The sequence below is a fragment of the Lutra lutra genome, chromosome 5 (assembly GCF_902655055.1).
Source record: "Lutra lutra chromosome 5, mLutLut1.2, whole genome shotgun sequence".
NCBI classification, from domain to species: domain Eukaryota; kingdom Metazoa; phylum Chordata; class Mammalia; order Carnivora; family Mustelidae; genus Lutra; species Lutra lutra.
The window spans coordinates 75,077,898-75,139,367 of record NC_062282.1 but is presented as its reverse complement, the minus strand read 5'-3'; the positions used below and the strand labels follow the sequence as shown (position 1 = coordinate 75,139,367).

General features: G+C 44.0%; 1 long non-coding RNA gene across 1 annotated transcript; it reads right to left on the bottom strand.

The window, feature by feature from the left end:
- Positions 1-13,500: 13,500 nt before the first annotated feature.
- Positions 13,501-49,326, bottom strand: LOC125100669 (uncharacterized). The gene is made up of 3 exons (XR_007127623.1): positions 49,268-49,326; positions 48,871-49,007; positions 13,501-13,586 (listed from the first exon to the last, which is right to left on the bottom strand). It is a non-coding gene; the product is annotated as an uncharacterized LOC125100669 (long non-coding RNA).
- Positions 49,327-61,470: the final 12,144 nt, after the last annotated feature.

Here is a 61,470-nt window from a genome sequence, read left to right as displayed (position 1 = left end):
AGTGCCATTTAGGGAATTCGGATTTGGGTTGTCAAGGGTTTTCCACGACCTTGCCACTGAAAATGTGTGCATCTTGTTGGCGCACGAGGATCTTAGACGCCCTCTCCCACTCCCACCCTCCTGCCCCCATCAGACTCTGCCTTTTAACAAGATCCCCTGGTCATTTGTGTGCACAGCCAAGTCCGAAAAGCACAGGTCCACAGGGTTTTGGGTGAAACAGGTAAAGCTCAGATAAGTTTCAACTACAGTTCAACTTCTGGAAAGCTTTTCAAGAAATACAGACACTGACCAAAAGAAAGAAACCTGAAAACGTTTACCAGTGACACATGCCCATTGAAAATGTGGCCAGGTGCTGCACCGAGGCCCAGGTGACTTTGTGAACAAAAGTCAAGGTGCTTTGGTGACTGGCAGGGGTACCCCCCTCCCCCCACCTCCAGCATCGTCCAGCCATTGGATAGTCAATGTCTTCCACCACTGAACAGGAGAAAACAATCGTGTTCTGTTGGGGTCACTTTCAATTCTTCTTGCCTTTCAGAGCCTGCAGAGTGGACCCAGGTGGTCCACGGGTTTGCCACAGCCGGCGCTGAAAACAAACCTGCAGCTTCAGGCTCTACATTTGATGGGGGCAGAAGAACGGTCGCAGCCCTCAAATGGCACGAGGCCCCCAGTGTTTACTTGCCTAAATGACTTGCTGTTTTCACAACTCCTCCAAACACTGGCTTTCTTAATCAGGGCTTGCCAAATGCTACTTGTTGGTTAGAACCCAACTTCATTTTCCAGGGAAATGGATTTTTCACAAGAGAGTTGTTCTGATTTGGCTCAGATAAAAATGTCCTGGAAAAATAATCCACAGGCACTTTTGAGGTTGCTTCAATCACCTGACCTCAAATACTTTCGAGGATTGTTGCCCACAGTAGGGAACTTGAGACAAAGCAGACCCATGCCTTTCCTCAGTGTCCCTCAAGTTTTCCTGCTTGGAGGGCAAAGGCCTCATGGAACAGACACCACCCAGTGGGGATGCATTCCAAACTCCAGCGAGCTTCATTACTGTACTCTTGCCAAGGGCACTGCCTGGGGCTGGAAGCCCAGCAGCCACTTTTGCCTCTCTCCCTATCCTGCCCCTCCACGTGCAAATGGTCCCCAAGATCCTCCAAGCCTTTCTTCCACACCTCTCCCAGATGTCTCTGTTCCCCGCATCTAGCACTCCAATACCCCACTGCCTCGCCTTCCACCAGCAGCAGCCCCTAGCCAGCACCCCAGCCATCTGTCTTTCCCAACACTGCCTGTCTTATCTTCCCCAAACATCCCTTCTCCCAAAACATTGCTCTCCTAGGACACTCCCAATGGTTTCTAATGTTTATGAGAGAAAATCCAGACTTCTCTGCCTGTTTTCTTTCATTTTAATGGGCATTTTTTTCCTTTCATTTTAATGGACCCTTTTTTTTTTCTGGTTAAAAAAAGAATGCACACTAATGATACAAAGTTTGGAAAATACCGAAAAGGCTAGATCATAGAATAAAACGGATCCATCCACAATCTCTACACCAAAAGGTACTTTTGATGCATTGCCCTTCTTCTACTATGCCTGGCCTCTACAGGTCTCTGTGGAATTCCTCCTTCTGATGGACTTTGCCTGCTTTCCCATGGTCCTGGCATGAGCCCTGGCTCCTGTGGGACATGCAGCCCACACAGCCCCACTTCTGCTTTCCCTAGGCAGAGCACTGGGCTCCTCTTGTCCCCCACTTTCCTGTACCTGTATACTCCTCTGCCTTTAAGAACAGCATTGCTACTGAGAAGCTGTGTGCCCCCAGCAGTTCCTTAACCTTTCTGAGCTGTTGTGTAATCATCTGGTCTTCCTTCCTTGGCCTTCCCACTTGAGGGAGGCTCTCCCTTCCCATGTCGACTGGCCGTTAGCCCTTGGGTCTGCTGTGACAGTTGTTAGCCCAAGTGTTTACACATGCGTTTCTTTTAGAACTTCAGAATAACTCAGCACAGTCAACATTTACAGATTCATTAACTGACTGCTGTCTGTGTTTTGGAAAGTCCAGCCTGAATCCCTTCTGGTGCAATTCCCACCCATCGCAGTTGACTGGTCTGGGGAAGGCAGGGACTGACACGGCTCCACGTGGCCGCTCCCTCCCACACCTAGGACTTGCCTGCCTTCTGTGGCCCTCTGGGTCAGGCAGAGACCCAAGGGGCTTAAAGAACCCAGGTCCTGGCTCCCCTCCCCATCTTCCCCAGACGGGGTGGGTGTTCAGTCCCCACAGGAAGGACTCAGCTTCTCTGGGGCTGGGTGCTCCCAACCTCACATCCTGATTCTCTGACTGCCCCTGCCCCCCGCCACACCCATGGTAAATGCAGAGAAAGCCTCCACTTCCTCAGCCCCATGCTGTGCAAGCGTCAGAGACAGAAAGGGGAAGAAGTTAGAGCCCCGGAGGGACACGGCTCTACTGCAGCCTTTCTGAGAGCGTGTTAAAAGCACCTAAGAAGGGGCGCCTGGGTGGCTCAGTGGGTTAAAGCCTCTGCCTTTGGCTCAGGTTGTGATCCCAGCGTCCTGGGATGGAGCCCCGCATCGGGCTCTCTGCTTGGTGGGGAGCCTGCTTCCCTCTCTCTCTGCCTGCCTCTGCCTACTTGTGATCTCTCTGTCAAATAAATAAATAAAATCGTTAAAAAAAAAAGTGCCTAAGAAATGCTCTGACCCTGATACCACCCTGCCTCACCAAAAATGACTCTGGACATTGGAATTCATGGTACAGAGGGTGATTCTACAGGCCAGACAACCTGAGCGATAAGAGACACAACATTCTGCCTGCTGGTTTGCACACGTTGGAACATGCCCCTTCTCAAGATCAGCACCTTTACCCTGGTATGAAAGGGCAAAATTTCTCCCCACTCGAGAGCTCCGTGATACACACCCTGACTTCCCTGGACCCTCCACTCCTCTCACGCAGCAGTTGGGCTCAGGGCCCATCCCAGAAGACGCGGCCCAGAGCACACCTGTCAGCCCCAGCCGCCCCTCTCTGCTGCTGGCTTCCCCGTCACCCCCAGCCTCCCCCAGCATCTCCTCCTCAGCCTTCCACCCTGGGGGCCCCTGACCTTTCCCCGGGGTGGGATGGCCTAAACGCTGTAATTAGAGGAGCCCTGGAAAGGGGCTTGGATTGCTGCTTCTGAAGACAGCAAAAGCAGGGAGGAGCCCGGGGTTCCTCCAGACGAGACTGTGTCTGGGAATGACCATGAGCTTCCTGGCAGCAGGGAGGCAGTCTGAGGAGGAAAGTGTGTCCGAGCATGCATGCACACACACGGCACACAAGCCCACGGACACAGCTGACCGAGGGCAGGTACTGCTGTAATTACTTTCCACCCATGAAGTCATTTTGTCCTAAAATAATCCTGTGGGTTGGGTATTTTTCTTGTTTTACCGACGAGGAAGGCAAGGCTGGGAGAGGTGAAGGGACTTGCGGGAGAAGCGATGGAGCTAGTAAGCTTTGAACAGAGGCAGCCCAGTTCTTGGCACCGGCCCTGCCTACACCGCCGTGTGCTGCCCCTTGGCCGGCAGGGTGGGCTGCACACTTTTTGAGAGCCCTTGAACCTTCTTTTCTCTCCCTTGCACAGACGTTCATTGAGCAAACCCCTGTGGGTCCCCAGCAGACTTTCTGGTGAATGAGGCTGTTTGGGAGAGGAAACTAGTGACCCCCGGCCACTCCCCTCCTGCCCTGGGGACGGAGACACAGGGGCCTGAGCGGCTTGCACTGCTGTTTACTCTCACGGGAACTTCAGCGTTCCTTTGAGTGGATCCACGAGAATTCTTCAGCCGTCCTCCACAAGCTTACCGTTAGACCCCTCCCCGCCTGCAAAAAGGACTATCTGTATTTACTGCTGGGTGAATCTAAGTGAGCCAGTGCTTCCGAGATACAGGCAGGGGGATTCTCAGCCGGCTTCTGCAGTGGCGACTTTCGGCTCCTCCAAATCACCCAGTGGCATGGTCCTGCTCTGAGGAAGTCTCCAGAAGGGAGGGAGTTAAACCAATAAAAATGCTACTCTGTTGGCATTGGCAGGAGGGGAGCTGCTTTCTTGAATTTGTGTGAAACACATCCCCGTCTTTTCCCCCAGGGTCTAGACCTGTCTGCAGCACTGACTTTGGGCTCCCAATGGCCTGGAGCAACCCAGATGGGACATTCTCCAGCCGCACCCCAATTTACTCTGGGGTATTCTCTAGGTTCCCACTGCTAACTTAGGGTCTCAGCTCATGTGGATTCTTAAACGTACTGCAGCAAGCACTTTACTTATCCAGACCCCTCTTTGCAGCCTTCTGTGCTTCGGCAATGACCTCTGCCTGACTCTTTGGTTGGCAAGACGGATCATTTTCTTTCCTAATATATTTCACACTGGGGATGGACTGTGTATACTGAGCAGTCATTGTTTCTCTTAAAGTATGGTAAAAGTGGGTAAAATAAGAAGTGAGAGGTAATTTTTTGGGTTCTTGGCACAACCCGCCATGTGACAACACTTCATCCAGGCTCACTGAAAAAAAAACAAAACAAAACACCCCAAACTTCCCTTTGATACCTTGTTAAATTAGTGCTCAAACCAACTATCCGTGCCTGAGAATTCTTCAGACGAATGGCACAGTCCCTTGAATTCACATTTAATACAACAAAATCCCAGGACAACAGAAGAATTAAAATGTCGCCAGCATCTGTAGAAAAGATTTGTCTAGATTAATGAGCACATTTCTGAAGTCACAGTCGAGCCACAGTTTGAGTAAGTCCTGTCGTTCTACCTCATTTACCAAAAAACGCTACTGCCGGTGTATGGACAATGGTGTTGCTCCAGAAAATGGTTTGGGACTGATTCTCCACTCACAGAACTCAGGCTACAAGTTCAGCAACAGGCTGCATGTGGCAGTTCCAGAAGTGACTCAGTCATTCTCTGCCCGTGAGGCACTCAGTCTGGTGGGGGAGCTAGGCGCATATACAATGAAATAACAGCTAAATACATGGATCCGTGGACAGGAGTTCCAAAGGAAAGTACCCAACCACACAGGGTGTGAGGGGGGTTGGTGGCTAGTCAATGGTGAGGGAGTATGGAGGGGCGGCGGGGGCGTTGGGATTCTTCCCAGAAGAGGTGATTCATCATTTGGTTGGGAGGGAAGCCAAGTCAGCAAAGGTAGACTGCAACTCATCAAACCAAAAACCAGAGGTAGGATTAGTACCAGCGACATACATATTGCTAGTCTAGGTTTCTGGTTCTCGTCAGAGTTCTACAGTTCCCGGGACAACAGGAGCCTAGAAGAATTGCTTTCTCATGTATCCATTCTTAATGGCCAAGGAAAAGGCCATCTTGATTATTCTATTTAGAAGCCCCCCCCCCCCCCCACTGTATAGAAATCTACTACATATCTTAAGGCTTGATATTTGGTCCTTTTTACAAAAAAACCATCTTCTGTGCGGACACTTTCCATACTTCACAACCGATCAGCACTCTGGAATGGGCCCCTAAGCCTCAGGGAACATTTCGTCTTCAGGGTCCCATCCACCACTAAGGGCACAGTACGCCGGGCCATGCAAAGACAGGTCAGCCGCCTTTGCAGTTTAAAGGAGGCACGTGGGGGAGGCAACAAGCATGAGTGTGAGTGTGTGTGTCTGTGTGATGTGCAAACTGCAGACTCTATCTGTGTGTCCAAATCCTATGCGCACAAATCCTAGTGAACCCTGGAGACAGATGTGGCTGGGTCTGGCCAAGTCAGGGAGAAGCACGAAGCTCGAGGCAGAGCTTAGAAAGGCTTGGCTTGCTGATTAAAGTCCAATACACTCTGCAACTTCAAAACATGTTTATTTAGACGTAAAGTCCTTCCAAGACCCCATAAATAAGATCTTGGCCCGTTTTCAGAGTGTATTGTGACTGTCGTGGCCTCTTTTTAACTTTGGTGCTGTAACTTCTGCTGGGGACCTGAGTGGATCACCCCACACCAGTAAATTAATAAATAAAGCAGCAGAAAGGAAGACGGCAGGGTCACGAAGTCCAGACTTTCATGCCTTTTCTTTCTTCATAACTGTTTCCAGATGTGGGGCTTGGCGCCATGCCAGCTCAGTGACAAGAACGAATGAAAGTCCTTCCTTCCCAGCTAACAGCAGGCGGCTACTGGTCCCGGCAGGATGGCCTGTTTGTGTTTGCGTTTCAGGGGGACTCCCTTGGCTGGAAGCATGGCCCTCGTTGAGTGGGGTTGCCAGAGGCTAAACACAAGCACCTTGGTGCAAGGCATCTCCTTATAAAGGTGGCGGGGAAAACTGCACACTTAGAAGAGCAGTCCTGGACCACGGGGAGAGACAGGGCCTGGATTTCGGGTCCCACATCCCGGCAGTAAAGAAATGGCATACATTCAGTCCATAGCATGGGACCCTGGGTTTACCATTGATGAAATGCTTCCTCCAGAGCCGCTGAGAAGATAGTCAGGAGCTGCTGTGCTCCCAGCTTCAGGGGGCTCACCGGCTGAGATGGGGCACACACCCACCCTTGAAACCTAGGCCAAAAGAGAATTGTCAGGAGAGACATTCTGGAAAACACACACGTTCAGGGTCTCGTAAAGGACAGTCAGGACTACTTTTGGGAGCAAAAAGAAGAGCTCCTAGAAATGGCAGGCTCCAGCATGGTTCAAGTGGCCAGTCTTTGTGTGTGGAGGAACTTCTCCCTCAACCTCAGATCTTGGTCCATGTAGCAGTCAGGCTGCCAGGGGTCCCAGGCCTGGAGGCCAGGCCAGTAGAGCTGAGGGCTCTGGCCTTCTGCTTCAGTCTTCTTCTGACTTTTGGGGAAATCTCCTTCTATTGATTTTTTATTTGCCAGCCAACCTGCTCATCACAATCACAGGGAAAATAAACTGAATTTCTCAAACTGGAAACATATAAATTAGTCGGACATCAACGTGGCCTTCTCTAGCACACAAATAGGGAGTCTGTTTGCCTGTGTAATGGTATCATTGACCACTCCGGAGCCAACCATAAGAATGCACTTCATTCATTCTAGAACACAAGTAGCTCTTTACTTGTGGATTTCCAAGAAAATCTTGCAGCTGGAACGCTCTGAAAAGTCGCAGAAAATCTTGGCTTTCATGCCTCAAAGGACATCTGACCTCAGCTGGTTTGGCCTCGCAGAGAGCAGAGCTTATTTCTTGTTTCGCTTGCAGGAGTTAATTTTGCAGACTGGAACAGAAAGCCCCAGAAAGTGTGAGGGTGAGAGAGTGGCCAGGGTCACTTTAGGGAAGCGACAAAGGAGGCTGAGTCTGTCTGCTGGTGATGGGATCTGACTTTCGGTCATAGAGTGAGAGCGTAAATGGACAATCCTGTTCTCCCGTCCTGGCTGCAGACTCTGTGCCTTTCTCAGGTCTTGGAATGGAAAGGCAGGCTGAGACAAGCCACACATATCCTCCATTCTACAGGCCCAAAACCCCAGCCCCAGGGCTACTGTATGCCACTTGCAGGTGAAATGTTGCTTACATAATCCAGATTCGGGAACAATGCATGAAAAGATATTTTAGAGCACGGATTCCTGGGGACTCATATCTTAGGGGCCAGCAGACAGGGTTCTGTTAGACCCTTTCCTGGCCCGAGCTAGACTGGGATCCATGCAGCACTGCCCAGACCCAGGGATGCATGAGATGAGCTCCAGGAGGCAAGAAATGAGCAATTTTGGGGATAAATACGAAAGATGTAGAGAATTCTTTGTGTTTTCCAGAAGCATACCATGAACTGGGAGGGCCAAAAAAGGCAAGAAATCAAGCTTTGGACTGGGAAATCTTCAGCTCTGTGGTCAAGTTTACTAAGCTTTCCTGTTCTCAAAGCTCAGCACACTCTTGTCTTACCTCCACGATGATGGACACATTGCTCCTGCCATCTGGCTTCTACTTGTCCATTTGATTTTAGTTTGGATGACACCTCCTCCAAGAAACCTTCCCTTCTTTGATAACCCTTCTCTGGGCTTGCATTCACCCTGATTTCTTCTATACTATGGCACTTGTCAGTGTTGCAATTATCTGGTGATACGTAGACTGCAAGTTTGGTGAAGGCAAGGAAGTGCCTGCCTCACTCATGTCCCCATTCCCAGCTTTCAATCACTGATACACAGATCTCTTTGCGGCGACCTGGTATAAACCAGTCAAATGATCAAAGAAAAGAGATGTCATTGTGCGGCTTTATCCCTCAGAACCGGCATGCTGGAGGGGGTGCACTGTGATGTCTTCTTTGAGGAAGCTGGGACAGGGAAGACAAGAGGAGGCATGGAACCTAGTTGCATCAGGCTACCACCCCCACATCAGGGTGTTCTGTTCCATGGGAATACAATCTGGGAATCATTAATAAGGCGGAAGGGCACTTATTTTCAGGGAGCTCCCACCACAGGCCAAGACGGTTTTCCAGATGCCAACCATGTTAATAATATTTGCCATTCATCCAGAACTGGCCTCAGGCCAGGCCACTTCTTGGGCTCTCTCAACAACCCTGCTGAGTAGAGATGGCTGTTCCGTTTTTGCAGATGAGGGACTGAACCTCACAAAGGTGGGATGTGGCCAACGCTGCGTGGCCACTGAGTCAAACGTTAAAGGTGATATTTAAAGATTTTAATTGTACGTTTAAATAACTGCCAAAGATGCCAGAGTATTGTATTTTGAATATGGACATCCCATTATATTTTTGTCAAATTTGGAAATATAGATTTATTTCATGTAATTTATGGAAAATGTCTGCTTTCTATCACTCCACCCCTTACTCATACCCCACGTGACCTTGGGGTAGTTATTTAACCTCATCAAAGTCAGGGCTCTCTATAAATCGGGAATAATAGTGGTACTGAATTATAGGGCTGTTGGGAGAATTATAATAAGCTGACACATATAAGATGTTTAGAATAGGATTGGTCCATACTGCTAAACAAGTGTTTGCTATTATTATTACTATTACTTAAATTTTTTACATGATCTAATTGCAAAGTCATTTCTCATTGTCAATATTAACCAAAGCTGACTAAATTTTGGTCGGAAAAGTATCATTTCCTTTTCTTTAAAGATTTTATCTATTTGAGAGAGAGAGAGAGCATGAGCAGGGAAGAGGGAGCAGAGAGAGAGGGAGAAGCAGACTCCCTACTGAGCAGGGAGCCCAACATGGGGTTCAATCCAGGACCCTGAGACCATGACCTGCCCTAAAGTCTGATGCTTAATGGACTGAACTACTTAGGCTCCCCTGATTTCATTTCTTTAACTTGAATAAACACATTGCTGTGGGCCCTCCTGAGAACCATCTCCCTTACGGGTTCTGACTCTAGCAGAGACAGAGAAGTCTCTATGCCCATGAAGCCAGGTTCAATATCGTCACTACTACTTGCTCTGATCTTGAGAGCCTGCGTTTTCTAGGTCCCCTTCGGTAGGTGTCTTGGGGACCTTTGTATCTGGCCTCAATGCCCCACCCACTGCAAGCCCAATGAGAGGGAAATCTTGCCTTTGCCAAGTGTGAGAGAAGAGACAGGGAGGGAGAGGGAGGAGGGCTAGGCAGGTCAGCATGGAGGAGGTGATCCCAGGCAGATCTGTTGTGGGAGAGCACACTTGTGGAAGCTGAGCAAACGGAATCTGGTACAAGCTGTGCTTGTCCACACAACCCCTGGGAGGTCTTCCTCTAGCCCTGAGGTTCTGTGAGCTTTGTTTTATCTGTTGTTTTATACACACACACACACACACACACACACACACACACACACATTTATTTATTTATTTCATTTATTTATTTTAAGAGAGAGAGAGCGAGCATGAGCAGGGAGGGACAAGGGAGAAGGAGAGAATCCCAAGCAGGCCCCACGCTCAGTGCCAAGCTGGACACTGGGCTTAATATCACCATCCCAAGATCATGATCTGAGCTGAAATCAAGGGTCAGACACCTGACTGAGCCACCCAGGCGTCCCTCTGTGCTTCATTTTAAAGTCCCCACATGTCCCTGAAGGGCTGTGACCACAAGTGAACGAGACTGCCTTCTCTCAGCAAGGGCCAGCATCCCAGAACGTACCAGAGGGAAGAGGTCAAATGTTCTCTGCTTTTCCTCCCCAGGTTAAACAGCAGACTGGTGCTCTGCATGGCTAAGTCCTGTAGACCCTCTTGCTACTCCAAGAGTGGTCTATGGAGCAGAATTACTGGCATCACCTCAAACTTCTAGAACAAGCCCCACTGAATCCGAATCTGCTGCAAATGAGCCGATCTTTACCTTGGCAGGTCTTAGAATGGGGAGAGTTGCACAAAACCTAATGCCGCCCACCACACCTCAGACTAGTTAAGCCAGAACTCTGGCTCTGTGGTCCCAGCCACAGTTTTTTAAGCTCCCAGAGCCATTCCCAAGTGCAGCCACTGCTGAGAGCCACTGTCTCAGTCCTGTCCACATGGCAGGGCCGGGCTGGCCTCCTCTCACCTGGGCCACCATAGCGGGCCCCTGGCTCTTTCCCTCCGGAGGCCAGACCCTTCCCCACCTGACCTGAACAAGTCTTCCCAGCCTTCTCTCTAAACGCTCTTCCTTCCCCAAGCATGCTTCCAAGTTTCCCACGTGCTCCGTTTCTAGCTGTCTTCCACTTATTTCTTGTCCAAATCCTGCCCCTCTTTGGAAGTGCATTGTAACTACGCCTTCTCCACCTGACCCCTCTGCCTGGTGGTGATCTCCCCATCATGGTCTGACTTTCACATGGCCCTCCCTATTTTCTGCTTTGGATTCACACTGGATGTCCTCATTCCCCATTCTTCCTCACCCCCTTAGGCTGGGAGCTGCTGTGAGGGTAAAGTGGGGCCCGCTTACTCTTGTTCATCCTGGCTTGTGGCTCGGCACCCAGGGCTGCTCACACACAGCTGTGCCCTCAGGCAGAGGCAGGCCCAGGAGAACTCCATAGCCTGGAAAATTCAGGCAGGGCCTGAGAGCCCTTCAGTCCTGCAAACTGTCTCCACCCGCCCTGGGGACTCTTGGCGTGGCAATTTGTTTCATTAAATTAAAGCTCTTTAAAATTACTCCTCTAAGGGGAGTGGGCAAAACCCACATTAGGCAACTTGCTTTGGTCTCTGCAACATAAAAGCTGTCTGGAAATCCACAGTTTTCTATCATTTGTAGTAATGTTAATACAGAACTTCAAATGTGGGCCCCCTCCCTTCTAAATAATAGCCTTACTCTTTGGTGGGATAATCGAGGTTCACTACCACAGCCAGCAGAAACCTGACCACCAACTTCAAAGGATGCGTTCTCCAATCTCTCCTTCCAGCTCCCTCTGGCAGCCTGAGCCTGGCCTCAGTTCAAACCCATAATAAATGTTTTTTTAATGCAGAGACTGCATTAGCATTTAGGCTTGGACTCCTCCTCTGTTTTCCCTTCATGCTATGAAAATCATTCAGTGATTTGCTCAGGCAATGAACCAGATATTTAATGTCTAGAAACAGGATGCAGGGAGGAGGGCTCCCCCTATCATCACCGCCTCCATGTGCCTTTAAGTGGGGCTGACCTGTGTCTTCCGCCCCAGGGAACTGGGGCCCCAGCAGCTGCTCCTTTAGTGTTGGGAGGTCTTCATCACTTTCACCTTCTGCCCTTGCCACGCACCCACCCACCTTTTTTTTTTTTTAATGGAGGTATAATTGACACGTAATCTTGCATTAGTTTTATTTGTACAACATAATGATTTGATACATCTCCCAAAATGATTACCTTGGTAAGTCTAGTCAACAGCCATCACCATACATAGTTACACTTATTTTTCTCTTCTGATGGGAACTTTTAAGATCTACTCTCTTAGCAACCTTCCAATTTGCAATCCAGTATTATTAACTATCATCACAACGTTGTATGTCACACTCAGTCCACACACTCAGGACTTTATAATGGGAGATCTGTAACTCTTTACCCCCTTCACCCATTTCGTCCTCTACCCTATATCCTCTACCCCATCCCCAAATCTGGCAACCACCAATCTGTTCTTTGTAGGATTCTACATATAAATGAATCATACAGTATTTGTCTTTCTCTGTCTGACTTACTTCACTTTGCATAATGCCTTCAAGGTCCATCCATGTTCTGGCAAATGACAGGAATTCCTTTTTTTTTTTTTCTGATAACTTCTTCTAATATTCCATTGTGTGTGTGTGTGTGTGTGTGTGTACCTTCCCTTTTCCTTTATCCACTCATCCATCAAAGGCACATCAGGCTGCTTCTATATCTGGGCTATTGTAAATAGTGCTGTAATGAACATGTGGGTGTAGGTGTCTTTTCAAGTTCATGATTTGGTACCTACTTTCTTTTTTTTTTTTTTTAAAGATTTTATTTATTTGCCAGAGAGAGAGGAGAGCGAGCGAGCACAGGCAGACAGAATGGCAGGCAGAGGCAGAGGGAGAAGCAGGCTCCCCGCCAAGCAAGGAGCCCGATGCGGGACTCGATCCCAGGACGCTGGGATCATGACCTGAGCCAAAGGCAGCTGCTTAACCAACTGAGCCACCCAGGCGTCCCGGTACCTACTTTCTCTAGGGCTCTGCAAGCCTGTTTTTTTTTGTTGTTTTTTTTTTTGTTTTTGTTTTGTTTTTTTTTTTAAAACCGGGTTCTGATAAGCATCAGCATGGGTCACATTTGAAGTTCATTTTTCCTCTGAGATCAGTATTTGTACTGACAAGGTTGTAGGCACATGGCAGAATTTACTGAAGAGCCAGAAATGTCTGCCTTCTTATCTTCTTAGCACCAAACCATAGATCTCAAGAGAAATTTGAGGTGTTCCTTCCTTAGTACACACTACTTAAGAGGGAGAATATTTAAGAGAGTTAGAAGTGAGTCCATCTCTCCATGTCTCACCTGGGTACACGACGTGAAGGCAGCACCCCACAGGGCCCCAGATGAGAGCAAGGCAAATTTACCTTACATATGTAAAGGATTTGCTCCAGTGTTAGGCTTGGACCAGGTTGCAGAAGCTGTTGGGAGGTGTCCTGAGATCCTTGGGGACACGCACCCTTGGATCACATCTATCTGAGGAAAAGACTGCGGAGGGGCTAGGGTAGGAGGAAGGGGCCTTTGAGGAGTGCAGCCTACCTCATCCTGAGTCAGGAGAAACTGCTCATCCTTCTCCAACTTTTGCTTAAGTGTCTGTTATCTCCACAGATGTTTTCAGCACACTGTACAACTTCTGCCCCACCGCAAGGCCTCACTCTCACAAAGCCTCACTCTCACACGGGAACTGCAGCTCAGGGTGTGAAACCTTTGAGCCCTCTGAGCCAAACACTGAGAAGCTTTTGTTTGCACCTGCCTGTACCTTCATCTCATCACAGGTAACGGTACAAATGTCAAAATTCTGAACAGCCCCTCGCTTCCAAAAACTCTGAGAAAAATGCCACCTCAAAGTTAACCAGGCCCTCAGAGACTTCTATTTCAACTTCAGAATTTCTGATGAGAACTGCAATTTTGCTACTTACTGGGGAAAGCATGAATTAGACACTTGTAGTAAGAAGAGGAAATGGCTTACCAAATATCAGCGTTAATTCTCCAGATTCTGTTTAATTACGCAACACGCTACTTCCTCTTCCTCAGTGAACATGAACAAGCAATTGTCTGAAATATTAAATAGACAAAACACAGTGAATACTAACTAATAAATCCTAAAATTATATGTGGGTGCTCTTCATGGGCAAAGACAAGCATATGGTAGGATTCCTGCCCGTCCCCCCCTTCCTGAGCCCTCCCAGGTCCTTGGAGACTCCAGGAAACCATCTTCCAAGTTCGTTTCTGAGTTACAAAATCACAAGCTGATAACAATAACTAGCTAGCTTTTAAATCTTTGGCTGCAACCACACAGAGTAAATGATTCCCTTATTCACCTAGGGAGAATAATCATCAAGTAAAAGATCCTCTCTTGTTCTTCAACCATGACTTGTTTCAAGTGCATGTGTTCAACCCACGTTCAATGTACTCACATATGTGAACACTTAGACGTTGGAGACATTTCCCATGAGCTGTCGTTGAGCACTGCTCTTCTATTTAAAAAAAAAAAAAGGATTTAAAAGATTATCAAATAAAAAATATTTCAAAGCTTCGAACAAATCCTCTTATTGTGTTCATAACTACTTTCTATCTCTTATTATAAGGTTCGATCAAGCAATACTTTTGGCTTGATTTTCCCAAACGCTCAGACCTATTTTATGGGAGGCATGAGTCAGGGCGGCATGGCTTTCATGGCTCAGGACAGACTCCTGGAGTGAAGACTGAAATGGCTCTTAATTTATTGGTGATGATGGACTCGGAATGAGACATTCATCCAAGTGAAGAAAAACAAAATAGGAAAGTGTTGCCTGCCAATTTTAAATAAAAAGAGCTAACTGTCTTATACAAGAGCGTCACTAAGAAGTAGGGAATCCTGGCAGGGCTGGAAAGAGCAGACATTAGCAAGGAGTTCGATCATGAATGAAATAATTTAAACTCTAGGGTGAAATGTGGACTTGGATTTCAGGAAAGAAAAAAAAATCATGTCTTTCCTATACTCAATATTGTTTTCTGTGTGGTACATTTTGTGATGGCAATTTCAATAGACAGGGAAGTCAGTGATTTCCTGAAACGTCTATTGTAATGCAAACACGGTTTAACATATGTGGGAGGAGACAGAAATGAATGATGTATTTCTACTAGAGCTTTTGCCCTGCGATACCCCATCTGAGGAGAGCTTTGTTTCTGCCAGACCACTTACTGGAAATTTTGTGTTTTCAAATCAAGATATCAGGAGGAGGAAGAAAGAACCAGGAAGGAATGAGGAAGCAGCAGGAGGAAAAAGAGAAAACTGCGAAGTCTCCGTTGATCTGACTCAGCACGGGGCTCCAGAAATATAACATGAGTTACATACGTCCTTTTAAATTTCGTAGTAGTCATATTAAAAGAGCAAAAAGAAACAAGTAACATTAATAAATTAATTAATAAATTAACAAATAAAAGTGCACATTTTATTTAACCTGATATATTTAAAACATTATCATCTCAACATGTATTGAATATAAAAAATTAGTTGGACATTTTTAATCCCCCTCCTTTTTTTAAGTAGGTTCCATGCCCAGTATGGGGTTTGAACTCACAACCTCGAGATCAAGACCTGAGCTGAGACCAAGAACCAACTGAGCCACCCGGGTGCCCCTAAATTTCCTTTTTAAGTTTTATATCCAGTTTTCGAAATCCCATGTGTATTTTACACCTAGTGCCCATCTCCATTCAGAGCAGCCATACTCTACGTGCATAACAGCCACTCATGGACAGGGCCCACCACACTGGACAGCGGAGATCTAGGTAATGAAAGATGAAGAGGCAGAGTAGAGGTAAAGAAGAAAGTCCATACAGGCTGTGGGGAGGTCAGGCACTCTGGCAAGGGTAAGAATTTTGAATAAATTCATGCTGGAACAGCTGTGAACTGTCAGGTATAAATGAACAAAGTTGCCATGAAGCATGTACTCAGATCTCCTTCAGGATTTTCAGAGTAAAAATGAAAAAACTTGAGCAACTTTGAGATTCATTTGGATAGATAATCTGTTTCTTGAGACTGGACCATTGGTTCTGGCTTTATCAAGGTTTCTTTCTTTCCTTTTTTTTTTCTTTTTCTTTTTAAGATTTTATTTATCTGACAGAGAAAGACATAGCCAGAGAAGGAACACAAGCAAGGAGAGTGGGAAAGGGAGAAGCAGACTCCCCGCCGAGCAAGGAGACTGATGAGGGCCTCTAATCCAGGACTCTGGAATCATGACCTGAGCCAAAGGCAGACGCTTAACGACTGAGCCACCCAGGCGCCCCCTCTCAAGGTTTCATATCTGGTCATAAATGGAAGAGAGCTAAAGGGAAATATAGAAAGATGCAGGTGGTTGAGGGCAGAAGCCAGAGCTGTTTTATTATCTTGATCTGCAAAAAGAAGGACTGTCCCTTGTCTGGCATGGATCACCACCAACGCAGGAGGCCACCAAGTCAGCACGTCAGTCAGTTGTGATAGCATACTGGGGTTGTGGAGCAGTGGTCGCAGAACCCTTTGGGGAGACAGGCATGGCCATGTGGGAGAGCTCCTGACCTGTGGGTGTGGTTTGTGCAGTAGCAAGGGACAGGGACAGGGTAAAGGATGCCTGCTGCCAGCGTGCTGCCCTTGGGCATCGTACACTACAGGTGCATCGCGACCAGGAGGTGAACAGGAGAGACTGCTGCTCAAGCCTTGACATGTGGCTGAAGCCCAAAAGCCAGGGTAGCCCAGGGCTCTGAACATATCCTATGTCACATGGGAGTAAAAGCCATCCCAAATCAGCAGGTCAGTGCCATTCTGGGGCCATCTTGTGAGATCCCATGAGAGAAACACCATGCTGCTCTGGGAGAGTGAGCTCCTAACTCACCAGGCCAGCATCGTGGAACTGGTGCCTGTCCATAGGGCCCCAGGATAACCCCATGGATGTGAGACCTCAAGTTCCTCAGAGCATCTGGTAGAATCCATGTAGGTGGAGGAGGCTCAGAGGCCCTAAAGGGAAGAGAAGAGGATCAGAGCTCATACAGATGGGACTGATCCCTCCAGCTCTGGTAATTTCAAGGAAGTTACTCCAAAGCATAGGCCCCCTGAGGCACAGGGCCCAGGACAGAGACTCCACTTTGGACAAAGAGCATTTGGGAGGAAGCTCTGCTAACTTAAGGGAAAATGAAGTCAATACAAAGAAACAGCAAGGGAAGCCAAGCAACTGACAGTCCTGCTGACACTGAGCCCCTCAGGTGAGTTCAGCCGCTGTCCTTATCAGATTATTCCCTTTCTGACTTCAGCTAGTTTGCGTGGGGTCTCTGTCACTTACAACTGAGAGGCCTGGCCAGTGTGGAGTTGTTCAGTGCCTTCAAGCCTGAAGTTGTGCTTTCCATCCTCATGGGAGCCAGTCCCTTTCCTCTACAGGTCCCGACATGCACCCAGAGGGCCCAAGCGAGCAAGGTTGGAGCAAAAGTGCAGCAAAAGTTATCTCCCTTCCTTAAAAGCAGCACAAGAGCATGAAGGGTCATCCCCACAGAAGGATGAGACCCTGGTTTTATCACGACATCTTCTCAAAATGCTTCCGTGAAGAGATTTGTGCCACACTCCTCCACCCAGTTCAAAGCACCTAGTGGTTTCATGATGCATTTAGACTGATCTGTGCCATCTGGCCCCAGCCCATCCGCTTCTTTAATCCCACCTCACCCACTCCCCACTTCCATGCTGTGCTCTTCAGCCATCTGGACTTCTTTCTGTTACTTTAACATGCCAAGCTGAGTTCTGCCTCAGGGCCTTTGCACTAGCTGTGTCCTCCATCTGGAATGCTCTTTCCTCTCTCTTTGTTTTACCCTCAGATCTCACTTTAAAGGACTCCTAGCACTCTTTGTCATCTTATTTTCTTTCCTTTAACACTGCTGCTATTTCGGGTTTTTTTGTTATTTATTATCTGTCTCCTCATTATAGTTAAACCCCTTGTGGCAGGAATTTTATTTGTCTTGTTCACAGCTATATCCTCGGGATCCACCTGGCACATGGTAGATGCTCAGTAAATATGCATCAGTTACAGAAACTGTAACCCAGGCTGTCTGGGTGGACAGATGCAGATTGTCTTCCGGGGAATGCTGTCCTCTCAGTTCTTTAGCGACGTCTGGAGCTGACTTATTTACTCAGCTTCGCCACTCAGTGCTGAGCACGTGGTTTGCGTGGGTTCTGTCTGAGGTGAGAAGTGGACAGAATTCTCAACCTGCAGGAGCACAGACTGATGGAGAGACAGACCCATGGACAAACACCACACAGTGTGAAAGATGCTGTGGTCTAGCTGGGGAACCAAAGAGAAGGCCACGATCTTTCCATTGGGCCCAAGCCCTTCAGGCAGCAAAGTCAGGGAAAACCACAGAGAAGGAGCTTTTGGGATGTGTTCATTTCCCTCTCTTGCAACACCTTGCAGCTATCAACTGTAAAAACGATTCTCCCCACTCTTGTCTCTCCCTCAGATATGGGTATGAGTGAGAGGCACCAGTGTGAGCTATTAGTCCTCAAAGAAGTATACCAAATCAAAGGAGAGCTTCTGATTATCTATTCTGTTTCTGTGTCAACAGCCAATTAGATTATTTATGCCCTAGAAGTGAATTTCACGTTAACCTGAATATCTGGTTTTGGAGGTGTCTTATAATCTGCTAAATTAGCTAACCGCCCCTCCTATCCTGTCTGGGGCTAGGGAGCCCTCACAGGAGAAAGGGTAGATGGAAGCCAGGTCTCCCGCTCAGGAAGACAACCAGCCAGCAGTGTCCCCATGGGAAGGACAGTCCCTGAGGCCCCAGGTCTTCATCTCACTGCCCCAAGGTGGCGGTAGGGGGAATGTCACCCCTAAGAGCAGCCTCCTCAGATAGCAGTCCCTCCCCACTCCCTGCTCTTTCTCATGGGTGCTGACTCACCTCTGCCTGTCAGACACTAGAATATGGAATTCTGACTACAGGAAGGAAACCTACCTGGAGCAGAGGAGGCTCCAGGACAGGTCCTGAGGTCTTTGCACACCCTGATGTATCAGAGCTTACTCACTCGTGCCTGATATCCCTTGTCTAAACACGGCCTGACAAAAGGCTCATGGCTCATTGTCAGAATGAAGCAACACCCAACTCTTTATGGCTAAATTATGAATCAGTTATGAAAGGGAGAACAGACTCCTCACTTTTCAGAAGTGGCTGACATCCTTTTTCTGCTACACCGAACAGCACATGCACACAGGCAGATGATTCCAAGAGACAAGACCTTTGTAAACTGCGCACTCCTATCATTTACAGGCCATTTTGTGTCTGACGAAGAGACAGGCAAGAGAGACTAGAGCTCAACCCTCCTGGTGGGATGCAGCGCACTCCCAGCATGGAGGCTGGACTCTGGAAGGGGTCTGTCCTTTCTGCTTCTTCGGTCCTTGGAGGTGATCCATCAGCCCAAGGATAGCCCACCCCTCCTCTCTACAGAATTCCCACTGAATCACAGCTCTGAAAAAGACAATGAACATTAAAGGTGGAGGCATATTGGAAATGCTCTAGACCAATCCCCTCATCTGTAAACAAGTCAAGGGAGCTCCAGAAGGGTGCCCTGCCTTGTCTGAAGTCACAGAGCAAACCCATGCTGGAGGCGGGACCTGGAAGCCAGAGTGCCGTGCTGGCCCCCTGTGCTCCCAGTGCACCCGTCAAAACACACCATCTGGGATTGTGGCTTATTTTCCACATGTATCTGTTCTAGCTCCTTAATGAGACTCTAATCTCCATTGGCTGCTTACAGTGCTTTATTCTTTGGGAGCCCGAATAGCCCCTTAATTAGAAGGTTCCTTAGAACTTGAGCTTTTAAATGATGCTTGGTTAACAGCTCCCTTGTGAGCCCTTCCAAACTCATCAAAATACCTAAGATAATACTGGAAACAGTAAAAACATTGTTCTGTGAATTAGGATCAATATTCAACCAAATGCCAGGCAACAAACTGGATTAAAAGAAACAAAAAAACAAAAAAAATGCCACTTCAGGGACACCTGGGTGGCTTGGTCCTTAAGCATCTGCCTTCAGCTCAGGTCATGAGCTCAGAGTTGTGGGATGGAGCCCCACATCCAGCTCCTTGCTCAGCGGTGAGCCTGCTTCTCCCTCTGCCCCTCCCCTAGCTTGTGCTCCCTGTCAAATAAATAAATAAATAAAATCTTCTTTTTTTAAAATGCCATTTCAGGAACCCCCACTCTTGAGCCAGAGAATCAGTCCCTAAAACCAGAACCACAGGGCTGACCTATCCAAAACCCTGGGACACGATCCAGTGTTCTTTGCACCTACAGGCAACCCTTTCCTCATGATCTCGGAAATGTGGATGGAGAGGAATGAGGCTCCACAGTAGTCAGGAGGGGAGTCTTCACAGACATGACATGAGAGTCACAGCCTATGGACGACCCAGCTTGGAGGTAGGTATGCCAGCACACTGTTCTTTCCACGATCCCCATTTCTTCCTGGTGTCAGAGAGCTCTCCAGTGGGGTAGGAGGAGGAGGATTTCAGTTAACGGATGTTCAATCAGTGCAAACCTGCTAGTCTCTAGGAACCACAGTCTATGACTCAACTACTGGATAGGGCTTTTGAGAGATACCCCGTTATCACAGAGGCAAAAATAGGCATAAGCCACCAGACCTTCTCTCAAGGAAATAATGGATCTAGATAGACCTGTCACTGTGGAGGAGGAGCGGAGGGGGAGACACAAGAAGAAGAAAATACATCTGAAAAAAAGCACTCAGGTTTGCAGTTTAAATGTTTCTAATGTAATATCAGAAAAAAATCAATCAATCAGCCCTCATTCAGGGCATAAGAAGCAGGGCTGACACCACACCAAAGGGAGGATAAGCATGAAACTCAGAGAGAAGGCAGAGGAGAAGGGCAAATGGATGGAAACGACAAGGAAGAAGAGGAGAGCTTGTGTCCCCTTCACTATCTTACCAAACCCAAGAATTACAGAGTGACCAATGGGCTGCCTGATGGCTCAGTTGGTTAAGCATCTGACTCCTGATTTTTGGCTCAGGTCATGACCTCAGAGTCATGGGACCGAGCCCCATGTTGGGATCCAAGCTCAGCACAGTGTGCTTGAGACCTCTCCCTCTGCCTCTACCCTGCCTCCAGCTTGCACGCACACTCTCTCCCCCTCTCTAAAATACATAAATAAATCTTTAAAAGAAAGAAAGAATTCTAGAACATCCCAAGGAAGAAACTCACAGAACCCTAACAAAAGCGATAATGAAAGATATAATGAAAGAAAACTTTATTTCGTATGCAACTTGAAGGGGCTCATTGCACTCAAAAGAAAAAATAAGCTTAAAGAGGGCTGTGCAGAACAGAGTTCATAAAGCAGACCTGAAACTGCTACTCTTAGGGAGCGTTGCTGGCTGGCGTCTGGGAACTTGGCTGGTCAGTAGTTCCTGACATTGATAAAAAACTTTGTGTACCTGGTAGGAGTGGCTCACAGTGCCTAAACTGTTTTTCACAAATACTGTGGTTTATGCTGAATGCCTGCTCTCCTTCTGACAGTCTGGAGTTTTGGTCCACACTCAGTGGAGTACCTGTATGATCAGACATAAAAATCTTGAGAATGGAGTCTCCAACAGGCTTCCCTGGGCAGACACCTCACACATATGTTGTTCTGTTTTCCTTGTCAGGGGAAGAGTGAGCTCTGTGTGACCCTTCACAGGAGGGAGAGAGCAAAAAGAAGCCCGCGCCTCTATTCTTCCAGACTTGCTTGTGCTTTTTCCCTTATAAGCTAGTGGCATACTCCCATGACTCTGCTGTAATAAATTGTAATCATGAGGACACTACATGCAGAGTTTTGTGAGTCATTTTGGTGAATGTTCAAACCTAGTGACAGATGGCCTTCGGGACCCCTTAGAGAGGGGCTTCACTTAAAATGCATTCTAGCAAAATATTTGAATTTTAAGAACAATTTACTTTTATGTTATAAACAACAAGGAAGGAAAACACAACTTCTTGTAAAGAATATAAAAATTGGTTGGTTTCAGACTCTCTTCACCCCTCTATGTGGAGCAGTTTTCAGGGGGCTTTGAAAGAGAGTTGGGACCCAGTAATTGTGCAACCTTCAGAGTAAGGCAATAGACAGACATTCTTAGATACATAAGCATGCAAAACAGACTTTCACTAATGACTGAGATTATAAACTCCAAGAATGTGAGGAGAGGGAATTCTGGATATGCACTTCTTCTTTTATGGAGATTCCAACCTGAAAATTAGTTGCGTTGCTCTACTGGAGAATTCTGCAACTTTAGCCTCATGTCTTCTTATTTTCTTCTAGTGTTTTTCTGCCTCTGCAGTTCTGCTGAGACCAAGAAATGAATTTTTTGGTGCCATATCCCACACTTCAAATTTAGGAGGAATCTTCTGCTATGGTTGATGGCCATAGAAACTATCAGGCAGTATACTTCCAGTCTTAATGATTGCTAAACTTAAAGGGTATCAATAGTCCCCAGCTGATGAGACTTACTGTACTAAGGATTGCTGTGCTCGGTACCAATCTGAGCCACATGGGCACTCCATGGGAAAGAAGGAGGGATCAATGAGAGATGTCTGTCTTAGGGAAACAAAATGGAACATGGCGGTGAATGTGTCACTCATTTGTCATCCCTGATCACATACTCACAATACTGTGATTTGAAAATTAATGAACAAAAAAATCTTATCTTTTCTCACAAAAGAATAGTTGTACAGTGTAAGAAAAGAGAGCATTTGCTGTTCAAGAATCCAGAGTAATAGTTTTCTGCATTTGAAAAACTCAGCCTGGGAAAAAAATATTCCCATTTAATGATTTGGGTCATTTTGTATGTGTACATATGTCTGTGCATGTATGTACCAGTAGAGTTTTAAAAAAAAACATTCAAATGCGATGATTATCTGTCATCAAACCCTTCCATAAATAGATTTTTTAAAATTATGTTACGTTAGTCACTATACAGTATCATTAGTTTTTGGTGTACTGTTCCATGATTCATTGTTTGTATATTAACACCCAGTGTTCATCACAACACGTGCCCTCCTTAATACCCATCACTGGGCTGACCCATCCCCCTTCCCTCTGAAACTCTGTTTGTTTCCCAGAGTCCACAGTTTCTCATGGTTCATCTCCCCCTCTGATACCGCCCCCCCCCTTCATTTTTTCCTTCCTTCTCTTAATGTCCTCCATGTTATTCCTTATGTTCCACAGTAAGTGAAACCATATGATAATTGACTTTCTGTGCTGGATTTATTTCACTCAGCATAATCTCCTCCAGTCCCATCCATGTTGATGCAAATAGTGGGTATTCTTCCTTTCTGAGCAATATTCCATTGTATATATGGACGACCTCTTCTTTAACCATTTGTTTAAAGGGCATCTCTCTTCTTTCCATAGTTTGACTATTGTGGACATTGCTGCTGTGAACATTGGGGTGCATGTGCTCCTTTTTTTCACTACATCTATATCTTTGGGATAGTAGTAATTTGCACCAGCAGTGCAATTGCTGGGTCGTAGGGTAGATCTATCCTTAACATATTGAGAAATCTCCATACTGTTTTCCAAAGTGGCTGTACCAGCTTGCATTCCTGACAGTGTAAGAGGGTTCCCCTTTCTCCACATCCTGGCCAACATTTGTTGTTTCCTGTTTTGTTAATTTTTGCCATTCTAACGGTGTAGGGTGGTATCTCATTGTGGTTTTGATTTGCATTTCCCTGATGGCTAGTGATGTTGAGCATTTTTTCATGTATCTGGCAGCCATTTGTATGTCTGTTTTGGAGAAATGTCTGTTCATGTCTTCTGCCCATTTTTTGACTCGATTATTTGGTTTTGGGTGTTGAGTTTGAAGAGTTCTTTATAGATCTTGGATACCAGCCCTTTATCTATAGTGTCATTTGCAAATATCTTCTCCCATTCTGTGGGTTGCCTCTTAGTTTTATTGACTGTTCCTTTGCTGTGCATTAGCTTTGCATCTTGATGAAGTCCCAAAAGTTCATTTTCGTTTTTGTTTCCTTGATTTTGAAGACATGTCTTGAAAGAAGTTGCTGTGGCCGACGTCAAAGAAGTTACTGCCTATGTTATCCCCTAGGATTTTGATGGATTCTTTTCTCATATTGAGGCCTTTCACCCATTTTGAGTTTGATCTTTGTACACGGTATAAGGGAATGGTCCAGTTTCATTCTTCTATATGTAGCTATTCAATTTGCCAAGCACCACTCATTGAAGAGACTCTCTAAATTTGATGTGGACTTCTAATTGTTCCCTAGTTAACAACGCTTTAAAAAGCAACTATATAGTAGATCTCAGCTGTATAAAAATCATGCATATTACAAAGTCATTGCAAACTTACCAAACTGTTAATCGAGATTACCTCTGGATGATAGATTTTTTAAAAAGATTTTATTTATTTATTTGAAAGAAGAGAGAAAGAGAGAGGAATAGAGAGAGAATAAGCAGGGGAAGGACCAGAGGGAGAACCAGCTCCCAACTGAGCAGGGAGCCCAACATGGGGCTCAATCCCAGGACCCCAAGATCAGGACCTGAGCTGAAGGTACAGTTAACTGAAGGAGCTGCCAAGGCACGCCCTCTGGCTGGTGGACTTTTGAAGGATTTTTAATTTTCTTCTCTTATTTATCCTAGCTATTCTCTGCACCGCTGCTTACCGTGGGATCCGTTCTCCACTTTTCTCTACCTTGCACTGGGATACTGGATCTATAACCTCTATAAGCCACACTGCCCAGGCTCTCTTGCCCTCTGGCTTCTGGTTGGGTTTGGTCAATGGGGGTGTCTGGAATAGATCAAAGGAAGGAAACTAAGAGAGTCCAGGAAAATGTAACATTGCACTGGCGTTTGGTCATATTTCTCAACAGTATGGTGGATCACTCATGTGTATATTGTATGGCTTCTTTCTGCCTTTTGGGTACTCTTCCCCATGTATATAAATAAATGAGGTCATCTATAAAAGTTCCACAAATTGAAATCTACCCCAAACTTGTTGACCTACAAGATTTCTATTCCTTTCCACAGGGAAGAAACTGAGGAGCACGGAGGCATCTGGTCCAAGTACTCTAGGCTGGTGTCAGGATGGCACATCCTGCTTCTGAGCTCCGTGGCAGAATAAAGATGACATCTTAACTGAACATGTATACTGGATGCCGTTCTATGCTAAAAAATGTTTAAAGTCATAAAATGTTAGCTTTTAATAATTATGAAGAAAATTAAACAACACTCTCGATATTTAAAGAAACCACCTATGAATTCCATCACTTAGGTAAGAAATGGTAAGATCTTCCTCAGGAGTTTGAAATATCAGACCAAGAAATAAACATACAGACATTTCTTTCTCTCGTATTTGTGTTATAAAATAAAACAATGTAACTGGGTCAGCCTACATGTCAGTTTCAGGATGGATGGGTTACTTAGTTTCATTTTCCTGGGCAATCAGCTGATAGGATTTCCATTCACTTTCTTCCATCACTAAGCCACCCACTCTGACATCTCAGTTCTTTAGTTCATGCTGCAGCAAGTTCAATTTCAAACAGCAGGATCAAATCTATATTCAACATGAATGTTTATGTCATATTGCCGAGGAGACAGATGGAAGTTAAAAAAAAAAAAAAGTAAAGGAAGGAGGTGCAAAGAAAAAGATAGATCAGCTGAATCACATTTTGAAGCAAAAACATCCTAAGATAAATTGAATTGCATTTTATCTTATGATGCAACTGAATAAAACCAAGACAAACTGAGACATGTATTTGCAATCTGGGCAGCAGAGGATTAATATCCTTAATGTAATAAGTTTCTGTAAGTCAATCTGAAAATGAATCACACAGGAGAAAATGAGGCAAAGAGCATAAGCGGTAAACTCACAAAAGAATAAATTAAAATTGACAATAAAAGAGTAAGAAAGTTCACTGCTTGATCACTAAAAAAAGAGTTAAAAGTTTAGAAAGTGAGGTATAAATTTTAAAAAAGCCTTGCCAATTTGATAGATGGAAGATTATAATACCCCGTGTAGCCTGTATAATTTTCTTAACGGCGATTTGCCACACCTTTCAGAACTGTTTCAGGCGCAAATGTCCATGCACACAGAATTCCACTACTACCAAATCATGGGAGATGAGCTTATAGATATGCACATTGAGTGAACATCTCAGGATCATTATGGCAAAATGAGGAACAACCTGCAATCAGAGAAATGGCTACAAAGGTCAAGATAAGCCTATGTGATGGGATGAAGGCAGCTGTAAGAATCATGTGCAGACAACTATTTAACTGAATAGTGACGTGGGGCTCGGTTCACGACACAGGATCATGACCTGGGTTGAAACCAAGAGTTGGAGGCTTAACTGACTGAGCCACCCAGGTGGTCCTCCCACCCCCAACCATATCTGCTGTTTAGTGAAAAATCAGGACACACACTGTCTGCATCGCACACAGGTGTGTGTTGTGGGGTGGTTTTGGGCTGCGGAATCTGGAGGGTCCAGCCTGCTACTGAGTCCTGACCCACTCACCTTCCTGGGGAGTCCTGGGCAGATTCTCTGCCCCTTCTAAATTGCAGAGTCCTCATTTGTAAAAACGGTGGTAATGAAAGAGCTTACCTAACTCTATGCAGCCTGAGATCATCCAGCCAAAGTACTCAGCACGCTGCCTAACTCAGAAGAGTATGTTAGGTCATTGCTGTTTTTAAAAACAAGGCTGAAAAATAATCACGGAAAATAGCCCAGCAGAACACATACTAACCCTCAGTCGTGGGACTGTCACTAGTTTATGCTTTATTTTCCTCTACTGGGTTTTCTGCACCGAATGCAGGCTGTAGTTACAATGTTAAGACACACATAAAATAACCACTTTTGAAGGAGGTTACCAGGAGTCTTAAGGAAACAGCTGAAACCCATCTTTCTAGGAAGACAAGAAAGAAGAAATGGCCAGATGAGGGGGAACCACCCCCACACTCTAGGAAACGAGCTCCAAGCCTCTGAGGCCCCAGGGCGGAGGAGGGCCACTCCCCAGCCTGCCAGGCAGCAGGCCCAGGGTCACCGCTGCGGCTGAGCTGGGTGTAGCCTGCACACTGGCCCATTGTCTCACCACGGCTACACTGCGGTCAATGAGAAGCAGATGGCCCAGCCGCCGTGCGCACGCTGTGCTTTCCCTACGTGCGCACCTCCGATTCAGGGCCTGCTTGGAGCCCCCAGCAAGGCAATCTGCTTTTCATTTTATGGGCAGAGAAAAGCTGTGGAGGAAGGAGGGCGGGAGGCCATAGTTTTCAAAGTGTTGGGGGAGTTGATGTAACAATAATTCAATTCTCTCCTCGTCTGAAAGGCAAGGCTGTCCAACCTTGCTGGGTGCCTCCACGGGCCCAGCTGCAAACTCAAGGCCATCTTGCACTACCTCAGGTGGAAGCGAGCCAACCCCTGAACCTGTGGCCTGGACCCTGAGGCTCCAAGATCTTAGGACCTGCAGGGAAAAGAATCCAAACTAGGGCTTCTTCAGTTTGCATTGCATAGAGGAACCAGGAAGAAAAGCTGAGCAGCTGCGGAGCTGCAAGCCTCACTGCCAGCTGCCGAGGGAATCATTACCAACACTGGCAACAAGGGGGCAGCCATCCTGCGCGTAGGGGTCCTCCTTCCCCTGGCCTTGAGGCACTCTACTTTCCTGGGCAGGGGTCCAGACTCTGGAACCAGCGGTCTTGTCCAGGATATCTATCATCCCAGCTCTCCGATTCCTTGTTGTGTTACCTTAGGCCAGCTGCTTAAACTCTCTGAGCCCGTATTTCCTCACGAGACAGATGGGCATGGGACTTCCATTCTCTCAGAGAAGAGAAGATGACCGCAGGAGATAATACACAGGAGGTGCCCACGGAGCTTGGCACACAATAAGAGCTTGTTACAGTTGGCTACTACCATGGTTATAATGGCCAGATTCTCTCTGTCTTCTTTCCCTCCTCTTTACACTGAGGTGTAATTTACATTCCATCAAGCTTTGGGGGCCTTATTTCTTCTCATAGCAGCAACTGCATTCAGTCTCTAGGGGGTCCCTGCCTCTGTACCCTCCGTGGGTCTCCACCTGCAGTCACCCGTGATCTATGTTGTCTTTGGGATGAGTCCAGATTATCGCATGTGATCCCTGTGTAACGGCTCAACATGGCCCCGGGTTTTCCCCCATCAGGCAGTTGTGTAGCAGGGACAATAGTCTTGAGAGCCAGAAGGTGGCTGATAGGCAGTCCCAGTAGAGCGGTGTCCCCTGAAGCCCTAAAATATGGGGGAGCAGGAGAAGAAAGCCCAGAGCAGCGGGTTTGCTGAGGCAGGTCTAGGAAGAAAAGGGAAAAAGGATCCCAAAGGAAGGGGAGCATACAGGAAGCATTTGAGGAGACAAATGCAATCTGAGAAGATATCAGAGAAGGCAAAGAGTTTCAAAATGTTCGGGAAGGAGAGACGGTTCAGTGGCCTTTTGGAGGAGGTGACAGAAAAGAGAGACTTAAGACAGAGGCATCATCAACATGAAAGTCTGTAAAGAAAAAAAAAGGAATTGTAAAGATGCCAGCATGATGGACAAACAAGTCATAGGTGCAGGAAAGAAAAGAGTGAGGGTCTGTGTAGATTGCATGACAACTGAGACTTTCAGAAAGAGATGACAAGTAAACTGCGTTGAGTGTGTCCGAAGCAGGTGAGGGTGCATCCGGCTGGCAGCTCTCCCTGGATGTGCTACTTACACACATTTGTTCTCAAACAAAAATTGCTTGTTTGTCATGAGGGCTGAGGTCCCAGAGTGTGAGGGATCATCTTCTCTCAGTGAGCAGGTAGTAGTTCTGTGTGAATGTCAGACATAAACCACTTTTCGTGCAGATTTTTGGGTTGGGTCCTACAGCTGTATCTCACAGAAATAAATGGATCAGGGCCTGGCCAAGATGAGACATCCCAGAGAAAGCAACTTAAATGTCCACTGACAGATGAATGAATAAGGAAAATGTTGTATATCCAGATACAATGGACTATTACTCAGCCATAAAAAAAAGAATGGCATCTTGCCATTTGGAACAACATGGATGAACCCTGAGGGCACTTCATGAAATGGAATGAGTCAGAGAAAGACAAATACCATATGATTGCTCTTATATGCGGAATCTTAAGAGAAACAAAACCCAAAACCAAGTTCATAGATACACAGAACAGACCGGAGGTTGCCAGAGGTGGGGTGGGAGGGATTGGAGGGCAAAATGGGTTAAGTCCATCAACAGGGACAAAATCCCAGTTATAAAATAAATAAATGTAATATACAGCATGGCAACTAGAGTTAATAATATCGCACTGCATATTTGAAAGTGGTTAAGAGAACAGATCTTAAAAGTTCTCATCACAAAAAAAAAATTGGTAACCATGTTAAGCAGACTTATAGCAGTCATAATTCTACAATATATGTAAATATTGAATCATTATGTTGTAATGAAGCTAATATTATATGTTAATTACACTTCAATTAAAAAAGGGAGAAGGTGGCAGCAAGTGAAAAGTCAAACTTTCTGTCAGCCAGGGATAGGCTAGATTATGCTGCAGTGACAACCAACTCCAACTCTCAGGGTCTTTTTTTTTTTTTAAGATTATTTATTTATTTATTTATTTCACACACACACACACACACACACACACAGAGTATAAGCAGGAGGAGCAGCAGAGGGAGAGGGAGAAGCAGGCTCCCCACTCAGCAGGGAGCCCCATGTGGGGCTCCATCCCAGGACCCTGAGATCTTGACCTGAGCTGACAGCAGACGCCTAACCAACTGAACCACCCAGGTGCCCCCCAAGGTCTTTGAACAACAAAGGTTTATTTTTCATTTATGCAACAGTCCAGTATGGGTTGGTGGGACTTTGCTCTGCATACTCTTTCTTAGGGACCCAGGCTGATGGGGCAGCCACTATCTCAAATCATGTTCCTGTGGCAGAGGAAAAAAGAGTGAGACAAAACACACACACTGGCTCTTAGAGCTTCTGCTCGGAATGATATAAATCACAGCTGCTCACGTTCCATTGGCCAAAGTAAGTCTCATGGCCGTGGGGACTCACGAAGGGGCTGGGAGGTACAGCCCTTCCATATGCTGCTCAGAAGGAAAGGAAAGGCAGTACGCATGGACAGCCTAACAACTGCACCAACCACCCATTCCATGACATACCCACAGTCAACTAGCTGTCCCTTCCCTCAGCACACACCCTTCTCAATGATTGTTATCCGTTTGTGCCCAGCAGGTCACCACAATCTTTAAGTCACATTTTGGAGGCCGTGCTTGGTAACAGCGCTTCCACCTTGACTCAATTATCAGGAAATGAGGGAAGATACAGAATAGAACCTCTGAGAGGACCTAGAGTAGAACTCCTCTATTTAGAGGTGGGGAAACAGGAAGTCAAAGAGAAACCAAACCATGTGTGATAGGCAGAATCCTAAGATGGCTCCAAGATACGTTCTCCCTGGTATACATAGTTCCCAATCCCCTCCTTCTGAGCAGGAGTGGGACCTACAATGAGTGATGAGATATCACTCCAATGACTGGTACTCTATATGGGAAAAGGGATTCTGCAGATTTAATTGAGGTCCCTGGAGTCAATTGAAAGGGAGGTTATCCTGGGTGCCCCGACTTAATCTACAGTGCCCTTAAAAGAGATGAAGAAAGCAAACAGCCATGCTGTAACAACCTATGGAGGGGGCCCCCGGGGCTAGAACCAGAGTGCAGTCTCTAGGTCAGCAAGGAAATGGGGACCTCAGCCCTACAAGTGCCGGACCTGAATGGTGCCAACACCCTGAAGGAGCCTGGAAGAGGATCCTGAGCTCCAGAGGAGGATGCAGCCTCGGCCAGCCTACCTTGATTTCAGCCTGGTAAGACTGTGAGCTGAGAACCCAACTAACCTACGTCTAAACTCCAGACTCAAAGAATCTATGAGATTAAAAAAAAAAAAATGTGTTGTCTTAGCCACTGTATCTGAAGTCACTGTCATGCGACAACAGAGAACGAGTCCACCACAACCGTGGTACATTCTGTGGCTTCCAGCCCCCATGTGACTTCGCTCCACTCTACCACCGGGCATGCTGCTGTGGCTGAGAAGGCCCCCTTGAAGCTGGCAAGAAGCCAAGCTCAAAGAGACACCTAATGTTTGTTATCTCTTTTTTTGCTTTCTTTGCTCTATTCAAGCCAACTCCCACACCAGTGATGGGGATCTTGCACAACACTGCTTTTGCCCATGCCCTTCCCTGCTCAAACATTCAAATGCAGCAACTCCATTTTGTTTGTTTGGGACATTAATTCTGAGCTTCTAATCCCAGTGTTTAAGGCCTTCCAGCCTTTTCTCACCCTCTCACTGAACACAAGTGCTCTATTTCAGGTCCGATGGTATCTGCAGGGCCATTCCCACCTGCCAGGATCGCTCCGTTCTGTGTTCTGCTCCAGTCTTCTCCTAGGAGCATTTCCCCTGCCCTTTGCCCCCGGGTCCCCGTTCATCAGATGGGGCTTTAACATGCCACCCCCCAAAAAAGAACCCCCTTGCAACTCCCGCCCACTGTACTCTGGCACTCTCTGTTCCATCCCCCCCGTACAACTGTTAAGCATTCCTGCAGTTGATTACAACCAATAATAAACCTCCACGAGTATCACATCGTTTCAACCTCTTCCCCACAGATTCCAGGCTCTCTCAGGGCAATCACCATGGCCACTCTGGAATCAGAAAAGGCATGTGAAGTCATAATACCCTCAAACTGGAAACACAGATGTCTACCATCAGGTGAAGAGAACACACTGTGGCATTTCCATACAGTGGACTACTGCTCAGCTAAAACAAGGAGAAGTTACTATTAACATACCACCACATGGGTGGACCTCAGAGACATTATGCCAAGCCCAAGACAGGAAGGTATACGTACTGTAAGATTTAGGTCTATAAAAATCTGCACAAAGCAAAACCTAATCTATGACAGAAAGTCGGTAAGTAGCTACCTGGGCCTGGGGGCCAGGGGCATCCCTGGCAAGGGGCACAAGGAATGATTTGGGGTGATGGAACTGTTCTGTATCTTGATTGTGCTGCTGGCTACATGGAAGTATACATTTGTCAAAACTCATCAAATTGTATGTTTAAAATGGATGCATTTTATGATATATAAATTATACCACAAGTTTGACTTAAAATGAAAAAAAAAATTGTATATTCTGCAGTCAAATGCTCTACCACTGAGCTATACCCCCGTATATTCTGAATCAACTAAGACTTTGTTGGAAATGTCATAGGCCCTTCCTTTCTGAAAGGGAAATGTGCATAGGATTTGTAAATGGTGAGGCCAGGGACATGCCTGCAGACCCACGTTCGGGCAGCCAGCCCCTAGAATGCTGGGAGAGCCATTTCTCCCCAAGAGATGGACTCCCAGGCCGACACCAAAGATGTGGCTTACAAGGTGACTCAACCAACTTAAAGAGGGACTGCTCAGCAACCGAAGCCCAGAAAAAGGAGCGAGAGGAATGCAAAGAGGGGCCATGTGTTCTGGAAGAGAGGTTCAAAGATGGTCAGGTCACCCACAAGCTCTTTCCGTGCTGTGCGGTGGGGTGGGTCTCCTGCTGAGGCCTCACCATGGCCCAGAGTAAGAGCTTTTGGGTCACAGCCTGTCTCTCTAAATCCACAAGGCCTTCCCACCAATGAAAGGCTTCCTCATCTGGATCAAGCAGGGCCATGGCCCAGGTCATGCTGCCTTGTGCAGCCCGTGGCTAGCTAGCCACTATGCCACTTCCCACTGTCACCCAGGACACAGCCCATGAGAGGAGGCTCAGCAAGGGCAGTGACTGGAAAGCAAGGAGAAAGCAGCAGGCTTCCAGAAGTGGAAAGAGCCAGCTAAGAAGAAAACAGTTCCTGTCTTTGGAAGGAAACGGCTCATACCTGAGCAACCAGCACCCTGACTTAAAGAGGCAGCAGCCAAATCCTGAGGCTGGAAAAGAAAGTATACACATGGGCTAGTGCCTTGTGAGAAGCAGGGATCCTTGGGACCTTGTGAGCACTGGGGCAGGAAGAGGAAGGAGGACGCCAGGTACTCAGCCATGGTTAGGAGGAGCAGCAGAGATTAAAAGGGGAAGAGTGGGTGTTGATGAGGAAAGACAAGTGGAGAGCAGCTCTGTGGTCTGGTGGGGACACAGGGCCTGTTTATACAAATGGCTACCAGACAGCTCCCCCACCTGACCAAACCAGAATGCCCCAGGCTCCTCTTCCCCCCTGAACCTCTGAACACAATCAACAGCACCACCTTGCATCAGGACCCCCAGCCCCACACTCGTCAGCCTGGCCAACCCACCCGCCCCATAACCCAGCAGTCTGGATTCTGCCCACCCCCACCCCCCGACCCAGGAGACTGCTGGAATTAACCTCTGGCCTCCCCACTTGCTGATCTGCACCAAGATGTGCTCAGTCACAGAGAGGGGAACCAACACATAGGAAGTATTTAATATCCTAGATATTTTAATTACAATTCTCATAACAACCCTGTGAGGAAGGCGGCCCTATCTCCACTTCGCTGACAAAGAACCTGGGGCTCAGAAGGCTCAGTTAATTTGCCCAAATCTAAACAGCTGGAAAGGACCCCCTGCCATGATTCAAACCTCTTCCCTCTCTTCTCTCCCACTCTGAGCTAGACATAAATACAAAATTCATTTCCCTGATGGAAGTGCTTTGGCGATTCCCCATTGCCTACTACAGGTTTTCAGTATTTTCTGTGGTTAAAGATTATTTTCTCCAAAAACTGTTTATGCAGAACACTAACCTATCACATGGACAGAAGCAGGTGTGTGTGTGGTAGGGCGGTGAGGCCCAAGCCCAGCCTGCTTCCTAGTGGTCTCTATGTATGAAGCCACAACCTCACATTATTCTATTAAAGATCGGACCCCTGGCCTTTTCCTGAACTTCCCATCTTAATGAATGGTCAGACCATCCACTTGGGAACCTGAACAACACTTTCTCACCACCTTCTTATTCCCTCATCTTCCATATGTAATTGGAAAGTCTCCTTGTTTGGCCTTCCACATCACTCTAGAACTAGCCTTCTGCTCTTTGTTCACAGGGCAAACACCCAAGCACTGAGGCCAAGCCATTATGGTCTCTCACCTGGAATAGTGGTAGACCTCCCCACTTCCCTCCTGGCACCCCCGCAAGCCCAGTCCTCTCCCCACCCAGCAGCCAGAGGAAATCACACAAAATTCCCCACCAAAGAAGGGGGTCACTCTGACACAGGAACTTGATGACATTTGAGGGGTGCTGTCATTCCCCTCCATCAAATGTAGCCATCTGTTGCTTCTTACTTTTATTTAAAATACTTTTACAACCATCAGAAGAGACTATTCGCCAAAAAGTAAGCTAAGAGTCAAAAGAATGGGGTGCTGGTAATTTGATGCGTCGTGTGACCATCGAGTTTCACCAGCCACAGAGCAGAGTTGATAGAATCTGCTCTTTCTGGAAATAACTTACCTAAAAATCTTCAGAATTAATTACAAGGAACATATTCATCTACAGCCTTCTTAGGTTTTCCTGACGTGAAATGATAAATGTGGTTGACAATATGATGTTCTAAGATTTAAAACAAATTTGATGATGTAATGAAGTACCTATCTTTCCATTTTTTACTCATGTTTAGAACAAGATCCCTCTCAGACTCTATATTTATACATGGTGTCGGCCACATGGTCATATAAATCATGTGAAGATGTGGAGCAGATGTTACTGGGTAGCTGGAATTCTGTTAGGACTGCATTTTAATGGAAAAATGACCACAAAGCAGACTTCCTACATGCTTCACAAATAGAGTAATATAGCTACTTGAAAGGAATATTTATATTCTAGATAGGCTGATTTGTAATCAATGAATGTGATTGCTTTTTGTCTGCCTTTGGATGAGTCAGCAGAGTGTGTAGGCATTTCCGGGCAGGAGGGGAGAGGGCCACTGCGGAGAAGGTTTCCAGAATCATCTGGGTTGGTGTGGTCTCGTGCCCTTTCTCCTCTTGCTGGCTGACAGAGTGCTTTCCCAGGGCATGTTCATGGCAGCCCTCCATGAGCTTGTAGCTTGAAAGGGAAGTAGTCAATGTGAGCTAAAACCAAAGCCCTACCAACGACAGAAAATAGTTCTTTGGCTATGTGCATTTCAAAGATTTTTGAAATCATCCATTTTGTTGGTGTTGACTCCTTAGAGCCAGTTTCATCTGAAGTCTTTGTTTGGAATGGTTCTCTAGAAATGATTTTCTAGGGAGGCAGAAGGTCCTTCTGAAGATCCCTGTGCTTCTCAGACAAAGTAGGTGATGTCCTACTTCATGTGGACTCTGGCTTTCTGTGATGTTATTCCTCCCTTTCAAGTTCCCGAGTGGAGTGGAGCATCAGAGAGCCATAATCCAGATTCTTCTTCTTTCTTTTCCTTTCCCCTCCTCCTCTTTCCTTTCACAGTTCCTCCTCCTCCTCCTCCTCCTCCCCTTTCCCTCCCCCCTCCTTCTCCTCCTTGTTCTTCTTTTTTCTCTCTCATAACATGGAAGATGAAGAAGTAAAGCTACAATATTCGACGTGGGAGGTCTGGTGGATAAATGGATTGGACAATGACTTAATCCAAACAATGAGTCAGTTAGATTTTTTGAGACAGAAGAAGGTTGCTTAACTCTGCTGATCTCACCTTAGGTTAGGTGTTCTGAATAACTTTATACACCATCATAAGCTGGGTGGTTATCTGTGACTTCAGGGGAGAGTTCAGGATGGGTGGGCAGAAGCAGCAGGATGATACCAAGGGCACTATACTGAGTGTATGCTGGGCTTGGAGGATGGGGGGATGCAGACATGCTTTCCTCCCTGCACTGAGCCCCTGGGTGCAGAGGCCCCATGGTCCCCATGGTCAGTGTTCTTCCACGGGAAGACTCTGGGGTTGGAAAGGCAGCCCTAGCACCTGGCTTGGGTCATGTCAGAGTAGCCTGGGTTCAGTCTGGCAAAGTGAATGACAGACAAAAAAGAATGACAAGAATGCCATAAACCTGAAAACCACTTTTCTGGCTGGGGTAATCACCAGGGTCACTGAAAACAGAGTAAATGTTATCAACTTGTTTTATAGAGAGACCTGTGCATGCCTGTTAAACTTGGTGCCAAAGCTAGACCACACTGCCCTTGTCATTTTATTGTTTCAAAAATGCACTGAATGCTTACTATGTACTAAGCCCTGTGCAAAGCTCCATGATCATGTGACATCCCAGTGAAACCAATTTCCAGGTTTTCATCGGCATAGGGTATTATTCATAATATATTACTAGTTAAAGAAAAACTAGTTTGAATCACAAAAAGACACACAGGCTGTAAGAACATAAGACAAAATATTAGCTATGGCTCTTACCACTACCTAGGATACATCTAACTCGGGCTACCAGGAAAAAGTCCTCTCAACAGTGACTCATCTACAATTAGCAAGGGCAGCATGTTATTTATTGCTGTAACTACCCAAATGGTTCCTGACTGGGTCACATACTGCATTTGCCAATGGAAGCTGATTGACCTCAATTTCTACTTCTTAAAAAGCCCCAAACTTAAGTCCTCTTAGGTTTTTGCAGACCTTTGCAGGACACAGTTCCTTGGCGGATGAGTTTGATTCAAGTCCCAGAGAACCCCTATGCTGATGTCTAATTTGTTTTGGCGTATTTTATGTGCAAGAAAACAGAATTTATGTCAATTTCAAAGCCAACACAAAAACCAGACCTTCCATTTTCCTCCAGAAAACTGTATCAGGCTACTGCTTTACATCTTTTTTTCTCGGGCCAAGTTTAGATAAGACATAGACTCCAGGCAATTTGGAATGCACTGAGGTAGGCAGAGACACCTGGTGCTGGGAAATGGAGGACTTCAATGAGTAGCCATGGGGGCACACACACTGGTGAGTGATGGCCAAGGACTTAATTCCTTATAAATACTGATTGCACTGAGTAAGCCTTTTGGGACTTCATGTCAATGTTTCTATCTCAACATACTTGCAGAATCTGTAAGGAAACAACAACAAGAAGCATGAAATATCTGGTGAAACAGGGATGATCAAAGGTCACCTTGCTGCAGGGAAAAGGTGTGTAGACTTGTCCTAAAGGAAATCTGATGTGTTGTGAGTCCTGGACACACCCCCAAAGTCACATGACACTTTGATAATTATCCATGGTCAGAGAAAGCCTACCTCGCTATTGCTATAAAGTTCAAGGCACAAACTGTATGAAAATTATTTTTGCTTTGTAGTCAACGAGTGGAAAATGCCAGATTTGAATCTGGACCTGCCAAAACGTACCTCTAAGTTGTGCTTTGATTCTCTCAGCATAAATTCTCTTAATATGTTTGCTAAACAGGGTAACATTGCCATGGATACTTTCCGCTGCCCTACAACTTCCCTTACACACTCTGGCATCTTCCCTCCAAGCTACCACATATGATACCAATTGAACACATTAGCATGTCATTTGTTCTCCCTGTGGATGGGAAATCCAGAGAAAAAGCTGCACAGAAATATGACGAAGAGAGAGGAAACATAAAAATGGGAGAGAACGAGCAGGGCGGAGATGGGCAACTTGACTCAGAACATGTATTGGGCTGACTTAACCCTTTCTGGGCTCAAGCAGCCGCCATGTTTAGGCTGGTTGAAACCCACTCCCATGTGAGGGATGGAACAGATGGAGCCAGCTGACAACAGGGGATGGGGGAAAGGGTGGTGGGGCACATGGACAAGACGGGAGAAAGCTTTCTCTCTCTAGGGGCTGCTGTGGGAGCTAAGAACCAGCAACCCCTAGTTCCCCAGGGTGCCACATGCAGAGGACCTGTGCTCCCACTTTCACCTTCATACACCTGAGCTGTGTCAGATGAGATGGCTTCGCTGCAGTTGCTCTGGAAGGCACGTGTGGGAACTGACCCTTCTGAATGGTGTGTTGGGCTAATCCAGGAGGCTGACGGCACTAAAGATATTCACCTGGTTACTTTCTGCTGGGAGGTGACAGACATCGCCTTGAGCACAGCACCACAAATGAGTCTTTCTATCTCCTGCTTAATGTCTCCAAACTGTCTGCTTCTCTCCACTTCCACTGTAACTAAAGCCCAGCCACTAATACTGCAATGTCCTCCCTAATGCCCTTTCTCCACCCCTCTCTTTCCTTCGATCCATTTCCCTCACTACAGCCAGAGTCTTCTTCCCACACATAAATTTGATCATGGCTTTTGCTCTGCTTAAACACCTTCAGGGGCTTCCCGTTTTATTCTGAGACAGAATCCAAAGTCTCTCATGTGGTCTATAAAGTCTGTGGGGTGGATGCCTGCACTCCTCCCCCACCCCCACCTACGGGCTCCTCTGATACCACATTCTCCTTTCCTCCCCCTTTAGGGAACATAGGTCATCTTCATGCAGGACACTGGCATGAGCTATGACCTGTGCCTGGCTGCCCTCCTCTTCCCTGCCCCTTGGCACTGCCCCAGCCCCCTCTCATCCCCTTTCTTTCAGATCTTGGCTCAGGCCATTACTTCCTCAGAGAAGCCTTCTCCAAGTCTCAGGCTAGGCCAGGCTCCCTTGTTTTAAGAACATGGTTCTCAGTTTAAGAGAACTGAGAACTCAGTTTAAGAGAACCATGTTCTTGTTCTTCATGGTACTTACTAAAGTTTGAAATGAGATGTTAAGCAAGAAGTTGCAAGAGAGGGAAATGCACACATCCCAAAGGCTCCTTCTCTGTGGTTTTCCCTGAGTTCACTGCCTGAAGGGCTTGGGCCCAATGAAAAGATCGTGGCCTTCTCTTTGGTTCCCCAACTGGGAACCAAAGCATCTTTCATACTGTCTCTTATTTGTCCATGGGTCTGTCTGTCTCTATCAGTCTGTGCTCCTGCAGGTTGAGAATTCTGTCCACTTCTCACCTCAGACAGAACCCATGCAGACTGTGTGCTCAGTATTGAGTGGCAAAGCTGAATAAATAAGTCAGCTCCAGACTTCGCTAAAGAATCAAGAGGACAGCATTCCTTGGAAGATAAGCTGTGTCCGTCCACCCAGACAGCCTGAGTGCGTTCAGTTTCTGTAACTGACGCATGTTTACTGAGCATTTACTATGTGCCAGGTAGATCCTGAGGATATAGCTGTGAACAAGACAAATAAGATTCCTGCCCACATTTAACTATAATGAACAGACACATAATAAACAACCAACAAAACAAATCAAATAGCAGCAGTAGTTAAAGGAAAGAAAATAGATGACAAAGAATGCTAGGGGTCCTTTAAAGTGAGATCTGAGGACAAAGAGAAGTAAGGTAGAGGAAAGAGCATTCCAGATGGCGGACACAGCTAGTGCAAAGGCCCTAAGGCAGAACTCAGCTTGGCATGTTAAAGTAACAGGAAGAAGTCCAGATGGCTGAAGAGCACAGCATGGAAGTGGGGAGTGGGTGGGGTGGGATTAAAGAAGCGGATGGGCTGGGCCAGATGGCACAGATCAGTCTAAATGCATTGTGAAACCACTAGGTGCTTTGTGCTGGGTGGAGAAGGGTGGCACAAATCTGTTTGTGGAGGCATTTTGAGAAGACCTCATGATAAAACCTGCATCAAAACCATTCAGAGTTTGTAGGAAACACTCTGACTCAAAAACCTCTGGGGATGGGTCCCAGACATAAGAATGGTCATTTGAGAACCACAGAGCTGGACTTAATTTTCCTCCTTGAAAGGAAATAAAATTTTCCAATTTTATTCTTTGACCTGAATATGTACCTTTTTAGGATAGGGAGAAGGATGGCTATAGAACAAAGCCCATGGTTTTCTTGAATCTCCCATTTGAAGTCACTGGTACTTGGGCTGAGTGAGGGACTTCCACATTATGAAGACTTGGGAGAGAAGAAGTATATTGTTAACATTACAGGAATTATTTTGAATGAGAGAAAGGTATTCCTCTCAATGGCCCCTGGTTGAAGTGATGCAACTTACCGCATAGACATAGAGTCGAAACAAACTTTATGCAGCCTACGGGATCAAGCAATGGAATCCAGAGCCTGTCAACTAGAGAAAGACAGACATTCCGCCACCTCCCACCCCGCCACCTTACCGCTTTGGGCCAAGATGCTCACGAGCTGTGCTCAAGGGAGTAGGAGGAAAAAGAGGAGCTAGGCCTTGGCAGGGACTACACAGTTTATCTCAATCTTGGAGTTCTTTTGAGCTTATCCTGGCTTCTAGGGATGCTTTGGGATCTGGCAAAAGCAAACATAATTCTTCTCTAGAATTATAACATCATCTTAGTCCTCTATTTCTACCAAAAAATTTTGTAAATACAATGTTTCACACAAGATGAAAAATAACCAGAGCCACTCCAAGACATGACAGCATGAGAGAAAAATAAGAAAAACAATAGAGAGAAGAAAACAAACCCACATGGGCTTCAGATGTTAGAGTTACAACACAGAGTTCAAAGCAACTAGGCTCATTATGTTCAAAGAGGTAGGAAATAAGTTTGAGAATTTTTGTCAGAGAACCAAAAGTTATTAAAAGAATCAAAGTTAGTTTTGGAAATTAAAAATACAATAGCTGAAGTATGGGGCACCTTGGTGGCTCAGTCATTAAGCATCTACCTTCGGCTCAGATCCTGATCCCAGGGTCCTGGGATCGAGCCCCACATTGGGCTCCCTGCTCCGTGGAAAGCCTGTTCTCCCTCTCCCACTCCCACTGCTTGTGTTCCCTCTCTTGCTGTCTCTCTCTGTCAAAAAAATAAATAAAATCTTTAAAAAACTCAAAAGATGTGTTTAACAGTAGATTAGATTCAACTGAAGAGAAAATTGGTAAGACAGACTAGAATATTATACTTAATGTATGATTTATAGACCATCATTGACATAATCTGGGAGTGTTTTTTTTAAGTAGTCTTTTAAATTTTAAAACAGATTCAGATTTCAGAAAAGCTGCAAATATAGTACTAGAAGTTCTCATAAAACTCACACCCAATTCCTATAGTCAGTAATACCTTACATCAATACGGTATATTTGTCACAGTTAATGAACCAATACTTGTATGTTATTACTAATGAAACCCCGGACTTTCTTCATACCTCCTGAGTTTTTATTTAATGTTCTCTTTATGTCTGGGAGCATTTTAGAAATGCAGCATCTCAGGCCCCAGTATAGGCCTAGTATGAATCAGAATCTATATGTTAATGAGATCCCTAGGTGATTTTAAAGACACTAAATTTTGAGAAATGTTGGTCAGAAGAAGGAAATTTTTCAGAACAAAGTATGGGGAAAAAAAAAATAATGAGAAACAGAGAAAGGGAGTGTAAGGTGCAGAGTGAAGATAGCGAGACCCCAGTCTTACAGAGTCTAAATGCCATCTCCGAGCAAGATTACAGAGAGGCTGGACCCAAGGCAGTATTTTCAGAGACAGTGGCTGAGCACTTTCCAAAACTGACATAAGATATCAAGCCATAGGGGCGCCTGGGTGGCTCAGTGGGTTAAGCCGCTGCCTGCGGCTCAGGTCATGATCTCAGGGTCCTGGGTTCAAGCCCCACATCGGGCTCTCTGCTCAGCAGGGAGCCTGCTTCCCTCTCGCTCTCTGCCTGCCTCTCTGTCTACTTGTGATCTCTGTCTGTCAAATAAATAAATAAAATCTTTAAAAAAAAAAAAAAGATATCAAGCCATAGATTCTAGACATTCTAGCAACCCCATATATGGGAAATAAAGGAGATCCATACTAGGACCATCACAGCAAATCTGTGGAAAACCACAGACAAAATAAACAAACAAGAACAATTGTAAAGGCAGCCCAAATAAACACACAAAAACAGGTTCCCTGGAAAGGAGAACCTATTGGACATAGGGCAGCTTTCTAAACAGAAATAATGAGAGCCAAGAGGCAGTGGAATACCTCTAGAGTGCCGAAAAAATGTAAAATGTAAACACCGACTAGAATCCTATAGTCACAACAAAAATTCTTCAGAGAGGGTGACATGTGAAAATGCAGACAAATGAACAATGAGAGAATTTTTTCTCCAGCAGGCCTGCAATGAAGTAAATATTAAAAAGCATCTTTTGGGTAGAAGAAAAAATGATCCCAGATGGAAGTTTGGAGATGCAAAGAAAAAACAAAGAACAATGGAAGTGGAAAAAACATCAGTAAATCGAAATGACATTCAACTGTGTAAAAATGATAATTATGTATTATGGGCTTAAAACACACAAAAATTAAAATATAATCAATAGCAAAGAGTTAAAGCATTAAATAAAATTACTGCATTGTCCAGAAAGAAATAGAAACAATTAATATTGGATTCTGATAAGTCATAATGCATGCTATGATCTCTTGAATAAATATTAAAAGAATGTCTAATGATCTACAGATTCAATGTAATCTCTATCAAAATACCAGTAGTATTTTTCACAGAACTAGAACAAATTATCCTAAAATTTGTACCACAAAAGACCCTGGCCTACCAAAGCAATCTTGAAATAGAAGAACAAAATTGGAGGTATGTCAATCCCAGGTCTGAAGATATACCACAAAGCAGCAGTAATCAAAATAGAATGGCACTGGCACAAAAATAGACACAAAGATCAATAGAACAGAATAGAGAACCCAGAAATAAACCCATGATTATATGGTCAACTAATCTTCAACAAAGGAGGTAAGAATATGCAATGGCAAAAAGACAGTCTCTTCAACAAATGGTGTTGTGAAAACTGGCCAGCTACATGCAGAGGAATGAAACTGGACCATTTTCTATAATACACAAAAATAAACTCAAAATGGATTAAAGACCTAAATGCAAGACCTGACACCATAAAACTCCTAAAAGAAAACACAGGGAGTAATTCCTTGAACATTGGCCTTAGCAACATTTTTCTGGATGTGCCTCCTGAGGCAAGGGAAACAGAAGCAAAAATAAACTATTGGGACTTCATCAGAATAAAGAGGTTCTGCACAGCGAAGGAAACCATTGCTAAAATAATAAGGCAACATATTGAATGGGAGAAGATATTTGCAAATGATACATCCAATAAGGAGTTAATATCCAAAATATACAAAGAACTCATACAATTCAACAGCAAGAAACCTCAAATAATTCAATAAAAGTGGGCAGAGGGGACACCTGGGTGGTGCTGTCCGTTAAGCATTCAACTCTTGGTTTTGGCTCAGTTTGTGATCTCAGGGTCATGAGGTTGAGCCCCATGCCCTCTGTGCTTGAGGTTTTCTCTCTCTCACCCTGTGCTCTTCCCCACCTCCCAAGTAAATAAATAAATCTTTAAAAGAATGGGAAGAGGACTGAATAGACATTTCTCCAAAGAAGACATATAGATAATCAACAGACACATGAAAACATGGTCAACACCACTAACCATTAGGGAAATGCAAATCAAAACCACAATGAGATATCACCCCACTCCTGTCAAAATGGCTGGCTGAAATAACAAGTGTTGGCGAGGATGTGGAGAAAAGAGGATGTGCACTGTTGGTGGGCACGCGAACTGGGGCAGCCACTGCGGAAAACAGGAAGGAGGTCCTCAAAAAAATTTCAAAGTAGAAATACTATACAGTCTAGTAATTCCACTACTGGGTATTCACCCAAAGAAAATAAAAACACAACTTAAAAAGATGTAGGCTATAAAAAAATAAAGTAAAATAAAAAAAAAAAAAAAAGAGACCCTTCAGAGCTCCCTAGCTCCCTCCACCATGTATGGACACAGCATAAAGTCAGCAGTCTGCAACCTGGAAGAGGGCCTTCACCAAACCAAATCTGTTGACAGCCTGATCTTGGACTTCCATCCTCCAAAACTGTAAGAAATAAATTTCTATTGCTTATAAGTCAAAAAAAAAAAAAAAAGATGTAGGCACCCATATGTTTATTGTAGATATATCTGCAATAGCTAAGTTATGGAAGCAATCTAAGCGTCCATCACTGGACGAATGAATAAAGAAGAAATGGTGTAATACACATGCAATGGGATACTATTCAGCCATAATAGGACGAAATCTTGCAATTAGTGGCGTGGATGGACCTAGGCGGTGCTATGCTAAGTGAAATAAGTCAGGCAAAGAAAGACAAATACCGTGTGGTTTCACTTAGGTGTGGAGTCTAAAATACAAAATAAAGGAACAAACAGAAGCCGACTCATGAATATAGAGAACCAATTGGGAGTTGCCAGAGGAGTGACAGGTGGAAGGGGGGGGCAATGGACAAAATAGGAAGGGAATTAAGAGGTACAAACTTCCAGTTATAAAACAAATGAGTCATGAAGATGAGAGGTATCACATAGGGAATACAGTCAATAATATCATAATAACGTATGGTGGCAGAGGGTAACTACACTTTCTGTGGTCAGTCCTGCATAATGTTCAGAATTATCAAATCACTGTGTAGTACATCTGAGCCAATATAAAACTGTATGTCACCTATGCTTCAGTAAAGAAGATAAAAAAAGACCGAATTCATATAAAATGCTCGAGTTAACAGAGGGATTAATGTAAACAGAAAAATAGTCAAAAAGGAGGCAAGAGTGGAGAGAAAAGGTGACGGAGAACAGGAAAGAAAAACATAAAGCAACTGAGTGAGATGATGGATCTAAACGAAAGCATCAGGTGTTACATCCACTACGCTGGTCTGGGTAATAAACAGCGTCTGCCTCCATTTTGGGATATTTCACTGCTGACAGTTCTTAAGCCTCATTCTCCTGTCTTCACATCTAGGAAGAGTGAGAAGCTGATGCTCCCTCCTTTGGCACCAGGAAGAGATTCACACCACACAAGCCCCCATCTCAATCCCCTAACTGCTGTCTCCCTTCCTTGCTCTCCCTAAGCCATTTCAGGCTTGCGTGGGGAGCCTGACCTGTCTTCCCCAACAGCTTCAATTACGTAAGTAATAAACCTTTCCCTATCCGCTGGCATGTACGCACGGTGTCATCAGCCTCAACATCCAACTCATTTGGGGTAGGGCCCTATTGTGCTTCTTCCATGTAGCTGAGGCAGTTTAGGTGCTCTAACTCGTTAGACCGCTGATGGAGGTCTAAGTTCACATGTTCCGGGATTATAAGATCCGGTTTAAAAATACAAACCCCAACCGTATACCATTTATAAGAGATACGTCCAAAACACAGGGATCCAGAAGGGCTGAAAGGAAGGACTGAAAGATGATTAACAGGAAGTCACTAAATGCATTTGGTTTTGCTAGATTAATATCCAAAGGCAAAAGGAGATTGAAGGTAAAGTGCATTACCAGAGATAAACACTTTTAAAAATAAATAAATAATTCAATTCAGAGGATGATCAAACTATTCTAGCATTGCATGCATCTAATAAAATAGCATCAAAATGTTAATGCCTGAGTAAAGTGTCAGAAACAATCATGGCAGGAGACTGTTTCATGAGTGTTTGATAACTGAGAGGGCAAACAGCCAGCAGAAACACAGTAAATCTAAACAACATGATTAGCAAACTGCTGCGACAGACACATCATCTTCACACCAAACCACAAGAGATACGTTGTTTCCTTGAGTCTATGTGGAGCATTTACAAAAAGTAACCAAGTGGTAGTTACATGGAGCTTTCTTTTTTGATGAATCATTGCACTGTATATTTTTATTTTATTCACATTACTGTTTTTATACCATTTTTTCCATAGTAATCTGGAAATTCTGTCTAGGATTATTAAGATCCTCCGTTGTGTCAAAGACCGAGAGGCCCTTCCTAATCCGTGCTTTCGCTGCGTACACCTCCCATTTTCAAGGCTACTACCCCCAGCTCAAAATGGCTGCGGAAATTCCAGCTATTGGAATCACATTCCAAACACAGGATGAAGAAAGATAAGGAAAGGGATTTCACGAGCTCATTAAAAAAAAAAAAAGAAAAAAGTAAAAAACACTTTCTAGAATTTGCAAGCACTATTTCTGCTTATATCTCATTGGCCAGAACTTGTTGCTTTCACGGCTAGCTTCACAGAAAGGTGGGAGTAGAGGTTTTATTTTGGTTGGCCATGTGGCCAAAAAAAAAAAAAAAAAGGATTCATTGCTACACAGGGAAAACTAAAATGATATCCAGATACTGAAATGGAGAGAGAGAAACAAAAGATTTCCATTCTGATCTTATCTTATTGAAGGAACATTTTTTCCCATCCTATCACTACCACCCCTACCTCCCAAAAAGGGCAAACTTTGTTCTCTAGGGTCCTCTTTGCCTCTATTCCTTTGGTGTGGTATAAGGTAGGAAGGGATGCACCAGGAAGGAACAAGCAAGCAAACAATTATAAAGTCCAAAGAGCTCTGCATCCGTACCCTAAACACAGTCCGTTTGACCAATAGCTATGGAGGTCCTACTTTTCAACTTAAAATGAGGGAACTGCATGGTAACTGAAGTCATTAATAAATACCGTCTCTATTTTATGTAGGATGTCCAAGGCTTAATCAAATGCAACTGTGGAAAGGCCAGATGTTATTCCCATTGCTTCACTTCAGTGTTTTCCTGGAAGTGATCTCACCCTGATGGCAATCCTGTTGTCCAACTGTGCATACTATTTATATCTAGAACTCCGGCTTTCAGGTTCAGAATGCAATAAACTGAACACAGCTATTGCTTTGAATGCTGAGCCTGTCAAGAGAATTCAGGCAGAATCTTCCGTCTGGGATGCATTAACTCTGATGGCTGTCCAGAAGGCAGGAGCTTATGTAACTTGTAAACACGTGGGGGATACGGGTACGGGGCTCTAACGTATGGTTCAGACTGCACCACATGAACCAGTGCAGGCAATCAAGGTCTCCACGGTCTTCCGCCCTCCCCTTCCGTGAAGAAAAAAGTGAACCACAATTATCTCCTACTGATTAAAAAGTATAAAGTCCTGAAGCCGAAACAGACTTTTGGTCGGAGCCACAAATGGAGTGCTAATCCTTAAAAGAAATCGAGAGACTGTCAGGAAGAAGTGTGAGGATGACTTTGATGCCGAGCGTTCTCTTGTTTTTGTTTTGATCTCTTTAAATGTAGGGGTAAAGAGAGGCATCACGAGGACATAAAGTGGTTTTGAAGACTAGCATAGAGTTTTAAAATCTTTATTTGTTTACTTCTTTGCTTATTTAGACCATGCATGTAGGGGGAGGAAGAGAAGGAGACAGAAAGAGCGAGCGAGCGAGCGCCAGAGCTGAGTGTGGAGCCTGACATGGGGCTTGATCTCACAATCCTGAGATCATGACCCACGCCGAAACCAAGAGTCAGAGTCTTAACTGTTGGGAGCCACATAGGTGCTCCTACCATAGATTTTTTTTTTCTTTTAGGATAATTATACCACTTTGGTTTTATTTATCCAATCATTTCCCAGTAACATTATTTGTAGGATGAAGAAGAAACAATACAGTTATGAACATATTTATAGCTACGTACACTTTGAATACTTCATTTAGATGATAAATGCAACAGAGAATGTAGATAGTTCTTGTGTTGCTTACCAATATGAAGGACACTAATGACTAAGGATGACAGAAATAATAGTTAACATTTCTGGGGTGCTTCCCATGGGCCAGGTCCTGCTAAGTGGCTTATACGCTTTACCTCATTGGATAGAAGGAGGTTCTATTATCATCCCCAGACTCAGCAGAGGAAAATGAGGCTCAGGGAGGGCATACAACTTGCGCCAGCCCACGTGGCTCTTGAGAAGTGAGGTGGAACTTGAGCCCAGGTTGTAGGCTCCAGAGACCACCGTTGTGAGCCCAGATTTCCCGGCCTGGGATTAAATGAGACATAATGTGTTTGAGGGGCTTAGCCTAGCTCTTGGCATATAATGAGTTGCCAAAAAAGGCACCATGAAGGACGTTTATACAAAAATGGACTAATGCAAGCTACAGCTCACACACCATCCGCATCACTGAAGATGTCGGAAAAAGAACCATGTAGCTGAGAATCCCTTTTTGGTTCTACCTCTGCTTCACAGTCATCCCCGGGTCCCAGTCCTGCCTCACTCCCTGAAGGATTGGGTGCCTTTGGACCAATCACTTCTCTCTGGACCTGACTTTCTTCCATAAAACAAGAGGATCTGACGAGAAGAACTCCTAAGCTTTCCCTCTGCTCTGAACCTCTATAAGGTAAGTCACTGCTAAGATTTTGCCTGTGAGATTTAGTCCAGGATCCCAAGGAGGTTGATGCTGCCTTCAATATATAGGAAGAGATTAACTGTCTATTAAGAGAAAGAGTCAGCATTTTCCACAGGGGATGAACAGTTTCGATGGCAACGGGCTGTGGTAGCAAAACTGCAAGCTTCCAGTGTGGGCATGACTCAAAACCAGAGAGCCAGGGAAGACCTTCAGAAGAGCTGATGGAATCGAATTATGCCAACGACTTCCATAATCCTGTGCCATTTCAGAGCCAAATGCATCAGTGAGGATGGGAAATGCTGTGGCCTGCTCTGGAGGGCAGAAGCTGAGGCTCTGAAGATTGCTCAATGGCGCCCACTAGTGGACAGCCCAATGTGGCCATGAACACTAGCTGGTGGCAGGGGTTCCAAGAGCTCTCTGTATCTCACAGGTGGGGAACCTCAAGGAGAAAGAGGAAGTGCCTTGCCCAAGGTCACCAGTTAATTAGAGGTAGGGCTGACCTGTTGGCAGCCATTCTGGACCATGCAGAAAAGTCATCTTCCATACAATACACTAATTGTTCTCCATCATATGCTATCATTTAATATTTATTTCTACTAGATACTAGTCACCACGTTAAAACAAAGTACAAAGTTCTTCTCTACTTAATCCAAGGAAATATAAAATACCTGGAGAGAGTCCTCTTCTGATTCTATCATAATTTAGTAACTGTGAAAATAAAGTACTTGGGATCCCCTCTCCCATGCACATCTTACTAGAATCAAATGGTTCACAGAGATAAACAATATTGTAAATAAGAATTATTTGACGGATACTTGAATGTCTCATAAGTGACCAGGACAGCATATTTCAAATTCTCAAATAGAAACAATCTGACAAAATCCACCAGTCTCCAAATAAGTATATGCTAGTAATATCATTTACTGGATAATCAATCAGTAATTTTTTTTATTATTAAGCATAGTTGTATTTAAATAGCATTTTATCATGTTGGAAAAATAAAAGCAGCATACGACTCAGTTCTTACACCAGACAGTTGCAAATCTCCACAAAGAATTAAGATATATACAATGGATAAAATATAGGACTATAATTCTGAAGTAATTTAAGTGTCCCAGAAAAAAGTTCTGAGGGAGTTTTGAGAAAGGGTGCTGACAAACCTAGAAATAGCTAGGAGAACTTCATGGAGCAGGTAGGACTTGACCTGAACCTTAAGGATAAGAAGGACATTCAAGCAGAAGGGAAGCAAAAAAAAAAGTGTTCAGGGAAGGCAAACTCACAAAGATTCATGGTGGTGGTTGATACAGAAAGGAGTTCCATGGACAGTATCCAAACTAATCCTGCCAGGGCTCATCTCATGACTTTAGCTCTTCAAGCCTCTTCCATGTTTCCAGCTGACCTCTCTCTTGTTTCCTGTCTAATGAAGAACTCATGGTCAGCACTTCTACTCAAGCTTGTCAACCCTGGGCTTTAGCTACCTTTCGACCTCCCTCTGCTCATCACGTTCTCTGGCCCCACTCCTGGGTGGTCACACACTACTGGAGCGTCCCAGTGGTGGGTTCCCAGGCCCCAGCCACTTGGCAACCCTTTTCTTCATGTCTCATTTCTCAGTTACAGTGGTCAGTTCCAACTCAAGCTCATGGTCATTTCTTCACCATCTTCATATTATCTACTTACCCCATCTCAGAGGACGGTGAAGCTATTCTACAGGAACTTTCCAACATACACTGTCACCACTGTAAAGTGTTTCTTTATTGTCACATATTCTCCATCTGTGTTCCAGACCACCCCCTCACCTTCCCACATCACCGCCTCAGGTAACACATGATAATTAGGTCCCTCGACTCTTACATTTTCAGCCTCTCTCGGAAGAGAGCAGTGTCTTTGCTTGTGGGCATTTTGTGCTTTAGGTGAATGTGAGATACACAGGGGGAAGAGCTCTCTCCTGCCTATTCAGACCTGGAACTCCCATGGTTCCAAGAGACCAGGAAGTAACAGTCATCCCAGAGAGATCATCCTCAGAGGACAACGGATGCAGAAGGCGTCAAGGTCAGACAGTCACCACGTACCATGACTGAGCCTCAGTTTTGGCACAAATCAGGAGCAGAAACAAAGGTAGTAAATGCAAAAAAAAGTGCTTCATTCTTTTTAGAAGAAACACACCAAGAATGAAGTGCTCTAAGTGGTGAAATGGAAGATTTTTGCATAACCCTTCTAATTTGGGCAAAGCAACATTTTTTTTTTCTCTTATAATACGGTTTGGGGAAGAAAAGGACAAACTGTAACTTCTGATGATGAAAAGATGTTTCAAAATATTTAATAATCAACAAATGCACTAAATCATGCAGTAGGTGATTTTTGTTTCAAAATCCTTGGCCAGAAATCCCCCTTCCAACTAACGTTGCTCTTCAGTGATGAATTGGAACAGCCTGTGCTATTTGCTCTTGAAAATGTGGGGGCCTCAGGCTAACCTGAATGCATGCTCCCTTGTGGGGTTCTCTGTTTGCTCCAGCACACCACCTACTCTCCACTCTTCCCCGATAGCCCTTCTGTTTCTGTATGGTTTGGCACTGGTAAAACACAAAGGATGTACAGAGTTTTCACAAAATGCAAAACATGCTAATGAAATGTGGGAATTAGAGAGGCTTCTCTGGCTTAGTCATTTTCATTATGTCTTACTTCTCCTCTAACTCCTCATCAAAAGTCTTAAATTGGACAGACCATAAGGAAAGTTCTCAGTGACAACATAATTAAGGACATAAAGCTTCCATAAATGAAAGCAACAAAATGAAATTTCCTCAAGTCCCATGAAGGCTCCCACAGCCACAGGCTCCCACAGCATGCCAAGTTTGGTCTCTGTTCTAGTTCAACTCTCGAAGTCGAAGTACATAGTTAAATTCTTATTTCTGAAGCAACGGTGCTGGGATGGTTAATTGTATGGATCCACTTGGCGAGGCCAGGGTATCCAGACATTGGGTCAAACACCAGTTTAAATGTCTCTGTAAAGGCATTTTTTTAGATGAACGTTTAAATCTGTAGACTTTGAGTAAAGCAGATTACTCTCTACAATGTGGGTGAGCCTCATTCAATCAGTTGAAATCTTAAGAGAAAAAAGATGAAGGTCCCCCAAAGAAGAGGGAATTCTGCCTCCAGGCTGTCTTCGCACTCTAAGCTCCAACATCAACTCTTCCCTGGATCTTCCTCCTGCCTGCCTACAGATTTTGGACCCGCCAACCTCTATAATTACATGAGCCGATTTCTTAAATAACTCTTCTTGCATTTTCTCTCTCTTCAGCATATAGAGGGTTATTTGGTATATGTAGAATATATATATATATATGTATATATATATATATGTATATATATATATATATAAATATAGAATATATTTACAAAAATAATAGTGTTATTTTGTATACACACACACACACACACACTCACACCCTATTGGTTCTGTTTCTGGGGAGAACCCTGATTAATACAAATGGATACTCTTTTGTTAAGTGCAAAAAGAAGACATCTCCAGAGGAAGGAAATTACAGTTGACCCCGGAACAACATGGGGGTTAGAGGCACTGATGCCCTGGGCAGTCATGTATGATTTTTGATTCCCCCAAGACTTAACTATGAACAGCCTGTTGATCAGAAGCCTTACTAATAACATGAACAGTCAAATGACACCTATTTTGTATCCTTTATATATGTTCCATTCTTTAGTAAAGTAAGCCAGAGAAAAGACAATGTTATTAAGAAAGTCAAGGAAGAGAAAAAAACATTTATACTACTATACCATATTGATTAAAAACCCGAATCTGCATGGTAAGTGGACCTGCAGAGTTCAAATCCCTACTGTTTAAGGGACAACTGTACCTGAATGTGAAGCTATGAAAGATACTTCCAGCCGAGAACTATTATATTTTCCCCGAAAACTTCTGTTTACCCTGCTGTCTGGCTAAGGTTCAGTTTAGGTGGGGTGATCTACTTTGAAGGTCACATTCTGTCTTTTATGTCCAAAAGGTCCAACTGCCTTCCTTTTCTTGATAGGTTCTATTTAGCCACCACAAGAAAATTGTTTTATATCTCTGACATAACTTCTCATAAAACAATTTAAAAATAAACTTTGGAGACAGAGAGAAATACAAATGTACCTTGTCCTTGCACAAATGTATTCATGTATCCAAAAATGACTTCCCTATCCTCTTTCATAGCATCCAACACAAATATTCCTGGAGCAGCTCCAGATCTCCCTGGAGTCAAATGAAATTCAAAAATTCCATCTCTACTCTTGGAAACAAGCAAACAGTTGGATTAGGCTTGATTTATAAGGCCCTCTGCAATCCTTCAGGGACTCGGGCAGCTACGGAACAATCAACACTCCCTCTACCTGTTTCACTCATCCTGGCTCATTCTTACCCTCATTTCCACAGCCGGGATGGGCCCCTCCCAGGTTCTTAGTCTTTCCAGACTTGCTTGCCTCCAGCCTCATCTTCCATTCTCACAGTGCTGCATATGGTGCCCTGCACACATTGCCTACTGAATGCGGGATGACGTGTGTCATGGAACAGTGAAGTAGTATTGTGACTTTGAAAGTCATTCATACAGATGGTTTCTTTTTTAGGGGATATTGGTAGCTAAAGAGAGATATTAATCCCTGAACAGAAGAGCATTATTTCTTCCACTGCTATAATTAATTATCATTCAACTTACGATGTTCAGCTGGTCTGAGTCAATCAGAACAATGGTGCCAAGAATGTGTGTGTTGTAACCTCTGGCAATGCTCTGACCATGTCTGTGTGTGGTGCAATTTCAGGGTTCAAAGCTCACTGGGCCAGTTACATCTGTTTACCATGATTTGAGGTAATCTAAGTCTGTGTTTCCCTAGGTGGCCCAAGGCTGTTTGCTCTCTGCTGGTCAAAGTACTAGCAGATGGTGAAAGTGGGGGAGGAAATATACCCACTGTGAGTTGGCAAGTGTTTGATAGAGTGAGGGTTGTCTATTGACTGGGGCTTGGTACATTCTGGAATCTTACAATCAAATGCTCAGCTGTAAGGTGAAATTCTCAGGCAGGATTTTAAAACCAACTCTCATTTGGGGAGCGGGGAAGGTAGATTTAAATAAAGAATGTGTGTAGGGTCTTTCTTGATTGTATATTTATGCCCAGTGGGACAAAGAAAATTTTATTAGGAAAAGTTCATGTATAATTTAAATCTCACAGACTAGAGTGATCTTATTTTATTTTATGGAGGTGACTACCAATGGCTTCTAGTTGTAAAGGTTTCTCAGAGATGGCGAATCAATCATTCACAAGAGTTCCTGAGAGCAGCCTCAGGTAAAATATTAGTGGTATAAGCTGTGGAAGCAGACAATGTCATCTGATGAGTCATGAGGAGGAACCTCCCAGTTTTTGATCCTCTGTCCTTAGCACACAGTAGAAAGAGAGAGGACATTTACATTCTCTACAGGTACAAGCACTTCCCGTGGGTTCACAACTTTACGTAAGGACTCAGCACAGAAAGCAGCCTCTGTCATGAGGAAAAACACATGTTGCACAGGCTAGACAAAGACTATAAATCAACTACTTTAAATATGTTCAAAAAATTAAAAGAAATCATATGTAAAGAACTGAAGGAAAGTATAAAAACGATGTCTCACCAAATAAAGAATTTCAAGAGAGAGAAATTTTATATATATATATATTTTAATATATTTATATATTTATTTTATGTGTTTATATAATATATATTATATGCTATATAATGTATATTATAAAATGTATGTTTTATGTATTTATTTATATAAATATAAATATATAGGTATGTATGTATGTGTGTGTGTGTGTGTAAAACAAGTAAGAATACTAGAGTTGGAAAACACAATAGCTGAAATAAGAAAAAAATTCTCTACAGAAGTTTAATATCAATTTGAGCATAGAGAAGAACAAATCAGCAAACTTGAAGATTTGTTGAGTAAGATTATCGAGTCTCAGGAACAGAAAAAAAAAAATCAATGAAGAAAAATGAACAGAGACTCAGAGACCCATGGGGCACTGTCAAGAACACCAATATATGCATAACAGAGTCCAGAAGGAGAGAAGAGAGATAAAAAGGCAGAAAGAATATTTAAAGAGGGGCACCTGGATGGCTTAGACCATTAAACATCCAACTCCTGATTTTGACTCAGGTCATTATCTCAGGGTCATGAAATCAAGGCCTGTGTTGGGCTCCAGACTGAATGTAGAGCCTGCTTAAAATTTTCTCCCTCCTTCTCACCCTGCCTCTCCTTCCCCCCAACTTGTGCTTTTGATGTCTCTAAAAAATTTTTTTTTCAAATTAAGTATTTAAAGAAAACTTCTCAAATTTGATGAAAAACATCAATCTACACAAGTGAGAAGCTCAACAAAATCCAGGTAAACTCAAAAACTCGAAGACTAGACATATCATAACCAAACTACCAAAAGACAAAGGCAATAAAAGAATCATGAAAGCAACCAGAGAGAAAATATTCATACATACAAGGAATTCTCAATGAGATTAATGGTTGATTTATCATCAGAAATGGTGGTGGCCAAAAGACAGAGGGATGACATAGTACACAAAAACAAAACAAAACAAAACTGAAAGTACTAAAAGAAAAACACTTGCCAAATAAGAATTCTACATCTGGCAAGATTATCCTTCAAAAATGAAGAAGTTAAGCTATTCCCAGATAATCAAAAGCTGAGAAAATGTGTTGCTAACACATAAGCTCTACAGGAAATGTTCAGAAAGCTCTTCAGGCTGAAATGAAAGGACACTAGATAATAACTTGAACCCATACAAAGAAATAAAAAGCATCAGTAAAGGTAACTAACTACTTTATTTACATAGGTAAATAAAACAATAATTATAAATCTGGGTGTTGATGAACACACAAAATATACCAGTATAATTTATATGACAAAGCACAGGAGTGCAAAATGGAGCTATATAGGGGAAAACCTTTTGTATAACTTGCAATTAAGTTCATATTAAACTGAACTAGATTTTTATAAGTTATAATCAGTCTAACTATTAAGAAAATAACTGAAAAATATACAGAAAAGAAATGACTAGAAATAAAAGGTATACTGAAAATATCTACTGAACTCAAAAGAAGGCAGTTATAAAGGAACAGAGGAATAAAAAAGCTTATTTGCAGATGATGTCAGTGTGTATATAAAAATTCTAAGGAATCCATCAACAAATGAAAACTTTTATTAACATATATTATTTGTTTTAGGGTTATAGGTCTGTGATTCACCAGTCTTACACAAATCTCAATGCTCACCATAGCAAATACACTCCCCAAAGTCCATCACCCAACCACCCCATCCCTTCCATCCCGCTCCCCTCCAGCAACCCTCAGTTTGTTTCCTGAGATTAAGAGTCTCTTATGGTTTGTTTCCCTCTCTGGTTTTACATTGTTTTATTTTCCCCTCCATTCCCTATGATCCACTGTCTTGTTTCTCAAATTCCTCATACCAGTGAGATCATATGATAATCATCTTTCTCTGATTGACTTATTTCGCTTAGCATAATACCCTCTAGTTCCATCCATGTCTTTGCAAGTAGCAAGATTTCAGCTTGGGGGGTGTTGATAGCTGCATAATATTCCATTGAATATATATATACACCACATCTTCTTTATCCATTCATCTGTTGGATGGACATCTAGGCTCTTTCCATAGTTTGGCTATTGTAGACATTGCTGCTATAAACACTGGGGTGCATGTGCCCCTTCAGATCACTACATTTGTATCTTTAGGCGATTGCTGGGTTGTAGGACAGCTCTATTTTCAACTTCCTGAAGAACCTCCATACTGTTTTCCAGAGTGGCTGCACCAGCTTGCATTCTCACCAACAGTATAGGAGGGTTCCCCTTTCTCCGCATCCTCGCCAGCGTCTGTCATTTCCTGACTTGTTAATTTTAGCCATTCTGACTGGTACAAGGTGGTATCTCATTGTGGTTTTGATTTGTATTTCCCTGATGCCAAGTGATGTTGAGCACTTTTTCATGTGTCTGTTGGCCATTTGGATGTCTTCTTTGCAGAAACGTCTGTTCATGTCTTCTGCCCATTTCTTGACTGGATTATTTGTCCCTTGGGTGTTGAGTTTGATAAGTTCTTTATAGATTTTGGATACTAGCCTGTCATCTGATATGTCACTTGCAAATATCTTCTCCCATTCTGTTGATTGTCTTTTGGTTTTGTTGACTATTTCCTTTGCTGTGCAGAAGCTTTTTATCTTGATAAAGTCCCAATAGTTCATTTTTGCCCTTGCTTCCCTTGCCTTTGGCAATGTTTCTAGGAACAACTTGCTATGGCTGAGGTCAAAGAGATTGCTACCTGTGTTCTCCCTAACCATTTTGATGGATTTCTGTCTTACACTGCAGGCTTTCAACTGTTTTGAGTTTATTTTTGTGTGTGGTGTAAGGAAATGGTCCAGTTTCATTCTTCTGCATGGGGCTGTCCAATTTTCCCAACACCATTTGTTGAAGAGACTGGTTTTTTCCACTGGACATTCTTTCCTGCTTTGTTGAAGATTAGTTGACCAGAGTTGAGGGTCCACTTCTCGGCTCTCTATTCTGTTCCACTGATCTATGTGTCTGTTTTTGTGACACTATCATACTGTCTTGTTGATTATAGCTTTGTAATAGAGGTTGAAGTCCGGAATTGTGATGCCACCAACTTTGGTTTATTTGTTTTTTCAATACCCCTCTGGCTATTCGGGGTCTTTTCTGGTGCAAATAAACACAATAAAATTTACATACAATTTTAGGATTATTTGTTCCATTTCCTGGAAAAAAGTTGATATTTTGATAGGGATTGCATCAAATGTGTAGATTGCTCTAGGTAGTATAGACATTTTCAAGATTTGTTCTTCCAATCCATGAGCATGGAATGTTTTTCCATTTCTTTGTGTCTTCCTCAATTTCTTTCATGAGTATTCTATAGTTTTCTGAGTATATATTCTTTGTCTCTTTGGTTAGATTTATTCCTAGACATCTTATGTTTTGGGTGCAATTGGAAATGGGATCAACTCCTTAATTTCTCTTTCTTCTATCTTATTGTTGGTGTATAGAAATGCAACTGATTTCTGAGCATTGATTTTATATACTGACACATCACTGAATTCCTATATGAGTTCTAGCAGTTTTGGGGTGGAGTCTTTTGGATTTTCCACACAGAGAATCATATCATCTGCAAAAGAGTGAAAGTGACTTCTTTGCTGACTCAGGTGCATTTTCTTTTTGTTGTCTGATTGCTGAGGCTAGGACTTCTAGTACTATGTTGAATAGCAGTGGTGATAGTGGACAGCCCTACTGTGTTCCTGAGCTTAGGGGAAAAGGTCTCGGTTTTTCCCTATTGAGAATGATGCTTGCTGTGGGCTTTTCATAGATGGCTTTGATGATATTGAGGTATGTACCCCTTATTCCTAACTGTGAAGAGTTTTGATGAAGACAGGATGCTGTACTTTGTCAGATGCTTTTTCTGCATCTATTTAGAATATCATATGGTTCTTGTTCTTTCTTTTATTAATGTATTGTATCACATTGATTTATTTGCAGATGTTGAACCAACCTTGCAGCCCAGGAATAAATCCTACTCGGTTGTGGTGAATAATCCTTTTAATGTACTGTTGGATCCTACTGGCTAGTTTTTTGGTGAGAATTTTTGCATCCATGTTCATCAGGGATATTGGTCTGTAATTCTACTTTTTGATGGGGTCTTTGTCTGGTTTTGGGATCAAGGTAATGCTGGCCTCCTAGAATGAGTTTGGAAGTTTTCCTTCCATTTCTATTTTTGGAACAGTTTCAGGAGAATAGGTATTAATTCTTTAAATGTTTGGTAGCATTCCCCTGGGAAGTCATCTGGCCCTGGGCTCTTGTTTGTTGGGAGATTTTTGATGACTGCTTCATTCTCCTTACTGGTTATGGGCCCGTTCAGGTTTTCTATTTCTTCCTTGTCCAGTTTTGGTAGTTTATACATCTCTAGGAATGCATCCATTTCTTCCAGATTGTCAAATTTGCTGGCGTATAGATGCTCATAATATGTTCTTATAATTGTTTATATTTCTTTGGTGTTGGTTGTGAGTGCTCCTCTTTCACTCATGATTTTATCAATTTTAGTCCTTTCTGTTTTTCTTTTGGTAAGTCTGGCCAGCGATTTATCAATCTTAGTAATTCTTTCAAAGAAACAGCTCCTACTTTTGTTGATCTGTTCTACTGTCCTTTTGGTTTCTATTTCATTGATTTCTGCTCTGATCTTTATTATTCCTCTTCTCCTGTTGGGTTTAAGTTTTATTTGCTGTTCTTTCTCCAGCTCCTTTAGGTGTAGGGTTAGGTTGTGTATTTGAGACCTTTCTTGTTTCTTGAGAATGGCTTGTATTGCTATATACTTTCCTCTTAGGACCACCTTTACAGCATCCCAAATATTTTGAACAGTTGTGTTTTCATTTCTTGGTTCCATGAATTTTTTCAATTCTTCTTTAATTTCCCGGTTGACCTATTCATTCTTTAACAGGATGGTCTTTAGCCTCCATGTATTTGAGCTCTTTCCAACCTTCCTCTTGCGATTGAGTTCTAGCTTCAGAGCGTTGTGGTCTGAAAATATGCAGGGAATGATCTCAATCTTTTGGTACCAGCTGAGACCTGATTTGTGACCCAGGATGTGATCTATTCTGGAGAATGTTCCAGGTGCACTAGAGAAGAATGTGTGGTCTGTTGATTTGAAATGGAATGTTCTGAATACACCTGTGATGTCCATCTGGTCCTGTGTGTCATTTAAAGCCTTTATTTCCTTGGTGATCTTTTGCTTAGATGACTTGTCCACTTCACTGAGAGGGGTATTAAAGTCCCCTACTATTATTGTATTATTTTCTATGTGTTTCTTTGATTTTGTTGTTAATTGGCTTATATAATTGGCTGCTCCCGTGTTAGGGGCATAGATATTTAAAATTATGAGATCTTCCTGTCAGAAAGACTCTTTAAATATGATAAATTGTCCTTCCTCATCACTAATTATAGTCTTTGGTTTGAAATCTGATTGTCAGCCCAGCTTTCTTTTGATGTCCATTAGCATGGTAAATTGTTTTCCAACCCCTCACTTCAAATCTAGAGGAGCCTTTGGGTCTAAAATGAGTTTCTTGTAGACAGCATATCGATGGGTCTTATTTTTTTAACCATTCAGATACCCTGTGTCTTTTGATTGGGGCATTTAGCCCATTTACATTTAGGGCAACTATTGAAAGACAAGAATTTAGTGCCATTGTATTGTCTGTAAGGTGACCGTTACTGTATATTGCCTCTGTTCCTTTCTGGTCTGTTACTTTTAGGCTTTTTTTTTTTTTTTTTTTTTTTGCTTAGAGGACCCCTTTCAATATTTCCTGTAGGGCTGGTTTGGTGTTTACAAATTCTTTGGTTTTTGTTTGTCCTGGAAGCTTTTTATCTCTCCTATTTTCAGTGACAACCTTGTTGGATATAGTATTTTTGGCTTCATATTTTTCTCATTTAGTGCTCTGAATATATCATGCCAGTCCTTTCTGACCTGCCAGGTCTCTGTGGATAGGTGTGCTGCCAATTTAATACTTCTACCTTTGTAGGTTACAGACCTCTTGTCCTGAGCTGCTTTCAGGATTTTTCTCTTTGTCTCTAAGACTTGTAAGTTTTACTATTAAATTATAGGGTGTTGGGACGCCTGGGTGGCTCAGTGGGTTAAGCCGCTGCCTTCGGCTCAGGTCATGATCTCGGGATCCTGGGATCGAGTCCCGCGTCGGGCTCTCTGCTCAGCAGGGAGCCTGCTTCCCTCTCTCTCTCTCTCTCTGCCTGCCTCTCTATTTGTGATTTCTCTCTGTCAAATAAATAAACAAACTCTTTAAAAAAAAATTATAGGGTGTTGTCCTGTTTATATGGATTTTGCAAGACTAAAGAATGATGAGGGAAAAGCCATGAATTCCATGTGCTGTATTCTCCTAGCTCTGGAGTTCCACAGTTCTCATTGATCAGTAAACTTGGTCTTGGCTGGATGTTCTTGCTGACCTTCTGGGGGAAGGGCCTGTTGCAGTGATTCTCAAATGTCTTTGCCCATGGCAGAATTGCACCACCCTTGCCAGGAGCCAGGCTAAGTAATCTGCTCAGTTTGCTCTTGGTAGCTTTTGTTCCCTGAATGCTTTCCATATGGCTTTGGAGGATGGGGATGACGATGGCAACCTCCCAATCTCCAGCCCTGTAGGAACCAAGAGCTCAGGGCCTCACTCCACAGTGTGCCCTGAGAGAAAAGCAGTCAATCACTCCCATATCCCTGGTCTCCAGCTGCACTCCAACTCACCAGGCCTGTGACAGTGTTTCTATCTCTGGCACACAGCTCCATTTGGAGTCTCCAAACCCAGCAGATTCCTGCCATGCGCTCCCTCACTGCTCCTCCTGGAGGAGGAAGGTGAGTTTCCCCAGCTCTGCTGCTTGTTGGGTCCCTGATGGAAGAGCAGTAGCCAGCTGTGCTGGGGCTCACGGTTTATGGCAATCCCAAGTTGAAAGCCCACTCCTAGGCTCTGTCTCTACAGCCGGCTTCCCCACTCCAGTATCTGAGGGCTCTGCCACACTCAGACACCTCTGGTCTTTCTGTGACCCCAAAGTCCTGAGACTACACTGACCCAGAGACAGTGTACCCCCCACCCCAGTTTAATCACTGGAGTGATGCCCCTCAGTGAGCAGATTTCTAAAAGGTCCAATTTTGTGCTCCCGCTGCTCTACTGCTTGCTGGGAGCCGGCCTCTACCCCCATGGTCTATCTTCCCAAATGTCACCTCATATTCACTTCTCTGCATGTCCTACCTTCCAGAATGTAGTTGCTTTTCTATTCACAGAATTGCTGCTATTCTTTTCTTCAATCTTCTGTTGAGTTTGTAGGTGTTCAGAATGGTTTGATAACTAACTAGCTGAATTCCTGGGACCAGATGAAATTTAGGTCTCCTCCTCCACCATCTTGCTCCTCCCCCTCAACAAATGAAAACTCTTAAACTGAAGAAATGGATTTGGCCAGACTGTAGGATATAAGATATATATGCAAAAAAGCAGTTGTATTTCTATACCCCAGGAAAGAACAATATAAAAATGCAATTAAGAAAGCAATTTGATTTATAGCAACATCAAAAAAAAAAAAAAAAAGAAATACTTAGTCACACATTTAACAAATGAAGTACAAGATGTGTATCTTGAAAACTATCAAACTTACTAAAATAAATTTAAAGAGAACCTAAACAAATGGAAAAGCATTTCATGTTCAAAAACTTGGGGAGTTAACATCATTAAAATGGCAATACTCCCCAAATGGATCTAAAAATTCAATTCAACCTCTATCAGAATTCCACCTGCCTTTCAGTTTTTCCAGAAACCAACAAGAATTCATATGAAAGTGCAAAAGATCGAGAATAACCAAAATAATTACGAAAAAGAAGAAAAAGTTGGAAGACTCAGACTTCCTGATTTTGAAATTTACTAGAAAGCTATAGGAATCAAGTCTGTGTGGTAGTAACATGAGACAGACATATAAATCAATGAAACAGAATTGACAGTACAGAATTCCAACAAGGGTGCCAAAAAAAATTAAATGAGGGAACTATAAGTCTTTTTAACAAATGGTGCTGGGAAAACTGGATATCTGCATACAAAAAAGATAAATTTAGGGGCGCCTGGGTGGCTCAGTGGGTTAAGCCGCTGCCTTCGGCTCAGGTCATGATCCCAGGTCCTGGGTTCAAGCCCCACATCGGGCTTTCCGCTCGGCGGGGAGCCTGCTTCCTCCTCTCTCTCTGCTTGCCTCTCTGCCTACTTGTGATTTCTCTCTGTCAAATAAATAAATAAAATCTTTAAA